Genomic DNA, 72089 nt, shown 5'->3' with positions numbered 1-72089 from the left:
TGCAACGCTCAGCAGCACATCCCCTCTGGCCGCTTCATTCCCAGCTCCCTTGCCAGCTGAAGCTCTCTGAAATGCGGTGTCTCCGGCCCTCAGCACCACACGCACTTCCTGACGCGAGCTATCCCCTGCCAGGGCTGAGCATGAGTCAGTTGGAACCGATCACTGCCTTGTGCAAAGCTCAGGTTGGGCAATAGCAGCCATATGATGAAGCAGATTCCTCCCAGGTTGCTCCGTTTCCAGTGGTTTCTGACTAACCTCCCCTGGCCCTGCCAGGCGTTGGCAGGTCACCCTGCTGGGAGGGGATGGCTGCGTTCACTCTCCTCTGGCTCCTGCCTTGGTTGGGGGGTGAGGAGGAAGCAGAGCAGGCAGTTGGAGTGCACTTGGCTGGGCCCACCCAAGGATGCCCGAGACCAGGAGAACAGGCTTGTCATCTGCGTGATGTTTTTATTATTTAATTATACAACAGGAGAAGCCTAGAGTGCCAAGGACGTTCTCAGGACCTTGGTCTGAGGTCAGGTTCCCACATCACATCTGATCCTGTGTTAAATAGTAAGAGGCCCCCTAAAAGTCCCTCAGGCTGAGCAGAGGCCATCTGAAGACTCAACACAGGGACACTGAAGCTCCTGGCCAGGTACAAAGTGCTGGAGCCTGTCCACACTGTGGCTTCCCTGAGCTTGCTGCACTTACATGGAGAACCACATTGGCCAACCCAGAAGCAGCCCCACAAATTCTTATACAGGCAAGAGACATGGGCAAAAAAAGACACTCAGTCCCGGTCTGAGAGCTATTTCAACCCAGTAGAGGTGACCCATGAGCCCCTGTTGTGGTTTGTTCAGTAAGCCAAACCCTGCCTACACATGGTGCTGCTTGGGTGTTTTACCAGCAGGAGAGGGAGATGGGAAATACCCAGTGGCGCTGCTGGTTTCTGTAGGAATATAAGAAGCCAGATATTAAAAAAAAAAAAAAAAAAAAAAAAAAAAAAAAAAAAAAAAAACTTTTATATTTTACTTCAATTAAATACTTCTCTCTGTTTTCAGAGAAAGAACTGGAGATGTGCCAGTGGAATGTATCACCACGAATGGGCTCTGTCCAGTCCTGTACCCTGGTGAGCTTGGTTGCTGATTTGCATTTACCGAAACACTGACCAGCTGCCCAGGGGGTTGATCAGCCACCCAGAAGATGATGAAACAAATGACAGTGGAGGAAATGGAGATTCCCAGTAGCAGACATGAGATAAGGACTCAGGACACATCACAGCCCTGCCCTCCTCGCTGTGGCTGGCTCGAGCAGCCCACACGGCCACTGGGCTGCTTGGGGGAAGACCGGCTCCTGGAAGGGAGAAGATAAAGAAAGAGGCACGGACAAATCATCCAAGATTAATAACGGAAAAAATGAAAGGATTTGTAAAATGAAATCTTCACCGTGCCAGGATCATTATTAATCCACTGCAACTCCCTATGACTAAGAGCTGTTAAACTTTATTGGTGTTTGTAAATGTAGAAATCCATTGCACACGAAAAAAATGGCCAAGGTGATGCGATATGCAAAGGGCATTAGCTGTAGTGGTCATTTTTCATAGATGTTTTTGTCTATTTTTGCAAAAGTGCTTATCATCTTGTCTCTATAACTTTTTCTAACCTCCTCTATTTTTATTTATTTATTTGTTTTAACCTTTCAGTGTCTTTGACTGCCCATGCCAGTTTCTATGAAATAAATCACAAAGACAAAGAGGTGTCAAAAACATGAAGATATTGTGAGCACTGGTTAGAAAAAGTGGCTAATAAATGCCAAAATAATTTCCCTTACTGGGGCAAATATGAACACAGCTCTTCATAGACACCATAGCAGCAAATTTTGACAGGAAACAAGCCTTGATGGTGACAGCATCTCTTGCTTTAATACAAGATGATATTTATAGTAACTTATTGATAACCTTTTTGCAATTCTTTCTCTTCAGGGTCCCCTCCACAAGTCATCTAATGTAGCATCTTTGCCTTTCATTGTTTTGTACAGTACATCATTATTTGAGCAAAATGAGTCTGACTTATATGTGCAAAACGAGTCTAACAGTGAGGTTTCCCATTTTTTCAGCCATAAATGGAGACCATAAGGATAAGACAAGGATCAGTTTTTTTGCCTCACGGGGATGATAGGCACTACCAGACTGCTTATACACCACATACTCCCAACACAGGTGTTCCCAGCAGTTCTCAGCTGAAATACCACCCTACTTTTGAGTGCAGAGCTGGCATTGTCTTCTGTGGCTGTACAGGGCTGCCAAAACACCAGCATGTGGCAAATCACAAAATTACAGAATGGCTGAGAGGGACCTCGGAAGTCCAACCCTCCTGCTCAAGGACAGACACCCAGAGCAGGGTGCCCAGGTCCATGTCCAGGCGGCTTTTGAAGATCTCCAAGAAGGGAGACTCCACAACCTCTCTGGGCAACCTATTTCAGTGCTCAGCCACACACACAGTACAGAAGTGTTTTCTGATACTCCAGCGGAACCTCTGGTGTCCCATTTTGTGCCCATTGCCTCTTGTCCTGGCGCTAGGCACCACTGAAAAGAGCCTGGCTCCACCTTCTTTGCACCTTCCCTTCAGGTATTTTTAGCCATTGATAAGGTCCCCCTGGGCTTTCTCTTCGCTAGCTTGAACAATCCCAGGGCTTTGCTCATAGGAGAGGTGCTCTATTTCCTTCACCATCTTTGAGGCTCTATATTGAACTCTTTCCAGCACGTCCATGTCTCTCTTCTACTGGGGAGACAAGAAGAGGACACAGTACTCAGTACAATACAGTAGGAGTTGGACTTGATGATCCTTATGGGTCCCTTCCATCTCGGGATATTCTATGAATCTATGATACTCCAGGTTTGGCTTTACCAGTTCTGAGCAGAGGGGAATGATCACCTCCCTTGACCAGCTGGCAACGCTTTGCCTAATGCAGCCCAGGATACTGTCAGCATTCACTCTGGGAAGGACACATCGCTGTCTCATGTTCAACTTGGTGTCCACCAGGACCTCCAGGTCTTTTTCTGGAAAGCCACCTTCCAGGTGCTCCTTTGCAATGTTGGGTTTGTGATGGACAAAGAGCTAAAGCCCAAGAATAGGGAAAAATCTGAAAAGCTCTCTGACACATCAGGCTCCCAGGTATGAATTATCATCACTCCAAGTCTCCTTAGCTTTTGGGTGCACCAGCAAACTCCTTTTGAACACGAAGGTGAAGGCTTCTCATTTCTTTGCTGCATCCTATAGGAAATATCTAATGCTGCCTCATTTTCTTCAAGCTTACACTAAGCTTACAATGTTTGTCTGAAACAGGATTAAGAGGTACAAATCCACCTGTTGGTAAGTAAATATTGCCAGATCACTGAAATACATAGTCCCTTTTTTCTTTCTCCACCCATAACAGAGAACAAACTGAAAGGCAGGATACAACTTAAAGGAGGCTCTGAGAAAGAGGATTTGAGGTTTTCTTTTTCCACTGCTCCATTCTAGAAACAATAAATAAACCTCAGGAAGAGGTGAGGTGGCACCCCATTATTGTGGTCTGGGTGTTAAAATAATATTGTTAAACAGCTGCTATGGAGATATCCTCAGTTGGGGCCCGGAGCTGGCCTTGAGCAGCAAAAGCCTCTTCAGGAATGGCTCTGTACTCACTCTAGCTTGTAAACTCTTCCCAAGTGTAGTTTTGCTTTTCCCATATTTTCTCTGTTTCTCTGCCTTCACTTGGGAAGGGTCTCCTTCCAACTGGGATTACAACTTACACAGATGAAGAAACCCCCTGATCTCCAAGGGGCTGCAGCACATTGCCATAATGCCGTCATAGCACGACTTAGCCCCATCTATGTAGGCAAGATCAAACAGTGTCCTGCAGAGTCAGGATGCTATTGCATTACAACATGATTCTTCTCCTTGACAGATTTGGCCAAAAGCCAGCAAAATGGGTCTGCTCAGAGTGAATGGACTTGGAGTCACAGACAGAAGTTAGAGATTTATGCTACTGAAGTTGTTTTAATCTCCAGCGTACTTACATCAGAAATCAAATCAAGACGCTCCCCTTCAGTATTACTCAGACATCTGCAAACCAAGAGTATGAACTTTGTACCTTGTATGTCATCACTGTAGTTAAACATCTTGCATTTTTCTCTCAAAAATGTGTTCATCAAGTAAATTAATCATTAAAAATAATTAATATCAGTTAATATTAATCTGCAGAAAATGTGGGCAGAAAACTCCTTTGGGAACACCCCTTTCTGGCCATACATGTTATTAAGAAACCACGTTATGCTCTCATTTTCTACTTATCTGCCCATTCAAAGATGGCTTGCTAGAAAGTTGCTTAGATCATTTTGGAGGCACTTCACTGACAAGATGTTTTAAAGATGGGGAAAAACAGAGTAACAACCTGAAGCACCAAGCAATGCCACAAAATCCAGAAATTTTGTGAAGAGATTTTATCTGTCCTTCTTCATACCTCAGTACCCTTGAGTTTGGCTTTGAAGACATGAATGTATTTATTATACCTTGCAATATGCAAGGTGAATCCACCAACACTGTGGATAGGAGGGGAGAATGAGACAAATGAGCCTAATATTGCTTGGTGAACCTAGCAGGACTAGCAAGGGGCTAAGGCCCCTTTCCTCACCTGTGTTCAAAGACTGTGTTCCGGAATTTGCCAAAAGTTTGGTGCACATATGTAGGACTGAATACAATTGAATTTATGCTGCATACGCAGCTACCACAACTGAGATGAGTCATAGCATATGCTTAGCTCAAACCCACTGAAGGAAAAAAAAAGTGCTAAAGGATTTATACAAATATATAGTTTAGTGGGGTTTGAGCAAGTGCATTTGATTGTGTCAAGAGATGGGCTGCAAAGCCTTAAGCTGATGCAGCTCAAGTATTATACATAATATATTACGAAGCCTTTGTTTACCATAGTAAATAACGTGAATTAGAGTCCGTCCACTGGCCCTGAAGGGCCACGTTATGGTTTGTGTTCACAAAATCGAAATTTCTTCTGGGAGAACAAATGATGGCTGTGTTCATCCTGCCTATTGGAAATATTTCCTGACTGTGCATACGCTGTGCATACACCATGGCCTGGGAAAGTGCTAGCTGGCACAGGCCAGAACCATGCCAGGGAGGATGCTAACAGTGAACTTAAAGCAAGGTCCACTATGGGACCAGGCTGGGGCCTGCAGCTGGTCTGCCTCGTTTGGTAAGGTAGGCACAGCCTCACATGCTGTCAGATGAGCATATTCAAAAGGAAAAAAAAATCACTTTTTATTAGCTACAACGTTCCTTTAAGAGTCAGTCCACAACACAGCACAACAGATCTCAATTACCCTCTTTAAGAAGCAGCCATCTTCCTCTGATGATGGAAAAAGCTTGGAAAAACTGGCCTACCTGGACTGCTTTCAGCCATGTGGAGGATCGGACAGTGGGACTGCATGCAGCCCATGGTGGGGACAGCAGGGCAGCCAGGCTAACAGCTCTCCCAGACAGCTGAATGGGAAGTTCATTGCACTGGAACGGGCAGCCCAGCAAGGTGGTGGAGCCCCCATCCCTGGGGGTATTCAAGAGACTTATAGATGTGACACTAATGGACATGGTTTTGTGATGGGACTTTGGTAGGTCAGGTTGATGATTGGACTTGATGATTTTGAAGGTCTTTTCCAACCTACATGATTCTATGCAATGTTTCCATGGCTGTGGCTACCCAGAGGATTTCCTCTGCAATGGAAATCCTTTCCAGCAGTAGAAAGACTTTCACCCACTGCAGCCCGGGCAGTCATCATCATTCAGACTGCAGCAAGCACCAGCAGGACAAACTGAAGTCTGCATCAGGGCATGTTAGCATTGCCAAATCTCTGCTGATTCATTACTAGTTCTGATATGTAACCTACTTCTGTGAACACATACAAGGAAAGACCCCCTCATTGTCCAGGCTTTGGTCTGACAACAGGCATGAAAGAGCAAAGTCTTTGAAATCTGCCCTTATAACCAGAACTGAAAACAACATTTTCAGTAAAAAGATTAGGAGAGCAAGTTGAATCAGCAGGCTCTGCCTCCTGTCATCACTCAGAGGTTTGCTTTGTTATTAGCATGTACACTCAAACGCACTTTTGCAAAAGGTCCGTGACATGCCTTTTAATCATGGAGGAAAGGAAGAAAATTATTTGGCTTGCGTTTGGCTATGACCAGGTCTTGCCTTCTTTGTGTGCAAGCTGTTGGGGATCATTAGGACTTTCTGATATTTATTATTTATAAGCAGGCTTGCTCCGTTCAGGTTCATTTCGTGCTCCTCAATGCAACACTACTGGACACTTTCACACACTCCAGATGCATTGCATAACACTGGGCCAAAACCAATAGACCAAACAGCTCTGCGGCTGTACACAGCATCCCGGCCTCCTACCCAGGCCGTGAGCTGAAAAGACCCATGAAGGCCAGAGAGCTCCCCAGAGTGGGAACTGCACCCTTCCCAACTATTTTAGTGTAGTCATATAAGACATGTTGGTGTAGGCAAGTGAGGTGGGGCCCATCCCGAGGTCTGTGCCCTTTCTTGGCAAGGTGTACAGGTCACAGGCACATCGTGCAGTCACCCTGCTCAGCAGCCAGTAGGGAGGTGCACAGCAGCCCACAGGTGTTAGGTTTACTCTTGATTTTCAGCTATTTTTGATTGAAAATACATCAGTTTCATTCAGTGCTGTAGGTCCAACTTGGTACTTCCTGATAGAGACACAAGAGATATGTGTGCTTTGATATCTGGCAAATTTTTGTACAACACAGGCAGAAAACAGACCTCTAAGATGTATGGGTGCTGGGAGGTATATCTGCTGGGGCAGCCAGCCCTCACGGAGCTGGTGACAGTAGGGAAGGGCTATCAGTTTAATAGCATTCACCTTCCTACCACCAATATACAAAATGAGTTATGTTCTCAGGAAGTTAGCAAGAAGCCATGTAACGATTGAGGTTAAAATGACAAGTTTGGGTTAATTGGTTGGTATGTACCAGCAACAGACAAAAGACCACTCTAGAAAAGAATAGAAGGGGTGTTCTGAACCCCTGCCTAAATCTCATACGGTCCAAGAAAGTCTCACTCATTTTTTATTTCAGTCAATGAAAATTTAATTTCAATGAAAACTGAAATTAAATGAAAATTGAAGCTTCATTTCAATGAAAACTTTATTTCATCCAATTAAGTACCTTTGAGGGTCCAGATCCCTGTGCCTTGGCTCCCATTTAGCAGCTGAGGAGGACTGCAGTGCCCCAGTTGGCAACACTGTTCGGAGGACAATCCCAAACACCGAGTTGATGGAGGTCAGGATGGTATTCCAGGCTGGCTGACCCCAGAGGCATGGTTTCAATGCCCTGCAAGGCAGCAGGGCAATTAATAAAGGCAAAACAATAAATAAAGGCCACTACCTCCAAGCAGCCATGGAGGCTTCAAAAAACACTGTAAGTGTGGACTATTCTGTCCAGATTCTCCATCTGAAGGCATCTGAGAATGTGCAGGAGTATTCCTCCATTCTGTGAGCAGCCTGGTGGGGGTGAGAGTCCCAGCTTCCTCCCAGGTGAAGAGCTGGTCCTCTTCACCTATATGGTCAGGCTCTTATACTCGTCAGGACAAGTGCAGCCATGAGCTTGGTAGTGGTGAAATAGCACAGAAGAGCATGTGGCAACCTTGAGCTGACCGGTTCTGGTCAGTTTCATTTACTAGTACAGTCATTGTTTGTAGGTCTGTATTTCAATTACATGTGCTCTTTGTTTTATGCGATGCTATCTTTGGATCCTACATGGAATATAATGCTGCTATTTAAAAATAACTTCAAGTCATTCTAAATTGGGCTCTCCTACTGTCACAGTAGACTATAGGCATGCGATTAAGTCATTTCTCTTAAATTAGACATTACAAAAGAAACCTCTAGCTGACCCACTTTTACTTTTGCTCCATGCTGGCTACACATTAAAACTCCTTACTTCAAACCATCCTGAACAGCATTTTTTCTGACAGTCACAACCTATTCTAGCCAAGAGTTCAGAACACATCCAAAAGTGCATGACTTATTCCTAATCCGAACCTGTCTGCTATTAACTTCCAACTGTTGGTTTGAGTTATGGATTCCTCTGCTATACGAAAGAGAAACTGTTGGAAAGTTTCAATTTTGCATGAGTGATTTCATTTTAAAGACTAGTGGTTTTCTCCAGATCCTGTCAAGTCTCACTTATAAATAATATTGGATTTAAATGCCCAGAACACTGGCAACCTCTAAAATAGTTCTGTATATAGTGACAGCAACCACAGCGTTCTAGGTCTTTCTGCACCCAGTCTTCATGAGCCTCAACAACTGCCCATGACATTTATATTAAAATCTGCTTGTGGATTTTCAACTGCCATAAAATCATAACAGAGCATGATTTTGCTTTCCTTTACACCTATATCAGTCTTTGTAACTTTCCCACTTCCAGCAGAATCTCCTACACAGGGAAATAGATGTGGAACATACCTGAGATGTCAGTCCAGTTGTTCGTAGTTTTGTGGAGGTTAGGGACAGAATGAACTGCTAGATCACTTAGCCTGACAACCCCGTTATGGAAATTCATTCAGTTATTCTTGTACTGGGTCCAATAAATTGCGCTGAATTAAAGTGTAGCTCCAAAACGGCATCCAGAGGATTTCAAAACATAGGAATCCACCCCTCCCCTTCATCGCTCAGGCAACTGTTAAAGAAAGCCCACTATTAGGTGTCTCATGTCTAACTTGAAAATGTCTACCTCCAACTTCTAGTTTGTCACTGTTTTATGAAAAAGATCCTTATTATATCCCATTTTCTTATTGTGAAGACAACTATGCATTGCAAACAGTTTGCTTCCTGCATTTATTTCTGATAAGGTCTGCACAGTAGCTGACCTGTAATAAAAGAGAGTGTAAATCCTTACCTTAGAGAAGATGTGAGATAAGAGCCCTTCAGCATGGACAGGCTCAACCAATTCAGCTTCACTGAGGGACCGGCTCCATTTGTATTTTCCTGGCAGCAGTGCTACTCAGGATCCTATTTAGGTCAGTCCTGCTGACAGCAACCACTGGCTTCTGGTTTCCACCCTAGAGCATCCCCCCTTCCCCTCACCCTGAGCAACCAGTTTGTACATGCACGTAGGAAATGGCTTTCATGCTTTGTAGTTATCTCTAACAAAGATCTGTTCACTGAAGCAATCAATTCAGTCTTGCAAACTGTGCTAGTCTTCATGTGGTAGTGAGTGAATGTGTGTGTGTGCTTGTGTTAGGGAGAGGATTAACACATTCAAGAAAGAAGTTGATAAGAAAGTGATAAGAAAGAAGAGGCAGGAAAAATGCACATGGAGCCATCCCCTCAGGCTGAAAGAAAGCACTCAGTAGTCACTGGAGAATGGCTAACATGCCACCAATTCATCCCCTAATTTGTTCTGTTGTAATTAATTTATTGAACCATAGACTATGTCAAACTCCCCCCAGAATATATTTTTGTGATGTCTGTCAGGCAAACCCATTGCCTCATTAGAAAATGAAATCAGGTTAGTTCATTAAGATTGCTCTCCTGCTGCTGGTGATCATTTACATTTCTGGATGGTAGCAACAAAATCCTTTTTCCCCGCTACTTGTGATTATAAATCCCAAATAGAAAACAGGATTGTTTGGTAGTGGTAACCATGTAGACGTAGCATAACATATAAACATAGATGTGATATGCTTTTGATGAAACACACATACATCCATTTTCTATAGCACTGTGTGTATTGGCATTAAAGATATCCTCTTACTTTTAATTCCTTCCTGGTACGCAAAGCTAGCTTCAGAGACCTACGTCGTTCTTGCTCTAAAAGCATGGTCACACAATGACAGCTATGGCTGAGAAGGAAGTAGCTGTGGACATGAGAGACTCACCACTCCCATTATGTCATTTGCTAAAGAAAAGTTGCAGTGTGATTTAAGTGCTGCTATTGCTGCCCCTGTAATACAAGCAGGACACGAAGATTTGTGCCTCACTGGGATCTGTCTCTTGATCCCTGTTCAAACCCAAAGAAGACATCATTAAGGCGGTGGGACAGTGTGAATTTTCAGAGTAATAGATGCAATCATCAGTAGAGGAGAAGTGCAGCCTTTTTAAACTATTTAAAAAATGGAATATAAAGCAAAGAAATACTAGTTCAAAAGGCATTTGGTTAAAACACAACCAAGCAAACAACCCCAAACCAAAACATTATTTCAGAAATGGTGCTAGATGTGAAGTCCCCTGTGCAGGACACAGGTGTCCCTGTATAGAGAGGGAGGCAAACAAGTGGCCAGGGAGCCCATCAGAGACTTGCAAAAACAGCTTCCCGAGGTGCATCTTTCTGGAGTGGCCACGTTCAGGTATGGACCTGGGCCATCTGTGTTGCAATCTGATCCTCTTACCTCTGGAAGCACCAGAGAAAGTCTGATGCTAGGAACCCATGCTTTAGGACTCATACAGATGCTGATGTCTTGGTTACAACACTGTGGACATGTATGATAGTAGCAGAGCTTGGCGATAGCTTCCTGCCTATCTAAATGACCAATATGTTATAAGCCTGGCTTATGCTAGATATTTAGGTTGTAGGAAGGGCTAGCATGAAGAGGGGTTTTGGTAGCTCTCTCGACACCTTCATGCCCTCTGCCCCAGTTTGGAGCACACATGGCAATTTCACCCATACCTGAGGAGAGCCGTGCTGGGCCCTGTACCAGGAGGTGCTGCAACTCTGGCCATTTGAAGGTGGCTGGACCATGGGAGTGGTGCTGTGTAGGGAGGAAAGCCTGAAATAGGGACATGCCTCAAAACCCTGCTAGACTTCATGCTTGCTAAGCCTTTCAAGGACACTCCAAGCCACCACAAACTGGGTTTATTCCTAAAGCAGTTGTCCTGCCTCATCCCTGCCCAAGTTCCTTGTTCATACTTTTTTGCTGCTTCTTTTGCTCAAATGGCTATTTTTTAACCTAAGTCAGCTCTCCTGACAGGTAGAACAGGGAAATGGGCAGTGCAGGGGCAGGAATGAGGAGCCCAAAGCAGGACGTTGAGACAGCTGCCTTCCCTGGCTCTACCAAGCTAAAACAGCCACAAAACGCTGGCCTAAACCAGAGGCAACCTTGTTATTTGAGGCAGACCAATTTCTCCAAGAGCTTGGCTTCCAGGCTCATCCTAAAATCTCTCAGCAACAACTCAGCAACAACTGAGCACACCCAAAAATCTGACCAAGGTACCAGGGAAACCTCCAATGCAGGTAACTGCCGACTTCACACCATTTGCTCAGAGAGGTTGTGGGGTCTCCTTCTCTGGAGATATCCAAACCCCACCTGGATGCCATCCTGAAAAATGTGTGTTAGGTGACCCTGCTCAGCAGGGGGGTTGGACCAGATGTTCTCCAGAGGTCCCTTCCAACCTCCGCCATTCTGTGACTCCATGACTGTGTGATTTACACCTTTGTGGGTGACACTGGTGGTAGGGGGATGGTTGGACCAGCTGATCTTGGAGGTCTTTTCCAACCTTAATGATTCTATGATTCTACGATTCCTCAGCCCCGAAGAGCAGCCAGGAGGAGCTTTCCCACCCCGGGACGTAAAGCGGGCCGAGGAGTCACCCCTGATTTTCCCCATGGTGTCTAGACCGTCCCCATTGCGGCCTCCGCGCCCTTTGTGGGCCCTGAGGAGGCGGCGGGGCTGAGCGGCGGACCTCCCGTCAGGGCCCTGCCGCTCCTCTCACTTCAACAGTGCCACCTAGTGCCTCTTTTCGGACATTTCAAGGGGAAAGGGGGGGCTGGAAGGTGGGGAAACGCGGTTTTGAGGGAGGGCTACGAGGGAAGGAGCCCATTCGGATGAGTGCAAGCTGCTGGGAGCCGGCACAGCCGCGGGTGGGCCGGAGGCTGCGCTGCCCCTGCCCGGCCCTGGTTAACTGTGAGCCGGCAACAGAGCACCCAGAGAAAAGCGCTGGTGAAAAAATAAAAGAAAAACGACACGTTTTCCTACTTCTTGAATCGTCTAACGTGTTTCCGGGCTGGTTTTAACGCAAGTGGCACGGGGGGTTAATGCCAGAGGAGGGGGGGGGCTTCCTCGGGTTGTACTACAGCAAATGTTTCCGAGACCGAATGGGTAAAGCAGAATTGGAAACTGCAAAGTTCATCCATTCATAGAGGCAATTCCCTTATTAATAAAAACCAGCAGCAGCTGAAGCTGTCCCAGCCGAATAGTGCCTGTGGGAGGGACAAGTCCCAGACCCCGAGCCCAGAGATGGGTGGGGGGGCTTCCCCAAAACTGCGGGGCACGAAGAGGAAATCAGGTGGTGGCAACGTGTGTGCATTGCGTTTCTTTGCAGAATTGGCGACTTAGCTAGCTGAATTCCAGCCGCTGAATTGGTCCTTGGCTGAGATCATTTCAATGGGCAGGGTTGGCTTTTTTTTTTTTTTCCTCCTTACAGGAGTTCCCTCCCCTCCTTCTTCCCATCCTCCGCCTATTAAACCAACTCAAGTCTCACTTGTTAAAAGACCCCATAACGTGGAGGAGGCAGAAAAGCAGCAGCAGCAGGAAAGAAAAAGACGTCTAGATAATATTACCCGTTTGCTGCTGCTGAGAAACCTCATTGAAACAGTAACTCGGTCAGCAAGGCATCACCAAAGAGACTTTATCTGATGCTGTACATCTCTCAAACTTTCAGACGCTGCCTTGCAACTTCTTCAGGCTCCTGGCTAGCCAGGTTTGAAATACGATCTTCAGCTTCGACCACAAGAAACTAACTCTTAATTTATTATTTCTAACTTTTTTTTTTAATTATTATTATTTGAAAAAAAAAATCCCACAACTTTGAACTAGAAACTGAAGCAGAGAAAGACAAATACGTTGTAATAGGGAAAACACGTGGGAGAAAATGAGCAGGACTGAATAGCCTTAAATGATTATTTTTTATTATTTTCATTTTTAATTATTTTTTTATTCCTGAGCGTCTGAATAAGCCCCTGAAAAGTGCGATTTGATCTTTTTACCTCAAACTTGGAAACTGTTCAGCGGGAGCAACGGTACGTGAGACCACACAGCTGGCTGGAGCCCCTCTATGACCAAAGGACAGAAGGACAAACAAGGTACGTGATTTACGAGCCCCCTTTCTGTCATCTCGGGAGCAGGAGACCCTCTCCTCCCATCCCCACGGGAGGAAGGCTGAACAGACCCCCAGAACAGGAGTGGGGCTGGGGGAGGATCTCACCGTGCCTAGGCTATACCTATTTCAGCAATGAAAGGGCCGCAGTGAGGATGAATGAGGTTTTCAGCTTCGACCCCCCCCGCCCCCGCGTAATCCCTTTAAGATTTTGCTGAGCGATACGATTTGGAAAATAATGATGATAATAATGGAGCAACAGGTTCGGAAGCCGTTCCCCAGCCCAGGTCGGCTTCTCCCCTTCATACAGGGGAGGGAGGGATGGGACGGCAGGCAGGAAAGCGAGCGGAGGCCGGGGGGAGGCGGGCTAAACCCCGCCTGGGAGCCGGAGCGGAGGGAGGGGGAACAAACGCGATCAAGATGTCTCAGCGCGGAGCCCCCGGGGGAGGCAGGGGGGGCTGCAGCTTGCCCCCAGACCTCCCGACCCCTCCGCGCGGCCCTAATTGCGGGGGACCTGGGCTGAGGGGGGGTCGCACCCCCGGGATGCTGCGGGGGGTGGCAGCCCTGGAGCAATACTACGGCCCCCTCCCCGCCCGGCGGGGGTCTGCGGAGCGGAACCCGCGTCCCCTCCCATATTCCGCACCCCCCTCCCATATTCCGCCCCCCTTCTTCACGCCCCCCCCACGTGGCAAAGCGGGGGATCCCCCCCGACGCCCCGCCCACCCCTTGTGACGCAACCAGAGCCGCCCCCCCCATTGGCTGCGACGCGGGGCCGGGGTTCCCCCGCCGGAGTTGCCCCCCCCCCCCCCCCGCGGGGGGGGCCGCCCCGGGGGCGGTGTGATGCTGCTGCCCCCCCCCCCCCGCAGAGCTGGCCCCAGCTGCCTTCCCCTGCACCTGCCCCAAATTCGCAGCTCCTGGCTGCCCAGAGCCCCGACATCCTCCGTAATGTCCTGCCAAAGGATGGAGGGGATCCTGAGGGCGGCCCCCATATCCCACACACCATCCCTGGTGGGTTTCGTCGAGCCACGATGCTTCCACGATCCCCCAAGGCATGGGCATCCCTCACGGTCTCCTTATGGGTCGTCTTTCCATAGGCACTCACATGCTTCCCAGCACACGCAGCGTGTAACGAAGTGGCCCTGGATAGGTCAGTCCTTTTGGGTGTGATTGCGGTGAAATCTGTCCTTTTTCCCCAAAAAAACTGCGCCCAAATGCAGTCCTTACCAAGCCTAGAGGAGTTTTGCGTCAGCAGAACTTTATTGAAACTTCATTTCATCCTAATAAATCTCTTCTATGTGCAAAGGCAAAAACACCTGGGTGAAGGCTTTCCCAGTAGGAAAAAACAGCTGTACTGGGTTCAGTGGGGTTTCCCGTGCTAGTTGAGCTAGCAGCAAACTCAGCTGGTTGTATTTATGGTGTGCAAGCAAATCAGATATGTGCTTCATTTTATTACTACTCAAGGTTAATATATAAAGCATCAAATTACTCTTCCATTCAGTGTAGCAGGACTTGACTAAGTCAAACACAATATTACCTGCACTTGATAAACAAATTACAAGATAATGAGCTATGAACATCAAATAAATATTTACTCGCTGGACTGAGAGATGGAGTAGTCAGTTTTGTGCCAAAAGCGTCTGTGGACTTCAGAACCGGTAACCAGGAAGCTGTTCGAAACCAGAATATTTTTACCTGCAATCTAAAATGTCTCACCACAAATATGATTAACTTCTTGGTTTTATTTTTTAGAGCATTCAGTTTGGGTTTTTGGTTTTCTTTCGGTTAATTTATCATCCAGCATATCACTGTTTACATTAGGGACAAGCAGTTACTCAGACCTATCAGAGACTAAATTTGAGCACTTTAGGGGGAAACATACATTGAGAAGACAGGAGGCTCTTGATTTGCTGATCAAAGCCTGTGCATACAGATACAGTTTACCATCATTAGTAACCCCTTTCTTTAAACCTAACCCCAGAGTTAATTTTAGTCTTCTGTGAGCCCTTTCCAGAAGATCAATAGCATGACAAAATCTGGAAGTGATAAATAACCAAAAGTACCAGATATGGTAACTCTGCTGTAGTAAAGATGTACAGATGTAACATAATTTTTCAGTTTCCTCTCTGTGGGCTGTAAAGAAGAAGAGGGTGTCTGGGCAGCTATTTTATGCTTATAATTAATGTGTACCTGGAATCATTTGTACTTCAAAGATAAATGATTTACTTTGCTGCCAAAATAAGGCTAAATGTTTCTAAATATCGGATGAAGATTTATAACACTCAGACAATGTTTGTGTATAAACACAAAGTATATGTGTGTAAGGCCACATACAATGTGTGCACGCACATGCACACTCACACTCAAACACACCGTCATTCCAGCAGCTGATCTGTAGAAACCAATGCTATTATTCTCACAAGGAAGGATTTTTTTTTCATGCTTATAAAAGCTGTGTGCAAAGCAGCCCTCAGTAGCTGTACGCACGTATACTCACATGTGTCAGCTCTTGTGTTGCCAACATCACTGATCTCAGGCACCCTGCGGAGTTCGAGTTGCATGTTTCCTACAGACACGCTCCTTCTGAATCTACATTCTGATGAATATAGGCAAGGAAGTGGCCTGGGTTTTTTTGTTTGTTTTGTTTTGTTTTTAGGAAAAACAGTTATGTGGAAATTGGGAACCGGTGGGTCCCCATGTGACACCAGAAAGAGTAACACTAGAGGTGTCAGTAGCCTAAGCCTTATGAAGAGTACTGTAGACCTCCAAGAACCTCCAGCATGATCATGGTTCCCATTCTACACGAGGTGAAGAGAGGTGAATTCACCTGCCTAAGGTCACCCATCAGGTGAATGGCAATACTAGGAACAAAATCCTAGTCATCCAGGTCCTGGTCCACCCTCTCTGATTCCCCCATGTAAGAAAGGCAGGGCTTAAGCAATGACCGATCTGTCAACGTTCAGAAGAGAGATTAATCTATATAATAAATATGTCCAATGTATGCATACACTTTCATTGTGAATGCTCCAGAAATAACAGCTTCACAGAGAAAGTTAGGTTTATTTATTTATTTATGCCTGCATTACAGAACTGGAATATAAATTATCCACTGATTTTCCTCTTCAGCAAAATACTTAAGTGCACACTTATCTTTAATGACACGCTTACATGCTTTGCTGAATCCAAAGCCTCAGCACTAGGGCTCAGAGGACCATGACTAGCAGACATTCAAGAATTCAGCTTCTATGTAAAGATGAGACACTTTCAAACGTTTTCAGCGCTCAGCACTTCTGACTGCAACAAAGATTTGCAGAGAAAACTGGCAGATGTTATACATGGGGTTGGTCTGTATTATTTTAGCTTGAATCAGGAGTGTGCTATTGAAGCCAATGTTACAATTCCCCTCCCCTTGCTTTGGTTTGTGATGCAAAGTGACACGGAGCACATGATGCATTCCTCTTGAATGAAACTAATTGCAAGATGTACCGCTAGAGCAGACTGTTCAGGGTTTTCAGTCTATGGAGTCTGACTAAACTTGGTTCAGAGTAAAATCAGAAACATACGGAGGGTGGAAGCTAGGCCCTCAGTACCCCTTGCTCTTTTTTGCAGATCTGTTCCTGTAGTATTGGACAGTATTTGCTGATATGGCCATAGCTCTATGAATCTAGAGAGAGGCACAGCTCTTTTGAACCCTTAGAGATGATGGGGATGAAATAATCACACTTGTGATTGAACCTTTATTGCTGTCTCGTGGACCATAATGACCTTTGCACAATAAGGGTTTGTTTGTTTGTTTGTTTTTAATATATTCAGATCTTTTGGAGTTACTCAGTGATAATTCTTTCAAACAATCTTCCAAACCATTTCTTTTTATGTATGCGCTTCCTGAGTCTCTCCCTCTTTTTTTTTTTTTTAATCTTCTGGGGGAAAGCAAGCCAGAAGTACTACATGCCAATGTTTGAGACAGTATATGAGAGACACCTTCTTAAACAGATGATGAAGTGAGCTGCATCCCATGTATTGCAAGCAAACCTGATTTCATTTTGACCTCCCATCAGTAACCAGTTCCAAGTCCAGTATTAGCAGATGCAGGGGACCATCTGACTGCACCTTAATCCTCGGAGCACCTACGCACTGGCTGACACAGAATAAATGAACAGAGTGCAGGAAGTATTGATGTGTTCAGACACCAGTACACAGAGATTTTCTGGATATGAATTTCCCCCTATTCTATTTATTACTCTTTACAAGTATTGGCAACAAGTGAAACTCTTTCTCTTTGCCTCCTGACTTTGCAAAGGGATGTACGTCTCCAGGTCCTCTTACTTTCAGGGGTCCATGAAAGCTGATTAATAACTGTATGTCCAGACTGTGAGATATATAGTTTTGGAGGGGAAGAAAGGTGCCACTTTGCTCCGGAAGGCAGTAGCGTTTTTTTGCTGAGTAAATACGCAGTGCAAATCATGGCATTAGATCCTGCTGTATTTCAGTCGAGTGTATCTTAGGAAGGTTAGACCTATGTAGCCTAAATATTTTCCAGAATAGAGGGAGCTCAAGCATATTTTGCTATTCTCATCTGATTTGGGATCTAAGGCATTATTCAGCTTGAGAAAGGCCTGTGATCTTTAGTGTTAGATTTAATCCCTCAGTTACTATGTACAATGTGGATATCAGTCAACTCCTTGTTAACCTGAAACTTTTAATGAAAATAATGTTAGAAGGCTTCAGCTTGAAGTTATGACAGTTGTTAATAGTAATGTAAAGTAAGTTCTTCCTCAACATAAGTGTGACAAAATAAAAATATCCTTTATGTGCATTTATCAGGATACCAGAATAGCCACTAAATAATTCACTAGGTGGACTCTGATGCCAAGTACCTGCAAGGGTTTCTTTCTTGGCCATGCTCTTTCACAGGAGTCTCCAAACACAGGCACACACGTTCATCGTCTCCTCCTGTACAGTCACTACAAGACATATATATACTTGGGCTGCTCGGTGGATCAAAATTTGTGTCTTTAAATCAGCAACAGCCTACATAGCATTAGGATTGGGTGTACTGCTTTCACATTTCTTTTCTACTAGGTGGGCTGTTAAGCACTGACCAGCTCCATTCACGGCAATAAACAGCTGCAAGACGATAAATTGCTCAGTAGTAGACTTTGAAGCCTCTCTACATTCACTTGTCATGTGTGCACAAACCTTGGCCCTGTGCTGGATGCTGTGCTGAAGCTTGCACTGGGTTCAGCACTGCGGGGTTAGATTAAGGTGCCTGTAAAGGGTTCAGGTGCCTGAACATCAGAGTAGGATTAGCAGTTCTGTCTCAGGCCTCCCATGCAGTACATGGGAGACATACACATCTCCAAAAAGAGCCTCACACAGTGCTCTGGGTAGAGCATGCTTTAATATATAAACGTCTGCCGTTAATTACTGAACATCCAAATCTTCAACCTTATTACCCCCTGGAAATGTCATTCAGGGCTGACACAAAACAATGGAGCATCTGACCTCTTTCAGTGCTAAATAGCTTTCACTTTAAAAATAATAATAAAGAAAGAATGTTGCAGGTGCTGTCTTCTTCCTCTGGCTTTACAGAGCTGATTAAAAAACCCAGTCTGAAAGTGCAACGTCCAGTTTTGACTCCAGAGACAGTAACCCACCAACTCAGCAGGCCAGGAGCTCTGTCTTCCTCACTCCAGCACCTGTTCCCATGTAGCAGCAGTTCCGTGCCCCTACAGAAATGACCTGCTATCATTTTTGTTGGTCCAGGAATATGGGACTAGCTGCAGGTCTTCCATCTGCACCACCTCATCCCCAGTCTATGTAGGGCTGCTCACATTTTTTTATTCCTTTATTTGTTTAAAAGTGCTGCAGTGCCTGTTCTTTGGGGCAACCTTACTGGGTTAAATCCCTCAAAGAACTGAAGACCCATTAGGCTGAGGCATAAAACACTGAGCTGGGCTGACCATACGAGGTGTGCGCAGTTGAACTGCTGTAGTGATGGCAACGTTGAAGATAAGCATTACATTTTGCTGAAAAAATATTGCTAGCACTTAGAGTGATTATCTAGGAAATAATTGAAAAGTGATCATGGTTTTGAAAGTGAATATGGGTGTTTGTCCCTTACCAAGCACTTGACATTTGCATCTTGACTCACTATGGCATTATTTCAGGTGTACGGTGTTCAGAAGCAGTAGCGTGCACTGCTTCTCTGATAATACTTGATTCTAGCTTTATGTGACAAAATCAGGAAAATTTTGATTGATGTGTTATTACAGATGCCCTTTGACACTTCAGTGTGTTAGGCCAGACTAGTTTTTCACAACAGCAGTATCTGACATTAAAATTTGATGCGGCTATTCCCTACCCTCAATGCTTTTATTTGACTCAGCAATTCAGTTTTGGCTTCAGACTCGTACAAGCATCATTTCCTTTTAACTTCTTGGCTCAATTATTGGAGAAGGGTGGAGAGGTTTTGGCTTCTGTGTTATTGTTTGGGCACGTTCAAGCTGATACAGATCAATTCTGCTGGGCATGATATCAATAGGTCACGTGCTAAAGCTTGAGAATATTGAGCAACTTTTTACAGATTTTGCCTGAGATTCAGTCTGTTAAAAAGACATACATAAAACCTCCAATTGCATATACAAAAGGGAAAGTTTCTTTGATGAAAGCCAGGGATCAAAACACTGTTTATTTTCCCAAGGTTGACAGTTAAAGGACAGAAAAAAAAATGCTATTTTATTAAGACCAGAAATCCATTTCTTGATCTTAAAAGAGTGGTTTTTGTGAGGGAGGGAAACTGTGCTGTAATGACAAGATCAGAGAACGCATTTCTTTTTTTTTCCTTTTGTGCGGAAACACTTCATAGGAAAAGAAAGAGCAATAACAAATTAATATAAAAAGAAGCCTGGTACAGTGTATAGTCAGTCAAATGTAAACGCTGCAGATCTTAATCTAAATCCGGTGAGCTACACCCATACAAGTGGTCCATTGATTTCAGTGATATAATTCTTAATGTAAGCAGACTTCAGCCCCTGCTTGCTAATAGGCATTTTCTATTTCTGGCAAGAGAAGAGAAGTCGTGGACCCCAAATGGGAAAGCCTCGTACAACTGCACCATTAATGAAACATTCACCTTGATGTTTGTGACCTTCTGCGTACTTGGGGGATTAATAAATACACAGGCTATTTGACTTCAAGGTAATCTAGAAGGGATCCATTACTTAATCTGTTTTCTAAAGCCTGTCTATTTTGGGCACTGGGTTTTAATTCACCTATAGTGGTGGCTCATATAAGCTGTCTTTTATTAGGCTTCTTGATGACCCCTATTGTGAAAGACTTCCAGACAGGCCAGAGCAGGGACTGGTGCTGGTGGGTGATTACAGCACCTGTCAGAGCCCAGCCATAAGTATTCAAGGAAGTCCTAGAGATAGGGTCCGATTTCTTTAACAGCGTCTCCAAATATACATTTAAGAGGCTTCCCCTTGTCTTGAAATTTAAGACCCTAAATAGCTAGTGGAAAAAACCATAGTCTTTGTAATCTCAGACTTGATGCTTGCCTGGTTTATTTTTATTTTGTAATACATTCTGTGTTGACGATTTCTTTTTTCCAAGCCTGTAACATCTCAGACAGAGATATGATTGTTGACAGCTATGCTGCTGCAGCTTGGTAGTATTTTTTCACAACATTTCACAAGAAAGAGTTAAAAACATATATGATGTAAGGAAGTGCTGTTCCAGCTTCAGTTTTGGCCAGCAGATGATGAAACAAACATTATCAGGCAGGATGTTAGCAGAAGGGAAAATATGAATAACAGTAAGAAAACACAAATATTAAGTCCATCACCCTAAGAGGCCCTAATTCAGCAAATTATTCGAGCATGTCCTTCACACTCTTTGACTTACAATGTGCTTACTGGGTTAGCCTTAAACAGACATTATCCACTTTGTGTCCCTAAGGTCAAAGGTATTGACATCAAACATCATTGACTTTTCTATAGTTATGACAAAGCTGTTGCTCATCCATAGCCTAGAGCTTAGACTGGAAGATTTTACAGCCAGGTAACCTACTCGTGCAGAAGCTGTCAGATTCAGCTGGTAATCTAATGAATTTCAAGTCCAGGGTGAAACCTTGGCTCTGTTAAATTAATGTGTACTTTTGCCACAGACTTAATCTCCGTCAGGCTTTGGTCATGCTCACAGATGGGTATATCTACGCACACAAAGGTATGAATAACACATTTTTGCAACGGTATTGAGAAGACCTTTTAAAGCAGATGTCTGATTATCTAAATACAAATTACAAATATAGTCAGACATGTGTCTAAAAATTATAAATATATTCAGACATCTGTTTTAAGAATGTCTTTCCAATATTTTTGCAAGCATAAGTAAGCAACAGAAGTGGTTCAGGGTGGGATGCAGTCATGACATGGTTGGGGGCGAGTAGAGGCTGCACAGACGTTCAGCTGTTCCTTCCACCCATGACCATATGAAGTAAGTAGTGGCCTGAAAGTGCCTTAATATGACAGAGCGTCTCATTTAGCAAGCCACAGCTGCCAAAGTAAGACCCTAACACAGACAACACTTTCTGTGAGGACATTAAGAATAGTAGAAAACCTCCCCAGTACCTCAAGGTGTATGTGACTCTTACTTTACGTGGAGGAAATATTGCAAAGGGAATGAGATGTAAGCTGAGCAGGTGATGCTGTAAGTCCATGACACAGCCAGAAGCATGGGGTGTGTCTCTTGGTGCTGAGCTTGTTGTCGTCACGTGCACCTCTGACAAGGTCTTGTAGTGGGAAGTGGTAGCTCTGCTAACAGTTTCCATGCTTCCTTGCAGATGTATTGTGAGAGGTTTATATGTATCCTGAGAATACTTGGAACCACACTCTTCGGGGTGTCCCTCCTGCTGGGAATCACCGCTGCTTACATTGTGGGCTACCAGTTCATCCAAACAGACAACTACTACTTCTCCTTCGGACTCTATGGTGCTATCCTGGCATCACATCTCATCATCCAAAGCCTGTTTGCCTTCCTAGAGCACAGGAAAATGAAGCGGTCGCTAGAGACTCCAATCAAGCTGAATAAAACAGTTGCCCTTTGTATTGCTGCCTATCAAGAGGATCCTGACTACTTAAGAAAATGTTTACTTTCTGTGAAAAGATTGACCTACCCTGGAATTAAAGTTGTTATGGTAATTGATGGGAACTCAGAAGACGACGTTTACATGATGGACATTTTCACTGAAATCATGGGTAGGGACAAATCTGCCACTTATATCTGGAATAATAACTTCCACGACAAAGGTCCAGGTGAGACGGAGGAGTCTCACAGAGAGAGCATACAGCACGTATCTCAACTGGTCCTGTCCAACAAAAGTGTTTGCATCATGCAGAAATGGGGTGGAAAAAGAGAAGTAATGTACACAGCATTCAAAGCACTGGGGAGAAGCGTGGATTATGTACAGGTAGGTATTAAAGCACTAGGTCAGTGCCAATTCAAACACACTTTGAAAGAAAGCAGCTTTTGTATATTTTGTGCTGCATGTTAGAGGCCATCCTAGTCCCTGATGAACACAGTGCTCCTTTCAGTCTATTTGGAAACAGCTTGACCATTAAAAATGTATTTTGCTACCTTTTAAAATGGTCAGCCTATCTGTGAATATGTCAAATCTCTGCAACAGCTACTGGAGAAATCTGAAATACTTCCTCAGACTTCAGTCCTGCTCCCTCATCACAGTGCTTTTGCTTCAGGAAAAACCAGTGGCCTCCTGAGGAGCCCTTCTCTGCTCCTGTAAGTCAAGGTCTTAGGTAAGGTTTTATTTTGTGAGGATATTAGCAGACCTATATGCAAGCAGACAGACAAGTTTTTGGTGACACTAGGGAATATCTTAGTGGTGGAGTCTGTAAAAAAGATGGGGATATGCTGAAGTCCTTGAAGGCTGTGCAGAGTATTTAATAAAAGGGTGAATGTGCAGTCTTGAAAGAAAGATTTCTTCAGCTAAAGCCTGAAGGAGCTTTTGCTTCATCACTTACAGCTGCATTACCTCACTCACCACGACTTGGCCTTTAAAGCCCTTATGACACTATTCACTTAAAAATGAATTAGGCTGGGTCCTCTCTTCTGGTTTCCAAAGCAGCAGATACACATTTCTTTCCAGCTGCCTTGGATCCCATGAAAGATTTTCTATGTTTGTGCCTTACACATGGAAGCACTCCTCGTTCCTGCAAACAGCCCTGCAGAATGCAGGAGGCCGTGTGTGGAGGGAGGTGTGTAGGGCTAGGCCAGATCCTGGGGATCGTTAGTTGCATATCAAGACCTGTGAGGTTCATTTGACTAAATCCCAATGATTATTAGATGGTCTTCCTAATTAATCACACTCAGCCCTTTCTGCCTTCTTCAGACCTCAGAATATTGCTTTTCCTCCAGAAGTGGGGCACTGCTCTGCTGGTGGGGCAGCAGAGACGGTCTCCCTTGGCTTGGGGTGGCCGCACGTGTTTCTGGGGTCAATGCTGAGCCTTGTGCAGTTGTGTGTGCGCTCCACACAGCATGGTGTCCAAGGGGCACAGAAAGGCAGCAAGTCCTCCACGCACAGGAGAGGCAGAAAGCAAAGCGTGCCAGGAGCCACCCTGTTTTCGGAGCTTTAAGAGTTATCAGAGGTTTAAGAGAAAAGAAAAGATTTAAAGCCGAGCACTTACAAAACTTAAACTGATTTATTCTCTGAAAACAATGGGCTTAAATTCTCCATTGTCTGCACTTTGGTTTTTGTGCTGTGAGGGACTGTGATGGGATAAAAAATGCTGTTTTTCTGCATTAGCATGGTTTTATAATCACTTCACACAGAAGTATCAGATTGCAGAGAGAGAAGGCAGAGAGGAAACAGATTCAAGACAACTTTCCTCCCTCTTGCATTTGTTCAGAGAACCTGGAAAAAGTGTTTCTATTTCAACAGTCATACCGTAAACTGAGAAAATGGAAGAGATGTTTCTGGTCTTTCAGTCAATTAACACTCCTGACCTGACTCAGAAGTCCTGATGAATGTGTCAGGGACTGTAATGCTGCTGTAAGCAGCCACCAAAGGCTGCGCTGATGATTGATGTCACAGTCACATCTACATTATAAGAGCACCATCTTGGTGGCCCTGGCTGGCCACAGTCTTGATGTAATGCAGGTAACATGTGGCTCTGTTTTATGAATGAATGAAGGTTGAGATTTTCCACATGGTTCTTTAGGGGGTATCCACAGTGAATTACTTTAAACAGGCCCTGCACTTTAAGGGCTGAGCAATCTGCATTGATGATCAACCACTTTACAAAGTGGAGCAGTCAGCACGAGTGCTCACCCCTGACACTGTGCACTGGGAGCCTTGCGGTCCTTAAATACACCTCAGGGCTATGGGCAGGCGGTCATAAAGCAGGCAGGCTACCGCAGATAACCAAGCTGTTGCTCATTAGTGGAGACTCACTAAATACTTGAAATCACTTGGGAGGCTTTACTTCCCTCCTGGAGGAGGTTAGGAGGGTGAAAGTAATTCTGTAGATGAGTTAAACTGGGAGACATCATCAGTGCAGAGTTAGCTGGTGCAATCAGGGTGCAGCACAGCTTGGCTTGATGCAGGTAGCTGTGTGGACCATCCAGCGCAGCCTGAGCCCCCTGGAGCAGTTTGGTTAAACCACCACTGGTTGTAGCAAGCATCTGAACAGCTTAGCTCAGGGCTGGAGGCTACAGCATGCAAGGCCAAGCGTCCCTTTCATGCAACTCTGTGACCCACAGCAGTAATTTCTAGGTCACCCTGCCCTTATGTGGAGAGATGGCAAACTGGCTTGTGGGCTGTGCCGGGCCAGCCCTGGCTGGCCAGCCCTCGGTGTGTTTCATTCAGGTTCCTAAGTTGCTTTTCTCAGGGCATGTCCTCTTTTCACCTAGAAAAACCTCATTCAGATGGAAAATGACAGCTTGTCCCAGGAATGCAGACATGTCCACTGTGCTGGCATGGCCAGGACGCATGCTGGTCATTTGTAAATAAATCTAGTGTTTTCAGGATTCCTCATCTTGTCTTAGTGGTGTCGCTCGTGGCAGATTTCTCTGCTATAGATAAATGCATCTGACGGGTGGAGGCTGCTCAGCCTTACTGAGTGACAGGCACAGGAGGGAAAGCCAAAGAAATGAGGATGGGGCTGACCCCATCCGACCACTCATGGTCACAAGAAATGGGACCGAGTATCACTGCCTGAGCCCTGGGTGCCAGCAAACTGCAAATTCATGATGCAAAGCACTCAGTGACAGGCCTGTCCAGAAAGTCCCAGACAGAACTACCGGCATCCTTTCTTCCCTTCATCAGAACTGCTCTGCTCCCTTTCTATCAGCAAGTGCTGTCACTGATGACAGCTTCCCACCAAAGCCGGAGGAACACGTTGGCCAGGTTACAAAGGTGCTTCCCGGGCTGAGTCCTCCAAGGAGAGGAGCTGGATGCTCTGAGTTCACGGGAGCTGGAGATGCTTGTGGCTTTTCTCCTGACAGAAATATGAGAGCTCTCATCAGCTTTCTCCTTTCAGCCCCCTCCAAGGCAGCGTGGAGAGGAAGCATTTTGGCAGACACTCAGCTGCATCACGAGCTGAGCAGCCTGGTTATCCTGGGTAACCTCCCAGCTCAAGTCTGGCCCATAACAGAGTCTCTAAAACCTCTCCTCCCATTTGCAGAACAGAAATGAAAATTTCAGTTCCCCTGGAGCAGGGGGGCTTAGGCTGAATTGAAAGGTTGGATGACAGGACGCCAAAATTAGGATTTCTGATCTGATGCTTCACCAGGATTTGACTTAAGAGGCTATTCAGACAGAGCCATTGACTTCTGCCCTTACCATTCCCATCTGAAATCACAGAAATGCAAACTGTGGATAAGCTGAAAGGAGGAGAATTTGTAGGGCAGGATCTGTCTGGCAAGAGGAGTGTTTGCGGGACAGCCTCCTCTGCTCAGGCCTCTGAGCTTCAGTGAAATGAGCTTACAGGCGATCGGGACACCTCTTTCACCAGCAGCTAGGAGAAGGAGGCACCCACTTGATTTAAACAGGCTGCAGCCCATGTCATTTGCTCTGGAGCAAAGGAAAGCAGGGCCAGCTGCCTTGCAGACTGGCCAGCCTGTCTGAGCCCTCCTCCTACTCTCTGGGGGAAAGCCAAGTCCTAATGTACACAGTGTCTAGTTGACTAGGAGTATTTGTGTGGTTGAAACGCCTTGTGTGTGTCATCTATTTTTGCCCTGGTCTAATGGAGTACTGCATTTTGGGACTAACTCCTCTAGCCTTACTTATCTATATTTTATATGAATGCTGGAGCAAAATAGCAAATCATTTCTATATATCAAATGTCAAATCCCTGCACTACTAATAACACACCATGCATCTATATCTAAAAATAAGTTTGTTCTGTAATCCAAAATACGTATCTTAAATGAATTACTAAATCCTTCTGCACGTGAAAGAACTATATTAGGTTTCTTTCCAGAGGCCTAGCTGACTTTTTTCTTTTTCCTTTTTTTTTTTTTTTTTTTGTAAACAAGCATCTGGGATTTAACTCCTCACTCCTCTCTTATGGTAGCGGGAAGTATTTGACTAGGGTGCTAAACTATGCAGCCAATTCGGGGAAACCCTATTTCAGGGCTCAGCAGGAATCTGCAACACACCCACGAACATTGTCTTGCTCTGCAGTGCTCCATCTCTGAGAGCATATCTCTTATTCAAAGCAGCCAGCCCAATGTGCCAGTAAAACAAATAGAGCTGATACAGAAGAGAGGATTGTTTGCATGCACTACCCTAACAAGCACTCTGTTTCATTCAGCACCGCTCCCTGCTGCTTGATACAAACGGCCTTTAAGAAGTGTCAATGCAGACTCCAAAGAGAGATTTAATTGCATTCAGGAGAATATGCATATAGAGTTACTTATCACTCAAGTGATTTTTATTCTCTTTTCTAGTGTACTCCTTAAACCATTTTTGTTCTTTGTAGGTCTGTGATTCAGATACAGTGCTTGATCCAGCCTCATCAGTGGAGATGGTAAAGGTTTTAGAAGAAGATCCAATGGTTGGAGGAGTTGGAGGTGATGTGCAGGTGAGTACAATGATTTTCAGATTAACAGGGGGATTTCAAAAACTATTTGCATTGTAACACTATTCCCTGCCTGGAATACACCGAATACACTGTGGTATCATCACAGAGGCTCTTATGAGACCTTACCTTTTCTATCTGTTGAACCGAAACCCAAATTCTCAGGTATGAGCACTGTGTGGTTTTAACACCCATGAAAAGCGGACAAGTATTACTCTCCCCTATATGTGTGAAAAATGGGACACTGGGACTGCCAGGACTGTTGCAGCATCTTTGAGTATCTGAGTATGACTGTTTGGTCAAGGTGCCACAGAAAAGCTTTAGGGCAACAGGGAACAGAGAACAGGTCTCCCAAAGCCAGATCCAGCACCTCAAGCACTTTAATTATGTTACTCTTTGCAGCAAAGATTGTCGCGAATGAAAACTTCTTTGGAAATGCAGTGCACTATGCACTCCATTTATTGTTGAGTGTCCTCAGCATCTCTGTCAGACAGGACAATGCACAGCTCTAAAGTCAGCCCAGCTCCACTTTTGTGAGGATTTCCAGCCTTGATGAGTCTGGCTGACAACCACAGCAAAAGGCTGTTCATTCTTTTTTACACAATTGCTTCTGCTACAAGTTTTAAAGAAAAATGCATATGAATATTTCAGTTGGCCTTGGGATTGGCTCCTTGTACTCAGTTGGGCTTTTATGTGAGACAGAGGAGAAAGGGCTATCTATATGGGCAGGCACTTACTGATGAATGCCCCAGTGGTCAGAAGTATTTCAGGCATGTGGCTCTTAATTCCAGAAATTAAGATTCCCACAGAAGCCTGAATATCTTTGTGGCTCTGGTCTGGCCACAAAACAAATATCACACTTTTCCTTACACATGTGAGACACTAGGCACGTGTGGAGGGAGTTCAGCTATGACATAAGTGTGTAGTTAATAAGCACCTGCAGAAAGATGTAGGAAGAACATGTATCCTCTGGGAGGAAAGGAAGCAAAATGAAGACTCCGGCCTTTCTTTGTCTCAACTCACTTTTCAGCATACGCCAAATAAATCTGAGCCAGTCTTGAGCCCATCCCTAAGCCCTGCTGCTTCTAAAACGTTCTGTAATTAAGTTGAAACAGACAAGATGGCCTCCAGACATGACAGAAATTAGGGCCATCCTGGAGGGCCTAAAGGCACATAGTTCAGGATCAAACATCTAGGGCAAGCTTTATAAGACCAAAAATGTAGGCCAAAGACCATGTGCTTAGCCTCTCTCATACTCCAGCATAGCTATAGGAGGGCTGGAAGAAGTCCTGTCAGAGCCAAAGCTGTACACGGGCAAGGCTGGGGAAAGAGCTACTCCACCACAGGCAGGGAAGCAGGAAGCCACAGCTTGGACTCCACCATTTCCTCAAGGGAGAGGCCGAGCTCAGCAGCAGGTCCTTGACTGGGGGTGAAGAGAAAGGAAAAATGAGCTAGGAAAGAAGTTGTGGAGAAATTGAAAGGTTTTGAGAAAAGAATAATCATTTAGGTGGAACAGATTCTTGAAGGCCTCACCTTGCCTTTCTTGTCAGTGCCCTGGACTGTATAGGTAACTCCTGGATTTGCCACAAGTTGGACGGGGGAGTGAGGTTTCCCCTGTATTTTGGCTAACAGTATTCTAGTCTCTACTAATTCCTTATTGATCCAATGCGTATATTTTCTTTCTCAAGAGCTCATCTAAAACGCAAACTTTTTGTATTTTGCAGATTTTGAACAAGTATGATTCCTGGATCTCCTTTCTAAGCAGCGTGAGATACTGGATGGCATTTAACATAGAAAGAGCCTGTCAGTCCTATTTTGGCTGTGTACAGTGCATCAGTGGACCTCTGGGAATGTACAGAAACTCTTTACTCCACGAATTCCTGGAAGATTGGTACAATCAAGAATTTATGGGCTCCCAGTGCAGCTTTGGAGATGACAGGCATCTAACTAACAGAGTGCTAAGTCTGGGCTATGCAACAAAATACACAGCTAGATCCAAGTGCCTTACCGAAACACCGATAGAGTATCTCAGGTGGCTAAATCAGCAGACCCGCTGGAGTAAATCATACTTCAGAGAGTGGCTCTATAATGCAATGTGGTTCCACAAGCACCATTTGTGGATGACCTATGAAGCTGTAATCACTGGATTCTTTCCTTTCTTCCTTATCGCCACAGTCATTCAGCTCTTCTACAGGGGAAAAATCTGGAACATCCTCCTTTTCTTGTTGACAGTTCAGTTAGTGGGCCTGATAAAGTCTTCCTTTGCCAGCTTCCTTAGGGGCAACATTGTCATGGTTTTCATGTCACTCTACTCAGTGTTGTATATGTCAAGTTTACTGCCAGCAAAGATATTTGCAATTGCCACGATAAACAAAGCAGGGTGGGGCACATCAGGAAGAAAAACCATTGTAGTTAATTTTATAGGACTTATTCCAGTCTCCATTTGGTTTACAATCCTCCTAGGTGGCGTAATTTTCACTATCTACAAGGAATCAAAAAAGCCATTCTCTGAGTCAAAACAGACAGTTCTCATCATTGGCACAATCCTCTATGCATGTTACTGGATTATGCTGTTGACTTTGTACTTGGTTCTTATCACCAAATGTGGCAGGCGGAAGAAAGAGCAACACTATGACATGGTGCTAGACGTATGATTTTTCTGTGGGAAGTTACCCAGAGAGTTTTAAAGCAACCCAACGACCTTGTAGTATCTGTGGCATCAGATGAATGTTGCCAAGGGAAATGGATCGCTGCTGCTGGGAATAGGACATTTTTATTCCTCTGGGTTCATTTTCATCCTGCCAAAGTAAGAAAAAATAACAGAAACAAGAACAATAGAAAATGATTTTTTTTTTTTTTCCAAGGGGGGAAAAAAGCCAAACACACAGTTTCGACCTGTTCACAAGAAAATGGGAGAACTTTTATGTTTATGCACTTTTCTATTGTGCATCTGCCTGACAGTGTTACGTTCTATATACCTCACTGGTCATGCTTATGTGTGTGGACAGGAAGGAAAGGAGTTTGGAGAATCAAGAAAATGATCTTACAACCCCTTGTAACCTAATTTATGAACTTCTCTTTTTTATAGTTCTGTTTATAGGAAGGGTCTTTTGTGTTAGGCTGCCAAATGTAATGCCAAAGGTAAATTTTAAGAGGCCATTGGCTGAGCTGTATTTTTATATTATTGTATTATTTGTGTGTGTGTATTTTTAAGCCAACTTTTTTTTTTTTTAAATCACATATTTTATATTTTACTATCTGCCAAAAAAGATGCCTCCCCAATGTTTTGTTCTTTAGCCTCTTTAAATACATTTGTGATAAAAAATCATAATTCCTTCCCAAAAATTTATGCTGATTTGGTATTGTTCATAATAGAAATAATAAAAAGTCTCTCTGCATTTTTGCAACTGCTGAATGGTTATTTCTGTGAAAAAGTATTTAAGTATGCTCTTTGAAGACATTTACTAGAAAAGGCCCAACATTGTCAGTTTTCAAATACAAGCATATTTGTGCATTAAAAAAAAAAAAAAAAAAAGGCCAAAGGGGTAGATATGTGCAATTTCGGGCTTTGTATTGTTTTGGGTAACATTGTAAGAGGGAAATTTGCTTCTCTACTGAGAGCATAATATCTCTGGCATACACAATAGCCATATGGTAAACCAGGCCTCAATACTATTGCAAAAGGCATTGCTATAGGAGAGCTCCCTCTGATTTTACATGGAATCTGAGGTACCACAACTTCTCATCTGGAGAAACATTGGACACCCAAAACTGACCTTATCAATGGTTGTAGTTGCTCATAATCTGCTAGTATCAAGCAGTACAGAATTTTTAGTTTAAAGAATACATGAAAGGTAAACATATCATCACTTCCAAAATGTGGGTGCCTTACTATAAAACGTCTGCAGTGTCCTTCATTGTGTTTACAGACAATATAAACGTCAGCTTCTCTGACTTCCAGTGTAATACAGACCCCTGTATTGAGCCCAGTAATGTGTGTTTGACTAAAGCATATCTACCAGAAAAGAAGCCAACTTTTATCAGAAAACATCAAGTCTTAGCAAATCTATAACTTCCTTGGTGCCTAACAATCCATCTTGGACATTTATTTTGGACCACGATTTTAAGAAATAATATTCAGGACTGAATCCTGCAGTCTTTGACCAGCCAAAGGAATGTGGCATTGAGCCCTAATATGCTTTATAAAGAGCAACAGAAAGCCAGCTGCATACAGATATGTGCCCTTTTTAGATTCTGGTATTAAAAGCACTGTGGTAAAGCAGAAATCAGCATATGATGCTTAAAGAACTTAGAAGCATTTTCAGCTTCTTTTTTATGCAGACATGAATAGATTCTGCTGTAGAATGAACTGCACACACACTACCTTTTTTGTCTGATTATCTTGAGGTACATGATTGCTTGAAAGTCATACTAATATTTTGTTAATGATTGGAGAGTTGATTCATGTTGATTACAAAATAGAACAGTATTAAAAAAAAAAAGCAAAAGAAACAAAAAAAAAAACTTGACTATGCCTTTTAACTATTTATGATGTAAGTTAAAGCTTGGGTTAACATTCAAATGTCAAATAAATCCTCTCATTCTATAAAAAAGATTGAATTAATTGCCTGTATTTATTCTAGCAATTATTCAATGTACTTCCAATATAGGTTGTATAGTATAATTGTTACTTCCATAAATAAAATATTTTTGATAAGATTATGACTAATTCGTGGTGTTTCTGATCAGCACTTCTGCTCTGAAGCCAGAAATCTGCATGGTTTTGAAAATGTTTTTATGGTGTCGCCAGCCTGATTTCCAAGCAGGAATTTGCCATTGAATAGCCGAGCACCTGGGGAGTGTGTGCCTGGAGGGGGCAGGGACTGGTCCCTGCTATGAGGGGCAGTTTGGGGTCCTCCAATAGAAGAAAGTCACTGATAAACTGGAGAAAGTTCATTGTAGGGCCAGCATGATGGTTGGGGCTGGAGCATGGGCCTTGTGAGGAGAGGCTGAGGGAGTGAGACTGGTTCATCTGGAGAAGGGACAGCTTTGGTGGGAAAGACCTAAGATCATCTCCAATACGTGTAGGGATGTCATCACGGAAATGGAGCCAGGAACTTCTCAGTGGTGCCTGGTGGGAAGATGAAAGTCTCTGGGTTTAAGTTGAAATGGGGCTTGGTATAAACAGAAACTTCTTTCCCATGAGGACGGTCAGGTATTGGAACAGGCTGCCCAGAAAGATAATGAATTCTCTGTCCTGGGAGGCCTTCAGAACTAGGCTGGATCAAGTCCTGAGACACCCGGTCCGACCTCAGAGCTGCCCCTGCTTTGAGCAGGAGCTTGGGCTAGAGACCTCCGAGGCTCCTTCCAACATGAATTCTCCTGTGATCCTTTCTGAAGCAGGTGCTGACAGTCAGCTTCCTAATGATAAGTCCCAACCGACTGAAACCCATTCCCATCTCTGCTCCCCATGCGTCTTGCCTGACCCAGAGTGCAAATAGCTCACCAGCAGCTGGTACTAAATACCCAGAAAAATCAGAGCCCTTCCTGTATCCCCACTGGCCATGGCAGAAGGATTGCAGGGAATAAGTCATTTCATGTTTACTGCCTTGCAAAAAAATAAAATAAAATAAAGGTTTCAACAGAAAAGCAGACTGCAGAACAATTCCTAATGAATTTTATTCCTAAATAAAAATTAATCTAATTTAGACAAATTAAATTCTTAAATAATATTTCCTCTGTCCGTTTTCATCTCAAAATTATTTTGTGGTATTTTCAACAACTTGTGGAATAAAATGAAATGTGTTTTTCATTAATACCAAATGTAATTGTGAGCTGTCTCACAGTTAAGAGAGAGAATAATAAGAGGAAAAAAAAAAAAGCGCTTTTTTTTAACTTTTAAAAAACATGATTATTTTTCAGCCTCTAATAGATTATGTCAAACACTATAAGGAACTCCCACAAACTATAAATTCTACAGAAAACTTATAATTATATACTTCCAAAAAAATAAATTAATTGACACTATCTCAGGTTATAACCCATTTCCAGAGTAGAGTAATCTGGGTTTGAAGGCATCTGTTTGCAAAGACCAGGTGTGAAGCAGAACCTTCAGGAATTAGAGGTACAGCACAGAGGAAGGAGCCCTCCTGTTCTGACTGCTAACAAGCTTTGGTTTGGCCAAGAATCAGGTTTCTTTCAGTGGGGAATGCATGAATATTTAGCAGAACTTTTCTAGGAGGTGGAAAAAATCCTGTCAGACGTGTACTGCCAAACATGTCCCGATGCACAAGCTGTTGAGAATATGTCTGTTAAAAATTTTTGTCTGAATTTTATTCTTAGCAAGAGACAAGATGGTAAGGAGGAGACAAAATACATCAAGAGTGGTTGATGAGGTCTGGTACTACTGAGGCTTTGCTGGAAGAGGCACTTTTCTCTGAAGTTAACACAATTAACTTAAACATAGTGCAGTTTTTTTTCCCATCTGACCCTTGGCCTAAGTTTGCTGCTTCAGTTTCAGATCCAATGGAAGGATAAGTGCCCCAAATTGGGCCTGTTTCTTCCAGCTATGTAATTTTGTATAATAAAAGATTCTGTCTCTCCCAAAGAAATCCATCTTGAATTTTCTCCTAGAATAGCCCTGAAATTTCCATAAGGAAAATGGCCTTGTAGTTACATTTACACTAAATAAATGAGAGACCCAGGCCGTGTGTCTGAGCTTTGGTACATGATACTCAGTACTCTTCGAGTATAAGCATGGTCTGTGGCTTGTTTTCGCCCTGAGTCAGATAGTGCTGCCCCAAACAATGCTGGACACAGTTAGGAGAGATGCATGGAGTGGAAATTAGCATGTTTTGTACAGCTGAGGTGTGATCTTTGTCATCAATTAGTTTTAAAAAAAAATAATGCGAAAGAGCATGCACAGGAGAGACACTGTTAGCAAGTGAATCAAAGGAAATTGGTTCCTGTAAGTTCTCTGCTCATATAATTATCTATTTCACAATTTTCAGTAGGGAGAAAATTTTAACTATGCCTTTATCCTACAGTTTGTCGTGGACACATAAAACCCTGTGGCCACGAAGAACTGTGGTGAAAGGGACTGAAAACAGATTAAATGGGCAGATTGTTCTAAATTCATTATAACATTGTTGCCTGTGTCTGCTCCCAAAAACTTCATTTATGTTTTCTGTACTTTGTTTTTACTTAATGTAGCTTATGGGCTGAACCCGTTCAGTGAGCTGATGCTGAGGATCACCAGTGACTTCCATCCGCCCTCTTTCTTCGCTGCCTTATATGTTGCCAGCAAGAGTCGGTTCTGCCAGCATCTGTGATATCTGGATAACCGTGACCGCACTATGAGATGTATTAGAAGATATACCAGTATTGAAAGTCTGCAAGACCCTATGGGAGGGCTCCTCCAAGAGAAATGAAATGTTAACACAGACTAATAAAGCACCATTTTAGAGTACACAGAACTCTATCATGATGGATAAGTTGTGTGAGAAGACATCATATGTGAGACTACAGAAAGAAGAGAAAAGCAGAAACAGTGAATCTGGGAAAATGAAGATATTAAAAAAGAAAGGTAAGATGTTTTTATTGATAAAGATGACATGTTCATGCAGAAGTTTTACTTGCATTCAGACTTTAAAAGACATCTTCAAACACCAAGTGGCATTCATTCCATGACTTTAGATATATGTCTATATTTCTCATAGGAAGTCAAAATCTTGTCAGATCGTACAATTACACATGCTGAACCTGCCTGCTACAGCAATGCTGTGAAACAGAGATTCTTTTTCCTTATTATTTTTATAAATTGATCTTGTCTTTAAAATGACCACCGAGGAGTCATGCTGGCAACTTTTCCTGGAGACAGGAGAGAAGGAAAAGTTGCTGCTCTGACCTGCCATCTGGCTGAGTACGTCGGGTAGGGAGATTACATATTTGGGTGCAAAATTTGTGGTGCTTGATTCCAGCCAAGAGAAAGTTCAGACAAAACCACCTAAAAGAGGTATTCCTGTAGCTCTCACCACGACTATGTCCCAGGAATTTAATGCAAAACAAGAATAAGAATTGAATTGAATTTTTGAATCATTGTGAGCTCTCTTTGGTCACTTCTATCCATTACAATCTCTGTCAAATATGAAAGCTAAACAGGTACAAACCAGGTTTACATTACAGTAAAAAACATATGCACTGTGAAAGCCTTGTCTGCACAAGACAGTTTATCTGATGTAACCAATTTTTTTGTGATTTTACTTATTGTAGAATAACTGCTACTTTATTTGATTTGTGCTTCTTAGGAAATTATGCCCACAGTAAAAATGGAACTCCCATTTACTGGCTTGAACAAAGAAAAAAGCTACACTTAAACTGTGATAATAAATGGGTTTAATCAAACTGGCAGAGGAACGTGACACTTTTATGTCGATCTGTGCCAGAGACATTTTAGTTCAGTCTGACATGAATTACCTTAAGATAAGCCAAGATGTGAATTTACAGTGCATCAGACCATCCATAAGGACTGCCCTGGGCAAATCTTTGCTCTGCAGTTAAGTGTGAGGTAGCTTAGCCTGCAGCGTTGGAGGCTTCAGTTACACTGTTTGCCACAGGGTAGGAGAGGAAACATCGAGAGGCAATGTACGATGACTAAGGCAGTGTAAACTCATGCCCAAAGCTGCTCAATGAATCTTTTAAATATATCTGTACCTTAAATTGCTATGGACAGCCTTATAGATAAACCAGGGGCTTGTGTGCTCAACGACACCCAGGAGAGCTAAGGTGAATTACTGAGATTTCAAGCTGGCTATTTAAACTGTGGGAAGCATCTATTAAGAATGCATTTTCAAAATAAAAGCAACTGTGCTTTGATTTAGTAACTCCACTGTGGTTTTGCATAGACTCCTAATACAGTTTACCCTTTGCACATGAAAAGCCTGATCGAGATGTGCTGTCTCAACCACAAGCGTACTGTAAGGAGCTGCCATCCCACAGGCACTGGGAGAAGATACGAGTACACACTGCCTCCTGCAAAGCAAATTAAACTGGGCTGGCTGCAGGTGTGCCCCTGGACATGTCCCTTCTCTACCTCATGCAGGACTTGGCACGGGCCAGAGCCAAAACAGCTGCCTCATGCCACCAGCCCCCATTTTCCTTGGGCTGTTCTTGGTTAAACAAGGAGCCGGCTGTTGGCTGAACGGCTGCATATGCCCATGTGAAGCAACCCCAGCGCCTGACAGACGCATAGGTTGCTTGTACTAATTACCCAAGCAGTAAAACAGCACATGCTGTATGTCCAGTCCCATATATGCCAGGAAGGAAAGGAGGCAGGTGTGCAAGCGCGACATCTGGCCCTGCAGCAGTGCAGGGAGAAGTGAAGGTTTCATTGCTAAAAGCAGCATAAGAAAGCTGTAAATATGCTATCACCCTAGATGGCACATCCCTATGTGGTCGATGAGCATTGCTCCAACTGCTTTGCCTGGAGGCAGTGGCACATCAGCCTGTTTCCCCCTGGGAAAATGGGTGTGTACCTATCCTGTATTATGCAGGGAGCAATTTCTGCAGTGCATGCTCAGGCCTCTTGCCCCTCTGGAAGCAGTTCACTGCTCTTCTGCTGACAGATGGGTGCTTTACACATACTGCAACATAAAAGCATGCTCAAAGGCAGCAGCCAAATACATTAATTACATTTTTTGTATGTATTAGTCTTTAATGCTAGTAACTAATTGATGGCCATTTGGCTCGACTCAGTTCCTGGACTAAAACACAGGATTCTACCAGTCAAATAGAGAGCAGTGTTCCTTGCAAGTGTGATTAAAATACCTCCACATCCATGTGCCCTCAGCAGTGTGTTCCCCAGAATCTCATGTCTATATACATATTTACGTATATATTTATTTATTTATATTATTTATAATAATATATATTTATTTTATATATATATATTTATATATATATACCTGTTGGGTAATGCATATTGTCCACAGCTGCCAGCTCAGCCCCTCTCTTATTTTGTCACTGATCTGATTGCTCCTTATGTTCTTAATTATTCTAAAGGAGTGTGAGGTTCTGGCCAAGTTAATCATGGCTGGGAACCAATGTTCATGTTTCTCCTGCAGCTTTGAAGTCTGCCTAATCTATTCTGTTATTGCTGTAATATCTGAGATGTGATGAGGGCTTTGTAAGGAGGCAGATTAGACAGATTGCAAAGTTAATGGGGACATATGGGTGTTGTTTCTCAGCCATTATTCTTTCTCTAATTGTGGTGGAAAGAATCTGTCAGCGGAAATGGGCTCCTTAGTAATACATTGCTGCAGCACGTTGGTAAATGTGGAGAGTGCTGGTCTGTAGGATCGTGTTCTGTGCACACTATTGATTGCTTCCTACCTTGTGTTTGTTTTCTTGGAAACACTGAACCAGTGATGGAGTCATTTGGGAATATATCTGGCATCAACTTTGACTTCCTCAGCACTATATGCAGTTTTCTGATCAACTCCATATTGAAACTAAAGAAAAAAATTATTTTGGTTGTGGTTTTCTGCCTGTGACTTTTGGATGACACACTGTGTGTTAGTAAGCAAAGCCCCAAGAAACTCATCATCACTGCTAGAGACACCTGCGTCATTTTGTTGTTCAGCCACTTCCTCAAATCTAATGTGTTACATCTCTGTTTAAATCAGCAAAGCCAGGCAGGTATAAAACTAAAGTCTTAGCCACCCCTAGCAATTACACGTCATGTTTCATAAGATTAGGCAGGAAACACTCCATAAATTCCAGTAGTTAACACTCATTTTAATTGAATTGCCCCCGAAGTTTGAACGGAGCCGGTATTCTTCTGAACAGTTGTGTTTCCCTAAACAAGGCTGCATAAACAGCAAACGGATGTTTTCGAGGCAGACAAGGCCACATTTCTAGTGATGGGAAAGTGATGCCTCTATTTCGTGCACTAATCAAGCACATTTGCATCTAGAATAATTGGAAAAACCCTTCCTTTAGGCTCAGCTACATTAAATTCGTTGGCATAAGCAGATGTTTGAAAAGATCTATGGATTTTAATGGATATTAAATAATTTGGCATTGATTTGTCCCCTTGTCTGCAAACAGGACAAGTCATCAGGATGCAAGGACACGTGTATATAAAAAGCAGAAAAATGACTCATTCTTTAGATCCATTTATGCTGCAAAACGCACTGTGCTCTAGAACTGTATAATAGCGGAGTTGCATTCACTTGTTTATATAAGGTAAACTACTAAAATAAGTTGACTTGGACAATGCTGTGTGCTAGAAGACTGGCATATAAGCCATCTTTACATGCCAGATACTTTAGATCAATTAAAAAATAGCTAAGGTGTGCAAGATGCTCCCACTGTTACACTTCTAGCCAAAGGCAGTTTTATGCTTTGCATCCTCTCCTGCTTCAGTACAAGACCAGCCAGGTTAATGAAAAACACATTCATCATGGGTAACTTCAGATTAAATGTCTGAATATTGATGTTCAGGTAAGTAGCCATCTCAGTCCCTTGTGTGATCCTTGTTGTGGAGGCAACAACAGCAGCCAAAAGCTAGGGATATTTATTCTTCAAGAGTTACAGCTACATCAGGAAGACACTGTCTTTGCCCTGATACACGTAGATTGTAATCCAGCTAGGATTGTCCTTCGCTGTTGCTGCCAAACCTCTGAAAGGGAGGGGCTGCATATTTTAAAGCCTTGTCTACACGTCAGTTTATTTAGTATATGCTGTCATTTATTTTAATCAATTAGATCAATGAAACTCCTGGGAGTTTACTCAGGCACACCTGTTGTTGTCTGCTTTTTCTTTTAAACCTATGCTATTTGGAATCAAAGCCAAAGAAGCCATTCTTACACCACAGTGAGTCTATGCAAGAGTAGAAGAGTGCCTCCCCCCATGGATTGTCCTATATCATTATGTTCATACAAACAGTAAAACTCAGACAAGCCACAACTCATTATGAACAGGAACACATAAACACTAAAACGCTAGAAGGAATGGTGTCACATTACTTAGATAGGAGCAGAGTACTCTAGAAAAGTACTTTCCAACCCACAACTCTGAGAACCCTCAAAAACTGGTTGTGGTCAGAAGAAAAAAGCTAAAAACAAGACCGGCAGGCAGAGTCTAGCTTGTAACTTCTACAGTTTTGCTTGTTACTTCCACCCATAAACTAACTATAAGTTGAAGAGCACTGAAGAGGTTTTTTCCATCTCTAATGGCTATAATTTCACTGTTGAGTTTCTTTTTCTTAAATTCACCCCTAATTATGCCTGTGTTTAGCAGAAACATAAGAAACTGTTTAAGAAACTCTGTAGCCCTATGAATGCACTCCCATTTAACACACTTCTGGTAAAAATAAGACTCCTCAAAAGACGTCTTCTATGTCAAAATCTGAAGACAGCTGGCAACTCCATAAATATGGCTCCTGTGTGTATAAATATTCAGTAAAATTAGATTTCTTCTAAAGGAATTCTAGGATTTAGGAGCACTTATAAAGCTGGGTGAAATATTTCACAAATGAGTGGACAAGCATCACCCATGCTGAATGACGGCAAGGATAGATTCAACTTCTGTGGCATCATTACCAGCTCCTGGAGTTTGAATTCATTTTCAACCACCATTTGACTGATCCTCAAATGCCATTGAAAAACAAATAAATGGATTCTAGACAGACCTTGATTATGTCCTAGCTAAGACTTACCCCGTTTGAAATACAACCTTTTTTTTTTTTTTTTTAACCAGATGTCATATACATGTTTTCTATATATTTTCACCAACTATATGCCCTATAAAAGTTCAAACAACTGCATCATTTGGATCAAAAATTTGCTCAAAACATTGTCCTGCAAAGTCCTGAAAGTCATACCAAAACGAGAAATAACATATCTACAGCTTCCCCCTCTTCTGCTCTCACATAACAGCAGGTTTTGAGTAGTTTGACGGGATTTGTTCACAACCACTTGTGCCACAAATTATTTTCTACCTTCCTTGCTTTTCCTATTTTCCTTTTTATGATGCTATTTGGTTGCCAGTCTTCAATCCTTTCTAGCCTCTCACATCCCACAGAGTCACTAGTGGTCCACAGAAAGCCTTCGGTTAGCTCAGTGAATGCTCAAGGACATGTTAGCTAGCATGCATATTTAAGTCTTTTCTTTTGGGCAGGTCTATAGGCTTAGGGTAAGAGGCAACAGAACATGCATGAGCTAGGCAGGCTACCTCCTGCCCTGTAAACTATGCCTTCTTCACTTCCCCTGAGCATTGACTGGCTCCCAGGCAACAGTCCAGACCTCCAAATTCAGGCAAATGCAAGCACCACAACTACATCTCAAGGAATGGAGGCGAATAATGATTTTGAGGCTTTCTCTGTCTGTTCTCACACACCCTAGCTGATCTCAGCTTTTACCTCTACATTTACTATGGCAATTGAATCTTTAATTTCACCTCTTCTTCCTGACAACACTATTTTATTTCAGCTGTTTCAGCTACCAGAGCTGAAGGCATAATGGGATAAATCCAAAATCTAAGGTAGTTCCTACAGCATGGTTTGGGGTGGTTCAGAGCTCTTTTCATCCTCTCTTTGAAACTATTGTGTAGAAATGAAAATTTGGGTCTGTGTGGTTGTTAAGGTGATCCTCCCCCTCTACTCTGCCCTGGTCAGGCCTCACCTGGAGTACTGTGTCCAGTTCTGGGCTCCCCAGTACAAAAAAGACAGGGATCTCCTGGAAAGAGTCCAGCGGAGGGCCACAAAGATGATACGGGGCCTGAAGCATCTTCCCTATGAAGAAAGGCTGAGCGACCTGGGTCTGTTCAGCCTGGAGAAAAGAAGACTGAGAGGGGATCTCATCAATGTGTATAAATACCTGAGGTGTGGGAGACAGAGGGATTTGGTCAACCTCTTTTCAGTGGTTTGTGGGGATAGGACAAGGTAATGGCCACAAGATAGAGCATAGGAAGTTCCGCACCAACATGTGAAAGAACTTCTTCACGGTGAGGGTGACGGAGCACTGGGACAGGCTGCCCAGGGATGTTGTGGAGTTTCCTTCTCTGGAGATATTCAAGGCCAGTCTGGACGCCTACCTGGACAGCCTGCTCTAAGGAACCTGCTTTGGCAGGGGGGTTGGACCCGATGATCTTTTGAGGTCCCTTCCAACCCCTTCAATTCTGTGATTCTGTGATTCTGTGAATCAGTTTGCCTATCTGTAAGCTAGAAAAAAAAGATGATTCCCTTAATTTTGTTTTAGATTGACATGGGTCTCAGTGAACTCAAGATGTGTATATTCCAAGTCAGCAGGGACACTAAGATAATGGGAATTACCTAACTGACACATACAACCGCCCATGCACTTCATAAAATTCAGTCTCAAATTGCCTAGTTTTACATTCATAAGTAGGCTTTTCCCAATGTAACTACACCTAAAACTACTACAAGTTTCTGGCCCAGTGTTACATAGGTTTGTGTCTAGTCTTGTGAGGTCCTAAGCCCATATACATGGTAGCAGAGGAGGCACTGAACTCATCTGCAGGTCCAAATTCAATGTGTGTTTTGCCTGAGGAAAGACTACTTATTATTTTTCTATACTTGTTTTAATAAAAACTTTTTGAAGTGCTAATTATTCTTCTGCTGCAAGCTTTCTTCTTGCTGTATGCAGTATTTTTTACGATATTTCTGTTTTATATATTTATTATTTTCTAGTGAATGGCTTCTTATGAGCAATTCATTCCTTCTTTTGCTCTTTTACCTTCCTGTACCAACATTTGAGCTTAGGGTGGAAACTTCCACTTCTCTGCTGGAAGAGATCAGACAGTTGACATAATTCTTGCCAAAGTACGCAGAATTTCTATGGGGGGCTTTTTCTGCAATCATTTTTAGCCTACTTGATTCCCTTACACTTTTAGGCAAGATATGACTGGTACTTCCAGAAAGCGTGTGTTTTGATTTGATTTTATTTTTTTTTAGATTTGGTGTCGAGACAAGATTTTACAAAACCAGGTAATTTCTGTTAGCTGAGCTGCACTCCGGAGTGCAACGTATTTCAGCAACTGTCTTTTAAGTACTTCACTAAGTGTAAAAGTAACAAGCATCTCACTGTTCTCCATAATGAAAGGATTCTTTGAGAGTTAAATACTCCTTTAGTTGTTTTTAATCAAGCTTAATACCTGTGAAATTTGTGGGAACGACAGTCCCATAGGCTAACAGCGATACAACAGGTACAGCCAGAAATCCTGACTCCTTTAACATATTTATACCATGCCATCAATTTTATTTGCTTTTGACCTACTCAGAAGACCTTGTCTATCACTTTTGCTCTCATGGCTATTTAGTTGGAGTTCTCCCTGCTGATCTTCAGCAAGGATGTCCAAAGGCAGCTTTTTGGCATAGGAAACTGGGGAGAGGTTGTAACATACCACCTGGTTTTCTTATGACATTTAACTCACTGTGGTGCCCTGTCTACATTCTCACAGCTGGCAAAATGGGCTTGCTGCAAGATCATTTCCCAGGGCCATGTTTGGCACCTGCAATTATTTCATTGGGCTACCTTGTCCATTAGATACTCAGATTTCAGTAAAAATTTCCCAGCTATGTATGTCTTGAAGAAAAGACACAGAATGAGTAGAACAGGTTTATATATTTGCTTCAACTTTGCTTGAAACAATAGGCTTGAGCTGTTATTTACCATGTTAATTTCAAAGAGTTGTTAGCTAGATGCCCAGTGCTGATAAATGTCATCACGCTGTGTCCTTTGCACAGTATGTTCCAGATCAAAACTCTGGACTGCCCCACACGTACCCTTCTTGTTTCACCTGCTTACAGAGCAATTACATCCTACACACATTTTAGCCACAGTAAAGCCAGGCAAACTCATCTTAGGTTGTTTATCCCAGGTGAACAGGCTTCAGCTTCATTTGGGAGCGCTCAAAGAGCATGGCAAAGCTGGAGAAAGGAAGAGATGGGAAATCACAGGAAACTCAGCAAAGAGCAGGACTAACAGCAGGGGAGAGCAGTGACATAACCCAGCCAGAGGGCTAACCTCTCAATGGGTTGCACTCAAATATGCAGCAGTATCTGTATTGTGCAGTAAAACAACTCACATTTAGAGCCCATTTAATGTTTCAGCTGCTCTTGTAAATCTGGCTGCAGACACAATGGGCAGACACAAATATATTCTAAAGACCATACGAAAACATAGCTTGAAATGTACCATGACTGCCATGTAAATCAAACACAAAATCCATTTTAATTCACTGAACTGCATCTTCCCACCCCTACACACACAATCTTTTTTTTTTTTTTTTTTTATTTGATCCTTTCCCATTCCATCCATGCCTTGGACTCTCTTCCCCCTTTGCCAGAGCAGTCTCCCAGACACAGGGCCATCTCCTCTTGTTTGCTCACTCAGTAGCAGGGAGATATTTTCAGATAATTCCTTCCTTGGTGACAGACAGGTTTTAAGTGAGAAAAATTAAGGCAGGAATTGCTGGTTAGTTTAAAAATATATATAAATAAAAAGTGCGTATACGTATACAACAGCAAGAAAGATTTATATAAAATTTATATATAAGTTTCAATATAAGAGGAAGAATAGGGATCACATTTCCAGCCATAAATCATTAGTGATTCTGAACATCAACAGCTTTTAAAACTTGAAATGAACAACACTCTGCAACTTTCACTTTTTCTGGTCAGAGAGTTCTCTCCCATCACTCTGCTCTCTCCTTTGCCAGCTCCAGACCTGTCCACTTCCTCTCTCACCAAACACAGATGCTTTGGTAAAGTTCATTTTCCTTCACACACCTGATAAACTTTTGTTTAGATTGAAAATAAAAAAGAAAAAAAAAAAGAAAAAAAAAGTTCAGTAAGCTGTTTTCAATCCCATATTCCCTGAGTTCAAGGAGTGGGAAAGACGTGCTTAGCTAATCCATGCAGTTATGAGGGACACGGTCTGGACCCCTGGAACACCCTTTGCTCTCAGCAGGATGGATCTGCTCTTTCTTATCTAAATGAGAAGTTGAAGTAAATTCTACAGTATTAGTGCAAAAGCTGAAATGCCCCAGTGTATTCCTTCCCTCTGGTTTCCAGCCCATTTGAGCCAAATCTAACCATCAAATTTCCCTGAATGGGAGTCCTTCTCCTTTGTCCCTCAGCTCCAGCTTGAATGATCCCAGATTTTCCCCAGATCTTCAAACACGTCCCCTGCCACTCCCTAGCCCGTATAGAAGAAGGAAAACTGGCAACTTCAAGAGCAGCGACCACTCCTCCCTGCTCAGAGGCCGCACATCTCCGCTTTGATGTGGCTGACCTCCTCCGAACAGGAGAAGACTGCTGCTTCTCAACTCAGATTTCCCCCTGAGGCAATGAATTATCCTGACAACTGGCTACTGACTACTGACACCTCCCCGAAGGGCTCTGTCCTACTGTGGGAACCGACACTTCAATGGGAAGCTTGGATGTATATCCCAGGCTGGAAGTGAGGCACTTGGTATTTAATGAATGTTCCTATTTTGCCCAGAGACAACCACAGGCTGGAGGGTTTGAGCTGGTATCTCAAAGTTTGAAAGTGTTTTGGTCTGAGGGCTCAGCCTGGCTTGTGATGAGACAGAAGCCAATTGTGAAATCTGGAAACAGTCCCAAATTTCTCCAGTTTCTGAATGGACATTGAGATCAGTTTGATGTGTAAGTTTAAAGTAACCATAGATCATTGTGTCTTGCCGCCTTTTGCTTTATCTTTTGTGCCATCCTTCTCATGTACGTCTCCTCCACTTTCTACTTGAGGAAATAAAAGTTTATCAGTTATTCTTCTTTACTAGGCTCAGTTAGCAAAAATTTTACGAAGGTGAAATGTGTTGAAAACAATCTCTGGTCTTAGTTATTTCTAAATTAACAGTATTTTTTCCCTCATATATTTGTACTGGAAGAAAAAAAAATCAAACTGTCTAAGGAAAATATGAAAAATCTGAAAGATTAAATTCTTTTTTAAGTTTTACATGCTAAATGCACTCACATTCTGTCCCAGCTGCAAACTTGCATATTCTCACATTCTCAATATAGTAACACTTTCAAAAGCACATTCACAATGTGTGGTTTAGGGCTGGTCCATGCTGTGGACTACTGATTCAAGGTAAGAGCAATTTTTTACCCTGTTATATTTTACTAGGAAACATGCAACTGAAGAAACCCACCTGGATCATTAAGTTTAGCCCATAATCATAAGCAATTCTGTATAGTGCAGGTGGCTTGACAGACCAATCAATCCACCACAGCCATAAAGTACTTTCCCTGAAAAGAAAAGGAGAATGAAAGGGCATCAGCGGTGTCCTGGATCAGGTTGGTTAAAAGTACAAGGCATTCCTTAGACATCAAGAAGCAATACATAAAAGCAAAATGCCTCTCTACCTGCCATCTTGGCCTGAGACAAAGCTCCTTCTAGCCCCAGATGTAGTGGTGAGCCTAAACTGAAGATAAGTAGTATTCCAAAACATCCACCTGCAGAAATATTTTGTAGTGCCATTAGGAACAGACAATCTGTCAGCAGTACCAGGACTAATCCACCAATTTTATTTATTTATTTATTTATTTTAATCAATGAATGCAAAGAAGCCTTAAATAGGACACATCAGAAGCTAAAGCCTCAGTTTGTATAAATCATGGTGATTTATAAATCTGTTCTGCATATTTATACTGATTTGCAGCAATTTAGCACATACTTTAACAGTGCCTCTTTAGCATATCTGCCTTAGCCACAAAATACAGATGCACAACCGACACACATCACAGGGTTTTGGAGTGCATTCTACACGAAATTCACATCAATTTGGAAAACTTACTGTAATTTTAACATTAACATTCTTTTTTCTTTTTTCTTCTTTCTTCTTTCTTTTTTCTTTTTCTTTTTTCTTTTTTTTCTTTTTTTTCTTTTTTCTTTTTTCTTTTTTTTCTTTATTTTTTTTTCTAGTAAATCAAAACAGGTTCAAACTCTGCTTTAAAAAAACAAATCAATCTGCATGCCTCAACTTTAAGAATGTCCCCTTCTAGTGTCACTGATGAGCAGCGATTGGAGCTGATGGTATCTGCTAGCCAGAGGATACGAATGTGCTAATTTATCCTCCAGTATAAACAATAGTTGGGGCAACTTTTTGCAATGTAAATGGTTTGTTGGGTGCATTTTATGATACACCTTGTGCCTTCAAAAGCACTAGTCATTGTTTGCTTTTCTTTAAAATCAAGTCAAAACCTTTCACAGTCCTGCTTAGCACCAAAATAAGTGAGGTCCCTTTGTGCACTGTCTAGGTGCTCTGGTGCACGTACTGCCAGATCAGTTTTTAAAGGAGATGCAGTTATCAAGAATTCAGAAGGCAACAACTGCATGTCAGCACTTATGGGGTTTTCTTAACGCTGAAGAAAAATAAATATAAAGAAAAAATATGTTGGGCTTATTTTTTGCTCTCCAGTTTTTGAGACAGGCGCTATGTGTTTACAGGCTTTTGTTTGTGGCAAGGGAAGATGAGCATTTACCCCAGTTGCTTACTTCTAGCTTGAAAACTGAACTTTTTTTTAGTTCAGGTGAGTGGGAGAATGTCGAGCTGTACAAAGCAACCCCCAAACCCTCACAACAGAAAAGTCAGATTTGAGTTGCTCTGCTTGTTTGTTTACCCACAATAATTTTGAAAGGCATTAAAAAGCTGCCATTAACTAAAGTGAACTTCACATTTCCCGTCACTGAGCTCACTTGGAGATGAAAGGCTCCTCCTGGCTGTTACTCAGCACTTTCCCTTCACGTTGCCCTGTCCCACCACGGAGGTTATTAACTTTTTACAAGTGCTGCTTACATCCTCCCTTTGATGGATGGTGCTAAACTTGTATTTAGATTACAGGATTTCCCAGCAAGGCAGTTGTGGTACCAGGGGGGAGGGACATTTAGTGCAAAATGGGTTTTCATATCAACCACCCCATAGTCCTGATAAAAATCTGCATGGGGAATCTGCTTCAAGGTGTATCGCACCATACAGCCCTGAGGCTTTAATGAGAAGTGATGGGTGCCCCAAACACCATGTGGCTGTAGTTTTTGGGCTAGTCTTCCCCTGCTTTTTGTGTCTGACCACAGCTCCCACTGGGATGTGAGCAAGCCTGGGGTGACCCATGGGAGGGCTGAGAGCAAAGGACGTGGGGGGAGTGAGAGGGACAAATAAATCCCCTCTTGCTTCTCTGAAACCCTCATCCTCTTTCAAAGTAGAAAAAAAAAATAATGAGGAGGTGGAGAGGGAAGCCGGAGGGGAAGAAATTTCCCTGCCACCTCATTACTCCCTGCTCACTGTAAACTCCCAGTTGTGGCCAGCCCATCTCCCACCCTCCTCTCCCCTCTTGCCTCTGCACCTAAATTTCTCACAACCTCCTTCCCAGCTGAAAATGTAAATTGAGACATTCAGGATTGGAAAAAAAAAAAAAAGAAAAAAAAAAAGTGTAAGAATGGCCCTTTCTTGTTTATGGATAACGCAGGAATGAACATTGAACATTGTTGGTCTTCACTTCTCTAACTCCTGTGATTTTTAGCTGAATGCTCATGACTCACGAACCCGCTTTTCTGGCTAAAAAACTTACTGGCTTAATTTTTTTTTCTCTGTGGAAAAAAGCTGACACCAGATGTTTCTTTAGACCCTTCCCTGTCCTGAGTGAGTAAACAGCAGAGACAAACAGGCTGTTCTGTCAACGTGCTCCACTCCAGAACACCAGCAGTTTTATCACTTAGTTAAGAAAAAACACACCTAAACAGCTACTAATTGCATTAAAGGTACATAAATCCTCACTTTTAATATTAAATATAAGTGTCTACGTGTCAATAATACTTCTATTTATGAGCACAGGGATATGATGCACTGATACAATCGAGCTCTTGTGCTGCCTGAGCTCTCGGCTCCCCATGTGCGTGTCTGCTGGCCCAGGAAAGCTCCAGCCCTTTCTACCAGCTGCCCGCCAGTATTTTTAAACCTTCTCTCCTAAAATAACACGTCAATGTTTGCCTATCTGAGCTTACAGGAAGGCTGAGCGGCAGTTTGTGGACACGCCACTGTAAATGGATTTTGTCACGGTTTTTATGATGTCATGGGACTGTTTATTGTGCTTTGCTGAGAGAGACGGTGACAACGGTATTTCTCCCTGCAGCCCTCTCTCCTCTGGAGGGGTTTTTGAACTTTTATCACCTCTGGAAGTTGGGGGGTGAAGGTGTTGACAGCAACCTACCCCTCCTGAAGAGAAAGTGAGTGTGGTGGGTTCCTTCCACCCGCTGGCATTCAAGCTTCCTGTGTTGCTTACAAATATATCCTGAAGTAAACCATGGAAAACCACCACACAGACAATTTTAATTCCTTTTCTGTCAGTACTGCTGCATTGATTTAGTAGCTGAGCATGGCACTGTGGAACTGGCTGACATTTTATCTTGTGCTGTTGGTAGAAATCTACTTATTTTGTATTGAGATATTTGAGAGAGAGGGAAGAGTAAACAACCTCTCAGGTCTCAGGATGTTTTTGCACTGAGACCACTACATTTGCAAGTTACAGCCCTTTCAAATGTTTTTCAACTATGCATGCATAAGATCACTGCATGGTTAGTTAATATTTATAATATCATGTCACATAGAATAATGTTGTTTTCTTCCATCGTGGTCTTTGCTTAACAAATAAATTCAGGGAACAATTCTTAGGAGTAGGATTTTTCCTACCTTCCCACAACTGTTTAAAAATAAGCCTCTTGTATAGACTCCAGCCTCTTGTATAGACAGAAGGTAGAGTTCTATACCTTTTGGGAGCGACTTGTCCCATACAAAATAAACGCCTAGTTTGACATCAACACTGAAACTCTGGTGGACTACATTCCATAAGGACCCTGGGGTGGCCCAGGACAAGACCTAAAAGTGTAAATTGTTATTTTTCATTGCAAGCCATAAGACATTTATCCATATGTGCATTTTGCAGCAGTAAGTTTGACCAGTTGTTTGCATCCTAGTTTCCTGAGGGGACTCTTCATAGCATGACCCAACAGTTTGGGTTGCAGATCTAGGATGAGGGATTGTGTTTGTAGATGGTGGGGTGGGATTTCAGGGTGCAAAACCGACTGACATAGGTGTAGGGGACATATGGGAGGGAAGGCGGTGCTATCTCATCTGTACTGTCAGTGGGAAGCAGTCTTTGGAGTAAACCCTCCCAGAACTGTAGCTGGGTCTCAAGGCAAAACATGCTGAGAAAGATTCTGAGTGTGAACTAATGCACATGCACCAGGGGTGATGAGCAGGCTGGGACAATGGAAAGAGCAAAGGAACTAAAATAACCAGGAATTCAGTCTGGAAACTGCTGTTTCAGTGATGCCAAGATCATTAACTTGACCTTAAATTTGATTTCTCCCTTGGTCTCCAGCAGCCTTTGCACTGCAGTCCATTCCGTGGAAACTATATACCCGAGTCTGTCTCCTAGCTAGCATGTGTTTAAATAACTTGCAAAACTAATGGACAGATGTGGGGAGGACACCATCTTGGACAAAAATATTTGTGAAGCACTAAGATAGAACGTGATAGTCTTTGGGGCTGCAGCAGGGCTGGGTCTTCATGGTGGAGTGTCATAAAGCTGTTCCTGGTATTGTTTTGGTTTCCTTCTGAGCTTGCAGCATCACCCCACTTCCTTCAGCCCCGCAAGCCATCCAGATGGATCAGGGTGATAAGTGGTGAGAAACTGCTTTGCAATTTAGCCACATATGGAAAACACGCTTTGGAACAGGTATTTATCTGTCTTCTCAAAGGCAAATCTAGAGATAGTCTAGTCTGGGGCACATTTAGTTCAATTGCCCAGTACATATCTATGGCTTGATTCCCCCAGAATTAAATTTAAGAATATCTTTGTTTTACAGTCAGAAAAATTATGCTTTATCCCTGCTTGTTTCATGTTTCTTGTTTCAGATCAATTCCCAGCAGTCGTGGTAGGTTGCCTTTTTTTTTGGTCCTTTTCCAAACAGGATTTTGTAACAATGTCAGACTGAGAAGTGAAGACTCATTCCTATACACTTAAAACAGGATGAGACACATCTGTGCCCCAGCATAGACATGCAGACCACCTAACTGCAGCCAGCTGACACTGAATCACCTATTTCTCTTACTCTATCGCTGAAGGAACCAGGTCTGCCAGACTGGGATGGTCCATAGGCTGAACTGAACTTTCTACTTTTGAAGGATGGCAGCATTTAAGTGGATGATCTGAATGTGGACAGTTCTGATTCTGTAGTTATAGCAAAGACATTAAGCAGAAGTTTAAATTCAAATAGAGATGCACATTCTTTTAGCATTTCTAACAGTAAGACCCCTCATACAAAGGTGCAAAGATCTTTTAGTCACAACTCTAACCAAAGAATATAATGATACTGGGGATTTTCATAAGTCTCCTTGTGCTTCATTATAGCCTGGCACCATATTTCTTATTAATTTTGTTGCCTGAAGTGTCTGTTAGCACTTGCTATATTGCTGTCAGTGCCACCAACCTGCAAAACTCATAGCCCATGTAACCATAACCCAGAAAACCACTGCAGGGCCTCTTTCCACTACTTTGCATGACTCCATTCTAAATCCCATCTGAAAGATGTCACCTCCAAGACTTGTGTCCTCTGCGGTCCCACACAGCCCCAGTATAGAGGAAAGACTTTGATGCTACCATTTGAGTCACCAGTTATAAAGCACTGAAACTCAGATGTGAGCTATGCACTTTCTCCAGTGCCCAACAAAACAGCCATGCAGGGAGTGATTTCACAGAATATGATCAATCTTCTGCTGCCTTTTTGAATCATTGAATAATCAAAGGATAACATCTGTTAGGAAGAGACGTTGATTCTTTTACAAACCCAAGCTCTGTTGCTTTGCATTATCTTTCTCAGGTGTGAATTTCAAAACACCAAAAGAAATGTTGATGTTCTTTAGCTAGTGAGGCATTAGTAAGTGTGGAAGTGTTGCCCGAGCATAATTCCCCTGGAAACTCATGCTGTTGTTTTGTCCTTTGTTATTTGAGGAGATGCTAGTTCTTACAAAGCAGTGATATGGAATCTTCATCTTGTTGAAGACTGAACAAGCTTTTTGAGCACACTTGGGTGGCCACACAAGCACATAAAGTAGTGCTGCACACCATTAGTGCACACACACAAAACACAAACACAGACTTTACAGTATGAGGGGTTGGAAATCTGTCCATGAACTGTAGCATCTCTGTTCTATAGGTACAAACCTTCTGGTTTGAGGATTTAGGCATTTTCTGGGATCTTCCACAGTGAAACAAGGAATAGTCAATATGTCTACCAGGAAACTAATAAACTGAAGAACATTCGAGATACAATTACTAGTCTCCAGTCTTAATCTTGGTAGTTTCTACAACCAATTTAGTTTAAATATGCAAACGGAGAGACTCTGAATCAACCTCATGATAATTATGTAATTTCCTTTTAGCTATATCAGAAAAAACAACAACAACAACAACAACAACAAAAACAGGTTACTACAGCTAAATCACTACAGCTGTTCCAATCTGTTGGTAGTGTAGATATACTGATTCCCAGGAAAGTGGTGGAAGCTCTCCACTTATTTCATTCCCCTTTGTTCTCTTGATATGCTCAATTTTCAACTGATTGCCCTGTTTACGCTTTCAAACTATAGGCAGCAATTCCTACTTAGTCTCAGGTTTTTCATGGTTTAGGGGGTTACAATACCATACCAAAAAGAATCAGGTTTTTGTTCTTCTTTTCTTAAATCTGAAAGCCAGTTTGCATTCTAATTTACTGTTCTAAAAATAAATAAATTAAAAAAAAATGTTATCCTGAAATTACCTTGGTCTCTATAATTGCCTGGTCAAAGTTGGTCTAATTGTCTGGTCAAAGTTAGTCATAGGCCAGAAAGATCAGTTAAGGTCACAGTGGAGATGTGCAACTCACATAAGCTGTGATACGTCAATGCAATAGCATTCTTACAGTAAGCAGAATTCATATCAAACTGTACTCTCAGGAATGCACAAAGGCGAGAAATACAGAAAGGAGATGGTTACAAAGGATTCTCTTCTGCTCTCTTTGTGACTACAAGGAATTAAAAGACTAAATATCTGGTAATTAAAAGGAGCAATGGGCTTTGAAGGAGCAGCATCCTATGATCAAAAGGCTGCATCATATCCAAATCTAAAAAGTCTTTCTGTTTATATTCCTTTCAAGTTAAGCCACTTGGATTTGCTTTTGTAAATGATGCCCTATGGCCCTGAAGGATAAAACCATGTGGGAAAAGACTAACTGCCTGAGATTTTTGCCCTTCTATAGAATTGCCACATGTTCCATAAACTTTGTGCATGGAAGTCAACCATTCCTCATGCTTGTTGCACAACCACTGGGCCACACTTGGTTTCAGCTGTCCCCTGACATATCCAGTCCAAATGAGCAATTTACTTTTCCAAATGAAAAAGGGGGTGATTCCATTAGTCAAGACCCAAAATCCACACTGAAGAGATGGCATGCCAAACTACACAGATGCTAGTGAACGTACGCATAGTTTCAGTATTGCTTCAGACAAATATCATGTAGCTTATTACCTATCTTTCCTACAACAGAAACATGCATTGAAAAATAGAAAACAAATAAATGGTTTTAAATGAAGCTGTTAATTTTTATGTTACTTATAAATAAAATAAAATATAAAATAATAATATAAATAAAATAATACCACTACTACTACTACTACTACTACTAATAATAATAATAAAAATAAACACCAGACAACTCTGGCAACAGGATATATTTTTCTTCATTTGGTTCACAAATCTACAGGAGAAAGGAAGCATTTATAACCTCCCATAAGAAATATTGAGCATTCAGCATAAAATACAAATCTCCTTAAAATCTTTCATGCCTATTGAATTCTTTTCAGTATGACACACAGACATAAAGGAAATTTTAGTTAGTACTGGTTTGCAACAAAAAAAAATATTACCCTTTTTTTTAGTAAGTCATTTTGGATATAACCCAGTTTTGCAGAAATCTCTGTCCTGCCTCATCCTGTTTTACAGAGTTCCCTTTCTGTGCAGATCCTGGCAGAAGTCAGCTTGTTAATTCCCAATGACAAGAATTAGCTAGATAATGGTTTTTATGGAACTTCTTAAACATCTGACTCCATCAGTTGGCCAAGAATATGTTTATGCTTAACCAAAAGGCCTGCTTAGAAACTTCCCAAGGAATAACCTATGCGTTGAAACAACTTTTGCAGGACAGGCAGCCTCTTTTGCCTCAGGTTCAGGAAGCGTCACGTAAAGGCAGTGCCTAACTGTGTGTGCCCAGCAGCCTGCTGAAGTCCAGTGGATCAAAGTAACTGCTGGAGGTGCTTTAAGGGGGGAGGAGGCAGAATTGAGATGTTTAAGTCTAAAACCTCACAGAAATCTGCAGTGGATACGAAGGGCCACAAATGCTGGTCTCCCCAGTAAAGCTCACTGCGTGCTTCCAGTACTTGGCAGCCTGGTCGTCTGCCACCCCTTCTGAGTTGAGCATTTTGGTGCCTCTGTGATGTCTGCAGCCCTTTAGGACTTGCAAATTGGTCACTTTTCCACCCATGACCCTGGGGGGTGGGTAGGGGACCCAGTCTAGTAGGTATCATACCTCTGGAAAAACCAGGTGTGTATTTGTAGCATTAATCTCTGCTTGAAACAGAGCAAATCTTCAAGTAAGGCCCTATGTCTGAAAGGGAAGCTGAACCGTTGCCTCATGTAACAGCCCAGAGGTTTAAAGCATTTACCCTGAAAGCTGAAGCTTGAAACTTTCCCCCTCCTCAACCAGAGGCTGTTCCAACTCGGATCTGCAGCCTCCCCCAGGAGCACTAGGCAGGACAAGCACAGGGAAACAACACCCTCTTCTCGTGCTGTCAAAACTGGTGTGGCTAAGAAAGCCAGGGTCAAAGGGGCAGGAAGAGAGTGAGCCAAAAATAGTGTCATGTTGTTCTTGTGCCAAGGAAGCATGGGCTTCAGGCTCCCTTCCTATAATGTACAATAAAGATCTCAAATAATTTTAATACTTCTGAATTAAACCTTAGAACCCCAGTGAGGGAGGTCACCCCCAGCATCTATCTACTGTCTTTCTATAGTCTCAACTACTAATCAACACCATCCATTTTAGACAGCAGACTGAACGTAAACACTGCTCAGTTAGCAGGAGACTTGGTAGGATTTGAGTTAGAAAATTAAAAACAAATTCCTGGAAAGAATTCACTTTCACATGAGCTCTAGGAAAAAAAAAAAAAAAAGACAGAACAATGATGGAGTATGAACCAGACAGTGTTACCTTTACATGTCTTTAAACTCAGATAGTTATTAATTCTTTTCTTATTTATTAAAAAATTATTAATATAAGGGATGCACTTAAGCATCTGAAAGATTAAAGTAACTGAATTACATCTTTCTATACAAAGAACAGAAATGATTTTTATGTACAAAAACACAACAGATCTTTGTAATTGTAAGCTAAAATATGTATCCACAAATTGTTTTTCATAAGTGCTTCAACTGATGGATATTTTAAATGATGGATTGTTCGTGCAGATCAGAAACACAGACATAAAAGTGTCAAATTTCTTCCAATTACAATGGAGGGAGATTAATTAGGAAAATTTGGCTGGTATTATTATAAAAACCTCTGTGGCACTTTCTAAAACAAATTGAATTTACTTTTGATGTTATATGTAGAGTTGGAAGGCTGTTTCAACCTGCTCATTTCTTTAATAGATTGAGAAAGTCATCAAAACATAAATCAGTCATAAAGGTAAGTAGTGACAGACAGTAGTGAAGATTCCACAAAACAAACAAACAAACAAAAAATAGACAAAAAAAATAAAAACAGTTTTCTGATCTTCTTCTCGTTCTAATTAAAGGAAAAACTATGCAAAAGCTTTTAGCAAAATGCACTTTAAAAATGAACCCAAGTGTGTCTGTATGAAGATTTTCAACAGTAAATAACATTTTAATAATGTAACTCACTTTGAAAGTCAATTTCATGTTGATTCTTTTGCAGTGTTAGAAATCTTTTTCTACTTTTCACCTGCCTATTTCCATTAAATAGTTAACTTGACCAGAAGAAGCAGAAGGAAAAGTATCCCTTTCTATCAAATCTCATTCTGTAGCCAGAAGCTCTAAGAGTCATGGTTTTCTCACAAAAAGATATTTTTGCTTCACAGGGAAATGAGTTTGCGCTAATGACCTAGACGAGGAAAAAGAGTGACTCCAAAAACCCAAAGGACTATGCTACATGTATTATTTTTTGAAGAAGGAAGTTAATAAATCATTCTTTCATGTTATATAAACACATCTAAATGTGTGGATTTTATCAACTATTTTTTAAAACTTTGACTGAAAATTATATACCTTCCTCCTATAAAATTCACCCTGGAAAACTGTTTTAAAAAAGAAGACTTAGAAAGTGAATAATCTATATTTTCTTCTCTGAAGTATAATGTATACATGGAAATTACAGGTGATCTATGGAAAAAATTGCAATATTCAGAAACTGAGTAATGTCATAGCAGATCCAATTATGAAATAAACATTTCCTTGAAACTGGAAGATCTTTACGCATTTGATAAAAACTGAAATCATATTCTCCAGAGAGAAAAACAGAGGGAAAAGAAGCATATGGAGGTCAGTCTGGGTGTGACATCCATTACCACATCTATGTAAGCCCCATTAGTCATTTTAATGTATATTTCTTTTTACGTATAACACATTGCCTCTTTTAGAGCTTGGATGCATTGTGGGAAAGGAAAGGAAAGGAAAGGAAAGGAAAGGAAAGGAAAGGAAAGGAAAGGAAAGGAAAGGAAAGGAAAGGAAAGGAAAGGAAAGGAAAGGAAAGGAAAGGAAAGGAAAGGAAAGGAAAGGAAAGGAAAGGAAAGGAAAGGAAAGGAAAGGAAAGGAAAGGAAAGGAAAGGAAAGGAAAGGAAAGGAAAGGAAAGGAAAGGAAAGGAACTGTACAGATACAAATTGTGTCTGGGAAGATGGCAGGGTACAATTAATGCAAGGCAGGGGATTATGTCACAGCATGCAGATGAACTGTTCCCAGTTTGTTGGCCCTCAGAGGCATAGCTTGTAACTGGGAAGGTGTGCTGTTGCCTTGTTGGCTGCTCTCAGGAATCTCAAGCATATACAGAATAGTTTTTTATGTGTAAATGTAGTTTGCATACCTCTAGCGTGATAACCAAGTGATGTGTTTCTCTTCCTCCCAGCTTTCCTCCATACTCCCTGTAGAAAGGAGCAGCCTGTTCCCAACCTGGACTGAGAAAGGATGACTTCACTGAAAGATCTTTCAAATATCAATGAAGAGATGGCATTTGTTTTGCAGGATAGCTCAGAGAAAATGCTCAAGGGACAAGAAAACCAGAAGAAAGAACAGTGTTGAGGCAATGGGATGCTGTCACTGGAATGGGACATTCCACAGTCATCTGTAGTGGTGCACAAACTCAAAGAAAAAGAATTAAGGGAAGTTTTAAACACCCTTGTCCTGGAGCATGTTTGCACTCCTGCCTTCATCCAGACATCTTTTAAGAAACAACAGCAAAAGCTTTGTCATATCCCATAAAAACACCTCCAGCTTGTGGGGTGCTGTAGACAAACTAGACTTTGCCACCCCAGTGTGAGATTCCTGGACCTGGTCAGCACCTCCAGAGAGAAGAGTTGGGGGGAGCCCTGGAAAACAAATCATGAAGTTCTTCCTGGTCTGACCGCACTCCCAGGCAGGAGGACACAACCACAGGCGTTGGCACTGGCACAAGCCATCCCACACAGAACAGGGGTGTCCCTGGGCTCCCTTTTCTGTAGGAAAGCACTGGCGTACAAGTACTGGTCTGAGGGGATTGTAGAGACATGAGGAGCAGCTGAGGGGTGAAAAGGATAGGCAGAGCTTTCCTTACATCTTCTCCAAGGTGGTACATTTGAGATTTCTGAGCAAGGAATTGCTGACACTTGCTAGTACCCATGGGGTAAGAGGTTCTTGTGCCCACTCACTGGATGCGAACAAGGTGACAGCAAAGATGACACCTGAGTGATGATACCGATGTCTCCTTCCAAAGGAGGAAAAAAAAAAAAAAACAGTCCTGAAAGGTCCTGAGTATTAGCCAGATGTTCATGACACAAGGGGAGGAAAAAATATGAGGGGCTGTAAGAGTTAATGGTTTTATTAGTGAATGCTCTGAGATCTTGCCGTCATCACGCCCCAGGGGAAGTGCAGAACTCTCGCTCTGTTCGTATTTGCAACTCCCTAAAATAAGACCACAGTGCCAGGGCTTGGATTTCGCACATTAATCCTCAGGGACCTTCCAGCCACATGGCTCTGAGACAGCAGGAAAATTCTTTATTTCTGTTTCTCAAATCAATCCGATTAGCTGGATTTCTACCATATGGGAAGCCTTACAATGCAGGGACAGTCACTTCTTTAGAAAGTAGCAACAAGCACAGCTTAGAGAAACTTATAGAAAAAAGGTAGTGTCTGTCAGCAAACACCAAATGGACTAAGTCTGTACTGATTTTGGGTTCTGTTTCCCACAGTGGAAGAGTGGGAAAGTTATCTTCCCTTGCTCTTGGGATAGAAATGGTATCGGATGAATCAGCCTCTTACAAGAGCTTTTTGGACAGAATGCAGGAAAATCTTCATATGATTTGAATTTTGTTAACTTGCAAGTGTTATTAATTTATGTTGTTGGCAAACATAGTGTCATTAATAAGAGAATCTGCCAAATGCTACTACTTTATGGGACTTATGACAGTTGAATCTCTTCGTCAATAGCTTACAGCCTCACACCTGTTAGCAGGATTCATCCTGCCAGGCAGCAGGGACCTTGTGCATGGGTGCAGTGTATCGTTAGCTTCCACACCAGCCAGCCAAGTCTATGGCACTCAGCCCTGTGCAGAATTGATTTTTGTGTTTCTGTCCTTTCCAGCAGAACCCTGGAATAGTGAAAAGAACCAATAAACAAACAAAAAAGAAAGGAAAAGGCCCAGAATTTGCTGAAACTGCTAAGTAAGATCTACACCGATTCTGTTAAAGTGTCTTTGAAATTTTCTGCATGTACTGTTGTGCTAATGCCAAAAGACAATAGCCTTATGTCTCAAAATATTAGGGAATATTTTATTTGGCTTTGCTCCATGCACATCTGCATTCCTCACACCCTACATTTCAGAGCAGGATAAGAAAAGGACATGCTTGGGGAACATTTCATTTACCTACTCTGAGATTTCAGCTTGCACCATAGCCTAACGATCAGGTGAACTCAGCAGTGTTTCCATTTTCTTTGTGAACACTGTATGTAATTGTTTACTGTGTACTACATACACTGCATGTATTGCTTGCTGATTCTTAGCTTTTTGTAAGCATCCTTAGTCTTACTTAATAGGGTTGTAGAAGAGGGTCATGTGAAATTGTTTTTCCCAGGCTGTGGGTAGGTTTGGGGGTTATGATGCCATGACTTGTATTTCGACCTATGAACTGAAATCACATCAGTGAGAGCTGCTGGGCTCAGCAAGCTGAGATGCAAAGAACCCTTCCCAGCTACAGGCCCTCTTCAGTACAATGACATTAAATGTACACACCCCATTTAAGGGACATAACAGATATGAAAACTTTCTCACTGTCTTATTACCTGTTAGCGATTTAGAACATCTTTCAGTGATATTCTGCCTCCAGGCAAATTTTATGTTTTTTTGGAACAGACTGAACTCAGAGTTCAACACTAGAAATCCCAGCATCAGAAAACCTCTGCCTTTCTTGCTGCAGGCTTGCTTAAGCAAGGACTGCTGTTCTGGTTTGTATCTGAACAGCTTTTGGCACAATTGGGACCTGCTCCTTGTGTGAGGCTCCCAGGTATTTTGGCAAAGAAAACAGTTTGTAAGTGAATAAGTTGTCTTTCTTGGCTATCAGCAAAAGAGCAGGAGTGTAGCACACAGATCAGGAGAAACTCTGTAACTGCAAATTCTGGGCAAAGCTGTTTCAGTATGCGTTAAAAAATGTAAGTGCCATAGCCAGTCAAATCAAAGGCCTGTCTAGCCAAGTATCCTGTCTCTGACAGTGATTACTAGCAGATACTGAAACAAAAGTATAAGAATAAGGCCATATAGAGTCCTTTTATTGCCTTCCAGCCTCCAAAAATCAACAGCTTAGAGATTTCCTGAGACTGAAATTACATCCAGAGCATAGTATTAAATAGTTACCAAAACACCCATCCACCATGAATGTGTCAGTCCCTTTTGGAATTTATTCATTTAATTTATTTGGCCACAGTGTAACTTACAGGCCACACAAAAATGTTTTCCTTTTTATCTATTTTAAACTGTGCTGCCTGACAATTTTATTGGGTGCCCCCTAAGATTTTATGTTCTGAAAGACTGTAAACATTAACTCCCTGTTCATTTTATAGAACTGTGCTGTATTCTGCCTCCATTATCCTTTTTTTTTTTTTTTTTTCCAGATTGAAAAACTCTATGATTTAATCACAGGAACAGGAAGAGACACTAGAGAGAAAAAGAGATTTGCAGTAGGACCTGTTGTGGAGGATGAAGGAGATCTGGAGGCAGGTCTTGCTCCTGACACCTTCCCATTCCCTCTGTAGACCTGCTCAGTCGAAGAACAGATACTGCATCCTGGCTGCAAGAGATTGTCAAGCTCTGGTGCTGGAGGAAGAAAAGCCATGGACCACACCCACCCAGAGACTCTGATGTTCCTCCTCAGGACCACCAAAATGTGGTGGTGGATGGCAATTATTGCCTAAGGGTGGTGGGAGAACCCATCTGCCACATGGCTCTGAAAGGCAGGCAGACGGGAGAAAGCATCATCTTCTCTGATGCGTGCAATTGCCCGGAATTGGAGGTCTGAAGGAAGTTGGGTGGCTGTGTGGATGAGGACAGGGAGAATTTTCTGGGTGATTTCACAGGGGAAGTTTTAAAAACTAACAGACCAGGAAGATCAGTCTGATGAGGCTTTTTATGAGAGAAGACAAACACGTTAAACACAGCATGTGGTGTCAGTGGGGGGATTTAAGCTACTGGGAAGGAAAAGTAGTAGATTTAGGCTGTGTGTAAATTCAGAGAAGAATCTGGGTAAAATGTAGAGAAAGGAAGTTAATTGGACTAAAGATTTACCTTGGTCTGATTTTAAGGAATACAGAAAGATGGAAAATGAGTCAGGTCATGGAAGCTCTGCAAAAAGGGAGTTCACAATCCTTAAAAAAAGTGAGGAGGAAGAACAGAGAATATGTTCTTTTTCAAGAAGAAAGCCCTATAAACTCTGTGACTTGCTGGCTGAGATTTCACAGGGCAGTGGGCAAAACTAAAGGAGATGTGAAAAGAAGGAAAGAAGAAAGGTCCTGCTGCAAGTTGACAGTTACTCCCAGGAACTTTACCAATAACAAGAGCACAAATTGTTCCAGAGCAGAAAAAGGTAGGAAAGTCAGCAAGAGGTCAGCTACACTGACATTTACATTTATTGACCTTAATAGATCTTATTACTGGTATAGATAAAATGAGCCTTTCTAGGGAAACCTCCTTTTCCCCTTGCTCTCAACTCAGGTCTGGTTCTGAGTCACAATCTCAAAAATTGCAATTTCAGCTTCAGTTCCTTGCCTGAAGAAATGTGTTAAAATATAGGTCTTTGTTGTTGTTAAACCCAGGAGTATGCGAAAGAGGAAAAAAAAAAAGTTAAGAAGCACATTCCCAGAGATGCAAGTCTGAAAGTCTGAGCAGGTTCATATAATATTATTATATTGTCATGGTTTTGCAGGAAAGGAAGGTACAGAAGATTAAACCAAAAAGTAACAGATGCCAAAAGGAGCAATACCGGATATACATGTGAATGGAGGGAAAAAAAAAAAAAAAGAAAAAAAAAAACTATGTGGAAACCGGTAAGCCAGGGTCTGAGGCAGCAACCCTGGTGCCCCATCCCTGTGTTATAAAAGCTGCATCCAGAACGAGAAGAGCCAGGGCATAACGCCCCAGGTCCACCAGCCAGGAACAGATTGTTCTGTAGTGTCACACTAAAAACCTTGCAAGAAAATATATCACTGATAATTCTGCAGACTGTTCTTAGAGATAACTCCCTCACTTAAGACTTTCAAATAACAATCGTCATCAATGCGATTTGGTGGCCAGAGCACTTGCTTTCATTAAGATGTTAGTCATGGAATCACTAAGACCACTTCCAGATAAATAAACAAATACCATCAGGACATCCAGGGCTAGCTAGTAAACTTTGCACTTTGTAGAACTACTCTTCCCATGTTTCTTTGTCATGTCTTGTATATTTAGTGTGGCTTCAGCAGCAAGCACCTCCCTATGATGGCTTGCATCATTGTTTGTTTTTACATGGAAGATATTACTTTTGCCTAAATTTTTGCTTGCCTTAACTTCAGGATATTGCCTGTTAAGAATTGAGTCTTTACTTTGACAAGAGGGAATGGATGAAATCCCAGCCTGGAAAACATATTATAAAAACAAGCTGCAGCTCTGCGTTCTCTGTTCCCAAGTCCTGTAAGTCTGGGTACAATGTCTTGACAACAGGACAGCGAGGGCTGTTTCCTCTCCTACAAGTTTTCTCACAACTCGCCCACCCCATTCTGGGCCTGTGAACTCATTGGCATGAACAGAATGATCCGTTCTTTGAGATGAGAATGGAAATAGTTTAACTAAGAGTCCAGTCTTAGACATTCTTGTTCCCAATGAGGTTTCAGGTTCGCCTGGCCATCCCACCTCTACCATAAGAAATTAAGACTTGTAGAGATATGGTAAAAGTTTTGAGATACACTCTGTAGATGAATTAGGTTTGTAAAATACCTGTTCTCCCGGTACATGTAACTTGTGACCCCTGTGCTTGGTTTTCCAGAAAATGTTTTTTAGCATCTGCCTTAAGGTCATGGCATCTGAGACCACTGGAGGCTGTGATGAAGTTAAGAGTTATTATATTCATACAGGTTCTGGTCTCTTTCTTTTACGCATTTTCTCTGCTAACATATTAAAACTATCTTCACTGCAATTTCTGTACAAAATGTCAAATATGTCCACCTCACTGTAGGAAGGAGAAAGCAGAAGGCCTGGTCTCCTCCCTTGCTGCTGTCCTCTCTCATCTACAGCTGCTAAGCAAACACTTCTTGGTAGAGAGAATCACACAATCATAGAATATCCTGAGTTGGAAGGGACTCACAATCATCATCAAGTCCAACTTCCGGCTCCACATAGAACCACCCAAAAATTAAATTATAAGTCTGAGGTCATTGTCCAAATGCTTCTTGAATTCCAGCAGGCTTGGTGCCATGACCACTGCCCTGGGGAGCCTGTCCCAGTGCCCGACCACCTCTGGGTGAAGAACCTTTCCCTAACACCCAGCCTGACCCTCCCCCGTCCCAGCGCCATGCCGTTCCCTCGGGTCCTGTTGCTGTCCCCAGAGAGCAGAGCTCAGCGCCTGCCCCTCCGCTCCCCTCGTGAGGGAGCTACACGCTGCCATGAGGCCTCCCCTCAGCCTGCTCTGCTCTGGGCTGAACAAACCAAGGGGCCTCAGTTGCTTCTTATATATCTTGCCCTCTAGACCCTTCACCATTTTTTAGCCCTCCTTTGGACACTCTCTGATAGTTTTCTGGCCTTCTTATACTGTGGCACCCAAAACTGCATGCAGTACTCAAGGGGAGTCCACACCAGCGCAGAGCAGAGTGGGTCCATCACTTCCCACAACCAGCTAGCAGTGCTGTGCTTGATGCACCTCAGGATACAGTTGGCCCTTTTGGCTGCCAGGGCACAGTGTTGACTCATATTCAACTTGCTGCTGACCAGCCCCCAGATCCCTTTCCATGGGGATGATCTCCAGCTTCTTGTCCTCCAGTCTGTATGTACAGTCAAAGGTTGCCCCTTCCCAGGTGCATAATCTGGCACTTGTTCTAGATGAACTTCATGCAGTCAGTGATTGCTAAGCTCTCTAATTTGTCAGGATCTCTCTGCAAGGCCTCTCTACTCTTGAGAGAGTCAACAGCTCCTCCTAATTTAATGACACCCGCAATCTTAGTATACCCTCAAGTCCTACATCCAAGTCATTTATGAACATATTAAAGAGAACTGCTCCTAAAATGGAGCCTGGTGGATACCCACTAGATGACTGGCTGCCAGCCTGAGGTAACCCCATTTACTATATCCCTTTGAGCCTGATCTGTCAGCCAATTGTTCACCCATAGTACTATGCGTTTATCTAACAGTATGCTGGACATTTTGTGCAGAAGGATTCTGTGAGAAACAGTATCAAATGTTTTGCTGAAATTCAAAAAGATTTCATCTACTGGCTTCCCTTGGTCAACTAGGTGGGTGACCTGGTTATAAAAGGCAATTAAGTTCATTAAACAGGACTTTCCCCTCGTGAACCTGTGTTGGCTGTGACCAATGACTGCATTGTCTTTCAAGTGTTTTTTAATAACTCCCAGAATAATGTTTTACACAGTTTTACCAGGCACTGAAGTGAGACTGATAGGCCTGTAATTAACAGGGTCTTCTTTCTTGCCTTTCTTTAAAACTGGAACAATATTTACCAGCTTCCAGTCAACTGCAACTTCCCTCCAGATTCCCAAGACCTTTGAAAAATAATTGAGAGAGCTCTCACAATGGCATCAGCCAGCTCTCTGAGTACCCTGGGATGAATCCCATCAGGCCCTGTAGACATATGTATCCAGTTGGAGCAGCAAATCCTGCACAAGTTTGGGGCTGGATACAAGTTTATCATTACCACAGTCAAGGTCCTTCAACTCAGAGGGAGTTAGGAGCCCCAGAGCCCATCATCAGTGTTGAAGACAGAAGTGAAGACAGCATTAATCATCTCTGCTTTGTCTACATCCCATCTGGGAGGTGACCATCCTCATCAACTAATGGACCAATGTTATCTCTGGTCCTCATTTTGCTGCTAGCATATTTAAAAACAAAATAATTTTTTATTGTCCTGCACACTACTGGCCAGCTTCAACCCTGATTGAACTTTAGCCACACGAATTTTCTCCCTACTATGTCACCCTGACCTCGCTTCCACTCCAGAGAGAGTTGTAGCTTTGCCCTGCTCTGCTTTCTGGTTGGGATGGACAAACCCTAGGGAAAGGAGAGCGAGACCTGGGCAGGGGCTATCTGAGCCAGCATAGATACTGTATTAGGCTGTGATTCCCGTCTTTATTAGGGTAACAGATACAACCAGGGTACATACAGAAAAACTTATATATGGTGGGTGGACAAGATGGAAAATATACCACCTTTTTAATATCAAAATCTTTTAAAGATTCAACACTTCAGAAAGAAATTTAGATATGGAAAGCACGAGAGCTTAGACAGGCCCCCTCCAGCCGCTACTAACTCTGCTGGAAGAGCTTTCATCTATGCCTCCTCAGCTCAGATAAGTCATCTAACTTCTGCCTAAAGTCACAGTGCCCTTCTTGCCTGCTTATGAGTATTTACAAAAATCCTAAAAAAATCTTCCAGTGGGAAAGATGGAAGCTGTGGCTCATCTGCTGTTGCCTACATAGAAAGAGAGACCCTGAAGCTCAGACCTGCTTTAGAGGCAACCTCCCTGGTCTCCTGGGCCATATGTGAGACAACTGCTTGTTTTCCATTCTCTCATCCATTTATGCTCACTGTCTCATCCACAAACATGAATATTTCCTATAGTTTCCATGTTCTTATTTCCCAGCTGAGAAATATTCTACTAACAAATCTTGACCAGCACTGCCCAGGATGAAGCTTTCATTTATGTGACCTGCTTCAGGGCTGTATAGGCAAACACTATGTAAGACTTGATTTACAGCAGAAATGCTCAAATCAGTTCAGATAAAATGAGACTCACTCAATGAGGTCTCTTCTATTTTAAAGTAAAGGCCTAGATTCGCTGCCAGCTGAATATGGCTGGAGTCAGCTAGAATGTCCCTGGTGAACAAACACTATCATCTGCCTTCCAGGAGTGGCTGATATTCCTGTCCAGGCACTCTCAACACCTGCAAGCATGGTAGTTTTCTCTGTAGCATCATCCCTCCAAGGTTCTCCACAGGTCGTAACATTTAAATACTGTCTTAGGAAGTTGTCTAAGGTAATTTTCAGTCCTATTGCATCTTAAAATAAGGTGTTCAGCAGAGGGAGAGAAAGGTAGAAGTGCTAGAGCAGTGTATAAAATGTGATAGCTTTGAATAGCAGGGCAGCTGGCTTGGTTTGATGGCTACCATGTGTTTGCAGGATGCAATTGATCTGTCTGTAAAGCCCCCAGACCAGAACAATGAGCACAGAGCTGTGTCAGTACAGTGCTCATCAACCTCCATAAGGCTTTGTTGGCTTCCATGCTTGGAAACCAGCTAAACATTAAATTCCTGATTTAAGATGTTGTGAATTAAAAAATGGCAGAGTAGTTTCCTGAACTAAACAAACGTGTCCGCTTTTTTTTTTTTTTTCCATTACAACAAAATTAGAAAAAACAGTAAGCACTTTTAATTTGACACCTTTTTCCTATCTTTCCAGTACATTATTATTAAGAGAAGAGCAGTTACATAATAAGATGTGGACTAAATGGGAGACTTGGTTTTGAAGTCAATGGGAAATGAGCTGATCAGATCAGTCAGGACAAGCAAGCCTGATGTCCAGCAAAGCACTCACACACTTCTCCTCTGCCTTACTTCTTGTGCTCACTTGTTCACACAGTTGTTCACTTCTGACTATAGGCAATATCTCTCACAAAAGACAGAATCAAAAAAGAAAAAATAAACATTATCTCAAGCTGTTAGCAGAACAATTTATAATTTGTTCCTTTCTCAAATATTCTTCTTGTTTATTACAGAGTTTTCTGGAGGCCAAAAAAAAAACGAGACAAACATTTTTCAAAGATTAGATTAAATGAGTCAATAAATGAATGGGAAAGAAATATGGGGTCTGCTTGTACTCTCCATCACTGGGTGCAAGACCATTATGAAGCATTCAATTAACTGTTAAAACCACACTCAACAAACTTCACTCTTCATCATTGCCCATACTCTTCAGCTTTGAAATCTTGATTTAATGTCGTGCAAAAAATCCCACTGCAGATGAGAAAAAAACTATTGTCACAATCAGCCAGGGGAATCTTTGCTTTAAACTGTGTTTTTAGAGGCAAACCTTCAGCATAGGGCTGACTCCATAGAGTTTCTCTCCTGAACCCTGATAGGTCTGTCCTCTAAGTTCACTCACCTCATTTTTCTGCCAATAATATCATTAAGAACAATAAATAGTAAGGCTAAAAGAGGCACCTCAGTTTGCTGAATGCACATTTTATCATTTAAATTAAAAGCTTAACTTGTAGTCACAAATGGCTTAAATATTTAGCCAAAGTAATACTTCAAAAAATTATTTCTTCCTTAAACCTATGAGGTAATTCATAAGATACTGTCATTTGGGAACCAGAATAAATATTATGGAAGGCAAAAGATGTGAAATCTTGTAGGCAATGGAGTAACCTAAAATTAATTCCAGTAATGAATTTTGATAGAATGATTTCTAACATGTCTCTTTGGAGCGATAAACAACCTGACTTCAAAACCAACTCAAAATCCAATATCCAATACATTTATGAGTAACCCCATGGTAAACTGATGGCCAGTTTATTTCAGTACTGATGTCTGCCTCAGCATAGCTGTTTGTGGTAAAAGTTGCAGTTCTTTCTTAGTAGGATTGCTGGAAAATTGCCAGTTACAACAGTCTCTGGCAGTTGTGAAGTGCAGCTGTGGCTATCTGCTTACGTTTCTATCAAATTAATTTGCATCAGGCAATCTCCAGCATACAGTGAATAAAACATATGCAGGTACACATTTTAAAAGTGCTATGGTGATCATAGCAGAGCTTTTCTACACATTATTCATCATTTTCGTATGTTTTTTATTGCCATGGCAAATGATACAAACCTAGTAATTGTGGTTTTTAACTACTTCTGAGTACACATGCTCTTCTTAGCTGTATAACAGAAAGAAACAAAGAAAATGAGTCTGAGTAATTTCATTTTTGTGCAAGGTCAAAGCCTGTAAGTCAAAATAGATAACCGACATATTCTTTTAATGATATGAATCCACCTTACTGAGTGCACACAAATAACCTGGACATATAAATTCCTTTTCCATTTTTAAAAATGATCATGTGATAAAGTCATAGGAGCTTGCAAATATTCAGAGAGAAGGAAGAAATAGAAAACAAACAATAACAAGTCTTTTTTTCACTTCCACATCTTCTGCCAATCTTTAGCTCATAGTACAAGTATGAAAGTTAACCATGAAGGAAACTAGCCATTTTCACCTGTAAGTTTACAGTAACTGATTTAAGCATCATTTAAAATGTTTCTCTCTTTATTTGACCAGGACTACACTTCCACCAACATAGATATTTAGCTAAAATTTTGATTTCTTTTACATCATGCCTATACCAGCAAAAACCTGAAGTCAAGCACAAGCTATATCAGCAAAAAAGTGCCAATACTGCCAGCTCCCAGTCATCCAGGCTAATGGGAGGCTGGAAAATCAGTTGCGCTTCTGGTAAGTTTTAGCTACTGGGTGCCAATATGCATGTGTGGACCTATCTTGCACCCAGGTCCAGCAAACACCTGGACACAACACAAACATGTTCATCTGGTGTTGAGGCTGCAACAAGGAATCCCACTGCACTCAAGCTGGCTGTGTGCATGGCTGTTCACATGATTTGGCATCCATGGCATAGATTAGACCAGTTAATTATTATTATTACTTTTTTATTATTACAAGAAGTTGGTTTATTTTCCTGGAAAATTTATATAAGCTATAACTTGTACCTACATGAGGAAGATGTGCTGATGCAGCCAGAACAGTGTAAAGTCAGCAGTAAATCATTCAAAGCCCTGAATGAGATCTTTGTTTATTTTGCCTGAATATGTTTCATTGATCTGATTTACCTATGAGTATTTGATCCATCCTGTCTTCATCTGCTATGACTTCAGTCTAGTCTATAATGATTGTCTTGTCACCAGTCCATGTATAATGAATTCAAAAGAGTTTACTGTGAGCAAAACATTACTGAAGTGCAGCTATTGGGAAGGAAAAAAGGAGGAATGCTTAATGTCTGGTAGTTCTCTTTGGCTTTTGCTGCTAGTCAACTGGTCTTCCACAGACTCATAGAATGGCTTGGGTTGGAAGGGACCTTAAAGATCAACTAGTTCCAACGCCTCTGCCATGGGCAGAGACACCTTCCAGTTCTCCTGAGGAACCCCATTCGTCACTGGTCTCCACCTAGACTTTGAGCTGTTGACCACAACTATTTGAGTGCAACCATCCAGCCAATTCCTTATTCACCAAGTTGTCCATTCACCAAACTCATGTCTCTCCAATTTAGAGACGAGTATTTATAACCATCTCAGCTATCTCCAGCTATAAATATAGAGCAGTTGTTTTATTCATACTTTGTTGGTAGATTGTCTTAATTCATAACATCTGTTTTACATATGACAGTGAAATATTGCTCAAAGGAAGAGGAGGGAACCACTCTGTTACAGAATAGTTTGATGAGGTACTGCTTCTCTCAAGATGTGTTTCACAAGAGAGGGAGGGAGAGAGAGAGAGACAGAGAGAATTTTTTATTCTAAGGAAATATTTTGATGACCTATGGTATCACAGAGGGAGCTCAGGGAAGCTATTAATATATATATATTTTAATAGACAGCAACTTTCCTGGACCTGCATCTGTGCAAACATACAGTTCAGTCTATAGAGATGGGCTCACAAAGACTAACATGCACCAACAGAAGCTGAAAGGCCTCAGTGAGATATTGTTCTACTGTGTTTGTTACCCCACGTCAGGAATAAAATGAACTATGATTTTCAAGTGGAACTATGATTTTCAAAAGCCAGAATTACCAAGGTATAAGGCAACTAAATCCCCCTTTTTTCTTCCAAATTCACTTCATGCTAGTAGGGGTTGAATTAAGTTGCCAAAATAGAAGTGTCAAGCATAATTTTAGGTGCCATAAGGCATTTTTCCTGTCTCCAAGATGCTTCTCTAGAAAAGCACAGGTTTTGCATAGGTCTGCCATCTTTACAAAGCTATCCTGCACACACTAGAACATCTCACATGGCACTAGATACCTATGCTTAGACATAGAAAGTGATCCTTAAATATTAATCCATATTCTACAGAAACCTAGAAATTTAGCATTGAAACAACAAATTCCCAATGGGGAAAATAAGGAACAAGGAATTGTAATGCTGAGCATAGCAATATCCAAAATTTAGACACTTATGTGAAGATTTGTCCCACACAACTCTGGAAATATAACTGAACTGCCTAGATTTCAAGTCTGTATGTCCCAAACTCTTCCTGCAATTGATGAAAAGAGGCAAGACACCTTCAGAGAGACTCAAATCTTATGTGTGCTGAAACTCCCCATGTAGCCCAACTGAACTATATAGTAATTAGTTTCTTAAGGTAAATGCCACTGTTAGAGGACTAAAATTAGGTGGGATGAGTCTAAGCCCTGGTCATGTACTATAACCCACAACCACGGGGCTTCTGGCTGAGACCTTGTCTACTTCTTATGGGGAAAGTCTATAAAAGCCTGCAAGCTGAGTGGAAACCTGTCTGCACAAGCCAAGAGAAACACAAGAAATGCAGAGAGAGTTTGTATGCTGTGATGGAAGCAGCATTCACAGCCACGTGCTCTTCTCTAGAGTTAGGCATTTGCCAAAAGTGTAAGCTCAGTTCTTCCCTTGGTCTGAGGATGTTTTCAGCTGTAATTGCCACCCTTCAGCTGAGGAATCCAAACAGATGGTTACATGCTGAAGTTTGCCATGACTTTAAGGATGTCATACTGTCTATGCTAGAAAAAGTTAGCAAATCAATGTTAGCAAATCAAGATCAGATGGAATTTAGTGCTTGCAGTCTAGTGGGCCGAATAACCAAGAGAAGAGACCTTGAGAAATTTCCCAGGCCTTGCTTGAAGAGAATAATTATTATTGCTCTGATTTGTTTTGTTAAGGCAGGAAAAAATAAGCTCAGGAATATGAAGATATGAAATCTATTAATTAATTCAGATATGGTGAAGGGGTGACACCCTTTTTTTTAAAAAAAAAAATATATATATATATATCTTCTACATTTCAAGTGCATGTCAATAACTTTTTCATGTAGGGAAAAGCTCACCAGCACTAAACAGATACAAATACTTTCAATTGAGAAAAGTGGACTGTGAGAAAATGTACATTATTGGTTACACTCACCATCAATGTGTCAATATATCAGTGCTGTCCCAAAAGTCCATTCTTCACCTCCCTCCTGCAGCTGTCAGAAGAGGTACAATTCCTTGGAGGGGTGAAATCCAACACATTTCCTGTTCTAAGACCAAGCCCTCTAAATTCAGTAGCTCTGACTAAGTTCAGACACCAGCTGCACCTTCTTTCTGAGAATCTGTGTGAAAACCAGGGACAAAGCAGACTTTTTCAACCAAAATATTGTTTAAATTAACCACAGGATTAAAACATGGAGAGAAAAAAGCATTTTTAAAAAGCCAGCATGCATTCTACATCCCTTTATGATTATCCCAGCTTTCTCAGACACCCAACTATATGACCAAAAGGAGTGTGGTTCCCACAAGCAACTTTACAGCCCCTCTTGCAGGAGTTTGCTTTTTAAGCTACCGCACTTCTTTTGATCTCCGTTGGGTGTAGTCTTTCTCCTGTCTTGGCACTGTCTTTTAAAGTCCTCATCCACTTTGCAGAGAATAAATCTGGTTTCAGCTACTCTGTTTTGTCCCCTTTTATAGCTTCTATGAGACTGAGACAAGAAATCAATTCTGAAAGTCCTTCAATAACTAGGTGGGCCTCCAGTATTCATATATTATTACAAAGGAACATGTCCCCTGCTTTTTTAGAGCTAATATGCAAGAGCTTTTCCAACAGAATACACCTATTTCAGGTATTGTATATCTTTGTGAATTTCTCATGTAAATATGATCAGACGAGGCCATAAGATCATCATTTATTGAGCACCATCTAACAGTATTCTGAGAGAGTGAGGAACCAACAGAAGACAAAGATGGGTGCAATGGCTATACACCATTGACACAGTAGCACTGTAGACAATTGCATTTCAGCGCATGGTAACATGCTATTCTGCAAACTTCTTCACTTCATTAAATGAACATTTCCTTTCTGTTTGGTTTCAAGTCTGTATGTGTTCTATTCAATAATGTCTAAGCTCCCCAGCTCATTCCAGAGATAATTAAGATAAATATTGTTACACTTAATTAACAAAGCATGGCATTTAATTTAAACAATCTTAAGTTCAACGACTACAATGAAACAGCTAAAAAAGCTATTGTAAAGATTTTGACATTTAGAGCTGAAATTTTCTTACTTATATATCAGTTATTAGACATACAGATGTTCCTTAATATTAAATGGAGGATTCTGATGTGACAGATCTTCCCAAAATACATTCTCGTTCATTTTGCCAAATTACTGTAATCCTGCCTATCAATAAATCCTAAGTGGGAAGCCACAATGGTATCAACCACCTATAGGTAAATCCATCCTTTAAACCCTGATCCATTCATTTGAATACTGGTATTGCTTGCTCTCTGTTAAAATATACAAACTGTTTTTTTTTTTTTTATTCACAACATCCCAGGTGATGTGTAAAACATTAATATAATTCAGCTAATACCATATATTTATAATAATTAGAAATCAGTAAAATGTTGGTATTATGACTATGAGGTCCTAATCAAGTGGAACATATACGCATGCACTAATCTGTGCACACAACACTGAGATAAATCTTA

At 42.1% G+C, this 72089-nt stretch overlaps 1 protein-coding gene and 1 long non-coding RNA gene across 3 annotated transcripts; both read left to right on the top strand.

Moving 5' to 3' along the window:
* Positions 1-11899: 11899 nt before the first annotated feature.
* Positions 11900-31954, top strand: HAS2 (hyaluronan synthase 2). Its single transcript, XM_040546985.1, has 4 exons — positions 11900-13130; positions 21984-22610; positions 27139-27240; positions 28962-31954. Exons 2-4 carry the CDS (start codon positions 21984-21986, stop codon positions 29889-29891), a joined length of 1659 nt encoding a protein of 552 aa, XP_040402919.1. The 5' UTR covers positions 11900-13130; the 3' UTR covers positions 29892-31954.
* A 16419-nt stretch (positions 31955-48373) lies between these two features.
* Positions 48374-56825, top strand: LOC121064858. 2 transcript variants are annotated; one of them, XR_005816733.1, is made up of 3 exons: positions 48374-48503; positions 55468-55927; positions 56509-56825. It is a non-coding gene; the product is annotated as an uncharacterized LOC121064858 (long non-coding RNA). The 2 variants fall into 2 exon arrangements; XR_005816732.1 differs by having other exon boundaries at positions 55468-55962.
* Positions 56826-72089: the final 15264 nt, after the last annotated feature.

Source organism: Cygnus olor, chromosome 2, assembly GCF_009769625.2.
Source record: "Cygnus olor isolate bCygOlo1 chromosome 2, bCygOlo1.pri.v2, whole genome shotgun sequence".
Classification (NCBI taxonomy): Eukaryota; Metazoa; Chordata; class Aves; order Anseriformes; family Anatidae; genus Cygnus; species Cygnus olor.
The sequence above is the reverse complement of the archived record's forward strand: the minus strand, read 5'-3'. Positions and strand labels throughout refer to the sequence as shown.

Excerpts from the sequence above, each read along its gene's own strand:
- HAS2 (XM_040546985.1), top strand. The coding sequence starts at position 21,984 with ATGTATTGTGAGAGGTTTATATGTATCCTGAGAATACTTGGAACCACA. Across the intron at positions 22,611-27,138 it reads GAAGCGTGGATTATGTACAG|GTCTGTGATTCAGATACAGT; the intron begins GTAGGTATTAAA and ends TGTTCTTTGTAG. Across the intron at positions 27,241-28,961 it reads GAGTTGGAGGTGATGTGCAG|ATTTTGAACAAGTATGATTC; the intron begins GTGAGTACAATG and ends TGTATTTTGCAG.